Raw genomic sequence first — 56,883 nt, forward strand, 5'->3', positions numbered from 1 at the left:
AAAAAAAACGCTTCTGTTTTGTCCCCATTCATTGTCAATAGGGGACAAAACTGGACTGAACAGAACGGAGTGCTCCAAAATGCATCCCGTTCCATTTAGTTGCGTTCCCATACCGGAGAGCAAACCGCAACATGTTGTATTTTGCTTTCTGTCCTGGGATGCGGAGCAAGATGGATCCTGCATGACCTACAATGCAAGTCAATGGGGACGGATCCGTTTTTTCTACCACAATAGAAAACGTGTAGTTTACATCTCCAATTTTCTCGAGTTCCTCGTAGGGCCCCTGCCACCTAGCCAGGAACTTACTGTCCACGGTCGGCACCAGAACCAAATCCTGATCACCTGGGTTAAAGATCCGGACCCAAGCCTGCCGATTATAGACCCGACACTGGGCTCACTGAGCTGCCTCCATATGCTCCCTAACAAGAGGCAATACTGTCTGTATCCGATCTTGCATCTGGGTAACGTACTCAATGACACTTTTATGTGAAGTGGGATGTTGTTCCCACGGCTCTTTGGCCACGTCCAAGAGACCGCGAGGGTGTTTGCCGTATAGCAGTTCAAAGGGCGAGAACCCAGTAGAGGCCTGGGGCACCTCTCGCACTGCAGACATGAGATAGGGCAGAAGGAGGTCCCAGTCCTTCCCATCTTTAGACACTACCTTTATCAACATATTTTTTAATGTTCCAGAACGTCCGTTTGCGGATGGTAAACGGACGTCCGTAGTTGTTTTATGTGCACCAACTTACAGAGTTTCCTCATCACCTTGTACATAAAAGGGGTCCCTTGGTCGGTCAGAACCTCTTTAGGTAGTCCCGCTCGGGAAAACATCTCCATTAATTCCTTAGCTATGAGTTTGGACTGAGGTTTGTCGCAGTCGCACCGCCTCCGGGTACCGAGTGGCGTAGTCTAGAATGACAGATGTGTTGATGCCCTCTGGCGGACTTCGGTACTAGGCCTATGAGGTCCATAGCTATTCGGTCAAACGGTACTTCGATAATCGGGAAAGGTACTAGGGGACTATGGAAATGTGGCTGGGGGCTAGTTATCTGGCAGGTCGGGCAAGACTTACGAAACTCTTCCACTTCTTTTAATATGCTGCACCAGTAAAACCGATGTAGAATACGATCCTGAGTTTTCTGCAGCCCCAGGTGACGCCCGAGAACGTGTTGGTGGGCTAGATCTAACACAAGCTTGCAATAAGTCTTGGGGACCACCAACTGTTCAATAGGCTCACCCCGTAGTTGGTTTACCCAATACAACATATCCTGATGAACCACAAAACAGGGAAACACTGACTCTGGCCCAGGTTGTTCTGGTTCATCATCTACTATTAACGCATTTTCCCAGGCGCGGGATAGGGTTGGGTCCCGAGGTCTGCCAATTCAGGACCCCGCGGCAAGTCCTCCACATCTCCCACTACCTAGCGGGGTTGTCTCCCCCTCTTCCACCAGAGTGGCCTCACCCCTACCGCTGGTCCTTCGGTCTTAGGTTCCCAGGGTTCTGGTCTCCCCCCTGAGCCAGGCCACTCTGCTATGGTTACCCCTGTCTCATGGGTATCTGTCACTCTCATAGCAGGCCACAGTGCAGGAAAGTCTCTCCCTATTATCAGTTCATAATGTAGATTTGTGGCAACAGCCACCTCGAGGGTCCATCTACCGGCCACCGTGGTTAGAGACACCAGCGCGATGGGATAGTCTTTTAAGTCTCCGTGGATGCACATCACCCCGACTTTCCGGTCAGTATACTGAGCGGACCGCACCAGGTTAGCCGTTACTCGCTGAGTCCAGCCTCCACCAGAGTGTCTCCCACTTCCACCTGGCACAAGTGATCTAGAGACTCTGGGGTACCTGTTGCACACAGCCACCTGGCACATAGCGACTGACGGTAGCCATAGTTAGTGTCCATGGGCTACCCGATGGGGACAGTCAGCCCTTTCATGGCCAGGCTCCTGACACCGCCAGCAGACTATCGGAGCCAGGTCCGCCATGGGTACATCCCGGGAGGGTTTTAATCGGCTCAAATCTCCGGGCCTGGGGTTGAGATTTCCGGGGTTTGCCGACCCCCCCTCCCGACAGAAGCCTCCTTTAGATTCCACCAGGTCCACCATCCACCAGGTCCACCATCTCAAGGGCATTGCCAGGAGACACCTGACCGATCCAGTGCTGGAGAGGGTATGGCGAAGCTCTCCAGAACATATCGGCTAACATACGATCCAGCATAGCTGTGGGACTCAGCACGTCAGGCTGTAGCCATTCTTTAAAGAGGTGAAGTAAGTTATATTACTGGGTCCTCGCAGGGTTTAACCCCCAATGATGCAACCGCTGGGCCCGGACCAACACATTCACCCCCAGTCTTGCCAGAATCTCACCCTTGACTTTCTGGTAGTCGGCCGCTTGATCGTCCGGCAAGTCGAAATACACCGCTGAAAATCGGATGCCAGGAACGGAGCGACGACCTCGGCCCACTGGTCACGGGGTAGCTTTTCCCTGATGGCCACTTTCTCGTACATCGCCAGGTAGGTTTCGATGTCGTCTGCGGGGGTCATCTTAGGAATTGTGGCACAGACTGCTTTCCGGGCATCGTGGACGCTCGGGGTTGCTCCTGCTGTCTGCAAAGCCATCACGTATTGTAGCAGCAACTGGTTAGTCTCCTGCTGTTGCTGATTAGCCTCGCGTTGCTGCAGATTAGTCTCCATGAGGGCCTTCACAACAGCCTCCATTTTGTCGTGGGGCACTGGTTGTAATACAGCTGGTTTAATGTACGACATACAACCGTGGCTGAAAAATGCAGAAACCAAAAATATTGGCGTTCACGCCAGCCTCACTGCTTCTGCCCGCATCCTCCACCAATTGTGGGGACTCGCTCTGGTAGACAGAATTAGCGGACGCAGTATAGAGGCAACAACAAGTTCTTTGGATCAAACAGTTCAGTGTTTTATTCACACTTTAGTCAAGTGACAAAACAAGCAAAAAGTCACCTTGCGGTGTTGGTGGCAATTCACACCATGCGGCAATTCTGCCTCAAAGAGTCCTTGCTGATCGCAGCACCAACCTGTTTTCACGCCAAACAGGTAGCAAGCCTTCATCCAGACACAAGACTCCCAGATCCCAACACAGAGACCTTGCTTCTGAGCCCAGCTGCCTATTTAAGGACAGCCAAGGGACAGCCAGACCGGCACCTAAAATCCGGTCCGGTATTTGACCTCACCTGGCTGTAAATCAGCCCCGCAGCACATGCTGGGAGGAAAATACACACTTTTGCCTTCTTGGTCACTTATTTCAGTAAACAAGGAGGCAGAAATGCTCAGTCACGCGTTGTCCCTCCTCGCTAGCTGAAGACTCGGTAAGGCCTCACGCACACGACCAATCTGTTATGTACCTATAATAAATCTGACACCTTACTTCTCAGGTTGTCACAAGTCTTACATGCTATCAGAGGTTCTCTGGGCTCAGACATCGCTGCTTGCACAGCGGAAGCGCACGGCACACTGGTGAATGAACAGACAAAGAAGAGGATGAGTGATTATAAAGAAATGTGGATTTCATAAGACAAAGGCATGAGACGTCGGCACAAACACTGATATCCTGGATATTACTGCCTGCCCCTCGCTGGAGGCTGCTGGGTGAGCGCCGTCCACGGAGGGAGAGCGGTGCCAGAGCAAGATGGAACCTGACAGCCCCCCAGGACACGGCAGGAATGTCACATATCTGAGGAATGTCACATAACCCTTCCCAAAGTCATAGACATCCAGACACACAGCCGAAGCCTCCTAATACACAGACATCAGGACACGGACCTCTCCTAATACACAGACATCAGGACACGGACCTCTCCTCCTCCTAATACACAGACATCAGGACACGGATCTCTCCTCCTCCTAATACACAGACATCAGGACACGGACCTCTCCTCCTCCTAATACACAGACATCAGGACACGGATCTCTCCTCCTAATACACAGACATCAGGACACGGACCTCCCCTCCTCCTAATACACAGACATCAGGACACGGATCTCTCCTCCTCCTAATACACAGACATCAGGACACGGACCTCTCCCCCTCCTAATACACAGACATCAGGACACGGACCTCTCCTCCTCCTAATACACAGACATCAGGACACGGACCTCTCCCCCTCCTAATACACAGACATCAGGACGCGGACCTCTCCTCCTCCTAATACACAGACATCAGGACAGGGACCTCTCTTCCTCCTAATACACAGACATCAGGACGCGGACCTCTCCTCCTCCTAATACACAGACATCAGGACAGGGACCTCTCCTCCTCCTCCTCCTAATACACAGACATCAGGACGCGGACCTCTCCTCCTCATAATACACAGACATCAGGACACAGACCTCTACTCCTCCTAATACACAGACATCAGGACACGGTCCTCTCCTCCTCCTAATACACAGACATCAGGACACAGACCTCTACTCCTCCTAATACACAGACATCAGGACACAGACCTCTACTCCTCCTAATACACAGACATCAGGACACGGACCTCTCCCCCTCCTAATACACAGACATCAGGACGCGGACCTCTCCTCCTCCTAATACACAGACATCAGGACAGGGACCTCTCTTCCTCCTAATACACAGACATCAGGACGCGGACCTCTCCTCCTCCTAATACACAGACATCAGGACAGGGACCTCTCCTCCTCCTCCTCCTAATACACAGACATCAGGACACGGACCTCTCCTCCTCATAATACACAGACATCAGGACACAGACCTCTACTCCTCCTAATACACAGACATCAGGACACGGACCTCTCCTCCTCCTAATACACAGACATCAGGACACGGACCTCTCCTCCTCCTAATACACAGACATCAGGACACAGACCTCTACTCCTCCTAATACACAGACATCAGGACACAGACCTCTCCTCCTCCTAATACACAGACATCAGGACACAGACCTCTACTCCTCCTAATACACAGACATCAGGACACAGACCTCTACTCCTCCTAATACACAGACATCAGGACACGGACCTCTCCCCCTCCTAATACACAGACATCAGGACGCGGACCTCTCCTCCTCCTAATACACAGACATCAGGACGCGGACCTCTCCTCCTCCTAATACACAGACATCAGGACAGGGACCTCTCCTCCTCCTAATACACAGACATCAGGACAGGGACCTCTCCTCCTCCTAATACACAGACATCAGGACAGGGACCTCTCCTCCTCCTAATACACAGACATCAGGACAGGGACCTCTCCTCCTCCTCCTCCTAATACACAGACATCAGGACACGGACCTCTCCTCCTCCTAATACACAGACATCAGGACACGGTCCTCTCCTCCTCCTAATACACAGACATCAGGACACGGACCTCTCCTCCTCCTAATACACAGACATCAGGACACAGACCTCTACTCCTCCTAATACACAGACATCAGGACACGGACCTCTCCCCCTCCTAATACACAGACATCAGGACACGGACCTCTCCTCCTCCTAATACACAGACATCAGGACACGGTCCTCTCCTCCTCCTAATACACAGACATCAGAACGCGGACCTCTCCTCCTCCTAATACACAGACATCAGGACACGGACCTCTCCTCCTCCTAATACACAGACATCAGGACACGGACCTCTCCTCCTCCTAATACACAGACATCAGGACACGGACCTCTCCTCCTCCTAATACACAGACATCAGGACACGGACCTCTCCTCCTCCTAATACACAGGCATCAGGACACGGACCTCTCCTCCTCCTAATACACAGACATCAGGACACGGACCTCTCCTCCTCCTAATACACAGGCATCAGGACACGGACCTCTCCTCCTCCTAATACACAGGCATCAGGACACGGACCTCTCCTCCTCCTAATACACAGACATCAGGACAGGGACCTCTCCTCCTCCTAATACACAGACATCAGGACGCGGACCTCTCCTCCTCCTAATACACAGACATCAGGACGCGGACCTCTCCTCCTCCTAATACACAGACATCAGGACGCGGACCTCTCCTCCTCCTAATACACAGACATCAGGACACAGACCTCTCCTCCTCCTAATACACAGACATCAGGACACGGACCTCTCCTCCTCCTAATACACAGACATCAGGACGCGGACCTCTCCTCCTCCTAATACACAGGCATCAGGACACGGACCTCTCCTCCTCCTAATACACAGACATCAGGACACGGACCTCTCCTCCTCCTAATACACAGACATCAGGACGCGGACCTCTCCCCCTCCTAATACACAGACATCAGGACGCGGACCTCTCCCCCTCCTAATACACAGACATCAGGACGCGGACCTCTCCTCCTCCTAATACACAGACATCAGGACACGGACCTCTCCTCCTCCTAATACACAGACATCAGGACGCGGACCTCTCCTCCTCCTAATACACAGACATCAGGACGCGGACCTCTCCTCCTCCTAATACACAGACATCAGGACGCGGGCCTCTGCTCCTCCTAATACACAGACATCAGGACGCGGACCTCTCCTCCTCCTAATACACAGACATCAGGACACGGACCTCTCCTCCTCCTAATACACAGACATCAGGACGCGGACCTCTCCTAATACACAGACATCGGGACAAGGACCTCTCCTCCTCCTAATACACAGACATCAGGACACGGACCACTCCTCCTCCTAATACACAGACATCAGGACACGGACCTCTCCTCCTCCTAATACACAGACATCAGGACGCGGACCTCTCCTCCTCCTAATACACAGACATCAGGACACGGACCTCTCCTCCTCCTCCTAATACACAGACATCAGGACGCGGACCTCTCCTCCTCCTAATACACAGACATCAGGACAGGGACCTCTCCTCCTCCTAATACACAGACATCAGGACGCGGACCTCTCCTCCTCCTAATACACAGACATCAGGACAGGGACCTCTCCTCCTCCTAATACACAGACATCAGGACACGGACCTCTCCTCCTCCTAATACACAGACATCAGGACACGGACCTCTCCTCCTCCTAATACACAGACATCAGGACACGGACCTCTCCTCCTCCTAATACACAGACATCAGGACGCGGACCTCTCCTCCTCCTAATACACAGGCATCAGGACACGGACCTCTCCTCCTCCTAATACACAGACATCAGGACGCGGACCTCTCCTCCTCCTAATACACAGACATCAGGACGCGGACCTCTCCTCCTCCTAATACACAGACATCAGGACGCGGACCTCTCCTCCTCCTAATACACAGACATCAGGACACAGACCTCTCCTCCTCCTAATACACAGACATCAGGACACAGACCTCTCCTCCCCCTAATACACAGACATCAGGACGCGGACCTCTCCTCCTCCTAATACACAGACATCAGGACACGGACCTCTCCTCCTCCTAATACACAGACATCAGGACGCGGACCTCTCCTCCTCCTCCTAATACACAGACATCAGGACACGGACCTCTCCTCCTCCTGATACACAGACATCAGGACACGGACCTCTCCTCCTCCTAATACACAGACATCAGGACACGGACCTCTCCTCCTCCTAATACACAGACATCAGGACGCGGACCTCTCCCCCTCCTAATACACAGACATCAGGACGCGGACCTCTCCTCCTCCTAATACACAGACATCAGGACACGGACCTCTCCTCCTCCTAATACACAGACATCAGGACGCGGACCTCTCCTCCTCCTAATACACAGACATCAGGACACGGACCTCTCCTCCTCCTAATACACAGACATCAGGACGCAGACCTCTCCTCCTCCTAATACACAGACATCAGAACGCGGACCTCTCCTCCTCCTAATACACAGACATCAGGACGCGGACCTCTCCTCCTCCTAATGCAGATACTTTCAATAGAAGACATCATGTCACTGAGGCAGGTATTGGGGATATTGTAGCAAAAAAGTCCAAACGGATCCAGCGAGTAAAATCAATGATTCTTTATTTCTTCATTTTGATAAAATGTATAAACAAGTAATCCTCCTGCATAAAATCAACGCGTTTCAACCATAAGACGGGTCTTCTTCATGGATTCATAGTATAAAGTATTCAGATACAGGGATGTAACAGCTTTTTAAGCAAAAAGGGGAGAATGAAATCAACTGAAAATATGAAGGAACGCCGCAGTGCAAGTGTAGGGTAAAATGTAGATAACATTAACTCTTGATGTCCACGCCTGTGGCTGAAGACTGACTTGCACAAAAAAAAGAGTAAATAATATAATGACACGATGTACAATACTGCAGGAACGAGAAACAATCATATATTAATAATGTAATAAAATATCTGTATGATAATTCATTCCATAAGGCTGCGCTGTGTTTAAAGGGAACCTGTCACCGGGATTTTGTGCATAGAGCTGAGGACATGGGTTGCTAGATGGCCGCTAGCACATCCGCAATACCCAGTCCCCATAGCTCTGTGTGCTTTTATTGTGTAACAATCCCGATTTGATACATATGCAAATTAACATAAAAGAGTCATATCTTACTTGTGTGACCAGAGAAGAGTCATATTTTCAAGCTCTGACTCATCTCAGGTTAATTTGCATATGCATCAAATCGGTTTTTATACACAATAAAAGCACACAGAGCTATGGGGACTGGGTATTGCGGATGTGCTAGCGGCCATCTAGCAACCCATGTCCTCAGCTCTATACCCAAAATCCTGGTGACAGGTTCCCTTTAAGGTAAAAATCCAGAAAGCTTCTCTCTCCAATAATAATTTTTTGAAGCTGCCCCCTCGCTTGTATCATTTTACTTTTTCTATACCAATTCAACTGAGGGACACAACCTCACTATTATGTCGTTCCAAAAAGTGTTTAGATGCGCCAAAGATGTTACGATTTTTATTTTTGTTGGTGAAATCTTTCAGATGCTCAAGAAAACGCACCTTCAGTTTTCTGGTCGTACTGCCGATGTCAGCAATCGCATAGTGTGCCCATGGTCATATGTACGACGCCTTCTGTGCTGCAATTTATGTAGCTTTTTATTTTGTATTTTATTTCTTTTTGGGTGTGTGGGAATTCTTTGGTTGAGTGAACGGAAGAGCGGGTTTTGCAGGGATGATTCCCACAGGGATAAAATCCTAAATTGGATAGCGGTGTGCGATATTTGGAATGAATTGTTTTTAAATCGCTAGGTGCAATTTTTTTTTGACCTATTGTTTGAGCTTTCCTGTAAGACCCTATAAATCCTTCTGATAACATGTGGTGTCATTTTTCATCTTCATAAAGTATTGGTAAATATTTGTAAATTAAAGAGCGTACTTGATAAAAAAAAAAGAAGTGGATTATATTGTAAAGTAACCTTTGGTGTGAATTTGCTTTTATTTTTGTTCCTGTTTTCATTGGGGGTATTGTGGCTGTTCGCACCAAGGTTTACATTGGCACAATGTTGTTGGCACTAATGGAATAATGGCATGGTGATAGGGGCACATTGCATTTACTTGTCCTTATTTGACTTAGGCCTTCGTGCACACGACCGTTGTGTATTTTGCGGTCTGCAAATTGCGCACCCGCAAAACAGGGATGGAGTCCGTGTGCGTTCCGCAATTTGCGGAAAGGCGCGGACAGCTATTAATATAACTGCCTATTCTTGTCTGCAAAACGGACAAGAATAGGACAGGTTATATTTTTTTTGCGGACCACGGAACGGAGCAACGGATGCGGACAGCACACAGAGTGCTGTCCGCATCTTTTGCGGACCCATTGAAGTGAATGGGTCCGCATCCAAGCCGCAAATCCCGCGGCTCGGATGCGGAGAAAAACAACGGTCGTGTGCATGAGGCCTTAGACAACAATTTGGGAGGTATGCTATTCACAGGCCAGGTGGTTGAGAACAGCCTTGCTGTCTTTGACAAAAAGGAAATGTATCCTTTCAGTTTACTGTTGCTATGGATTACCGCTGTCTGCATAGTGGCGGCAATGCCACCTATGTTGGTCAGAGTATGCTGGCAGCTTAGACAATGAGCTGGGGTGATAGTAAGGGTGCCTTCACAGGCTGCGGATTTTGTTGCAGAAATTTCTAGGACTGAAAATCAGTTGGAGCTTGCCCCACTCAAATGAATGGAACTGATTTTACAGTACCAGAAATATCTGCAAGAAAATCCGCAGCCTGTGAGTGCACCCTTAATACTCCTGTAATTTAGTTAGCTACCAAGTGGAGGTGTGTAATACTAGTCAAGAGGGTGTGCCACCTCAGGGCACAGATAGCGCCATAGAGCAGCTGAGTGTCACAGTGGGGGAGGGGGGCCTTGAGCAGACTTGCACTTCCTAGCTCCCGCACCTTTAGTGGGAACTAGAGAGCTGTGGAGCAGGCAGGTCAGGACCACAAAGACCGGCCAGCCTGCCACAGTGTAAGGCTCCATTCACACGTACGTGGTGTGTTGCGCACCCACAACACACCCGCCCGGCACCCCTATAGAAATGCCTATTCTTGTCCGCAGCTGCGGACAAGAATAGGACATGTTCTATCTTTTGCGGAGCTGCGGACCTGAAGATCGGGGCCGCGCTCCGCAATTGCGGATGCAGACAGCACACTGTGTGCTGTCCGCATCCATTCCGTCCCCATAGAGAATGAATGGGTCTGCACCCGTTCCGCAAAATTGCAGAACGGATGCGGACCCATTTTGCGGACGTGTGAATGGAGCCTAAATCACAATGGTCTGTGCGTTGCAAGGAAAAAAACACCAGAACGGGGCGTTTGTGTGCACGAGCCCTTAGACTGTTTTTGCGACAAATTCTGGTGCAAAAAAAGACAAACCTACATAAATAGGTTGGAAAAAAGTCGCAAAAGTTAGAAAACTTCAGAATTAGAGCTCATGCACACGACCGTAAGTATTTTGCGGTCCATGAAAAATGGATGACAATACAGATGTACATTCCGTATTTTGAGGAACGGAACAGCTGGCCCCTAATAGAACAGTACTATCCTTGTCCGTAATGCGAACAAAAGGACATGTTCTATTTTTTTGCGGAACGAAATACGGACTAACTTCAGTTTTTTTGCGGACCGATTGAAATGCATGGTTCCGCATACGGTCCGCAAAAAAAACGGAACGGACAAGTAAAGAAAATATGTTTGTGTGCATGAGCCCTTAGTCTAAAAAATCTAAATAGGCGAACGAGGCGCAAAAACCTCCAAAACAGATGCAATTTCAGCAGCAAATCAGACAGTCTGAACAGCATTTTTAGACTAAAACAGGCACAAAGACTTTAGTAAATGTTCCCCCAAGTGTTACTAGCAGTTTTTGGTGCAGATTGACCGTAGAGCTCACCCTTGCATTGAAAAGAGTGAAATCCGCCCCAAAAATTTTTTTACATGCTGTGAATTTCAAAATCCGCAAGGCAGGTCAGTTTCAGCATATAACGAATAAGCAAGGTGTACACGAGATTCGGGAAATCTCCCCCCATATGAAGGTTACCCCGATATTTCTATACAGTGCCATAGGGAGTCACCATAAGGCAGCAGATGGCGCGCCAACATCTCTGTGTGCAGTGACTGACTTACAGGGGTCGTCCCATCTGGACATGAATGCGGCCTCAGACGGCTGGGGGTCCAAACCCTTTACTGCCTTAGACCACCAGGGATGTTACGTTTTTTTTTTTCCGGAGTACAATATTGATATCCTCAGAATAGGTCATCAATATCAGATGGGTAGGGGTCCGACTCTCAATACTTTTTTTTGAAGAGGCCCCAGTGCTCAAGCAGATGATCGTCGGGGCTGCCAAGAGTTAAAATCCCACTGATCTAATGACCTATCCTGAGGATAGCTCATCAATACTGTCCTCCTGGCAAAACCCTTTAATATTAACCCATTTACTTTTCTAGACCACCAGAGGTGTTTACATGAGTCCCTTTATTGTTCTAGACCAGTAGGGATGTTTATATTAACCCCTTGGCTGCCCTGAACCATCAGATATGTTTATATTAGCCCTCTTACTGTCCTAGACCACTAGGCAGGTTTATAATAACCCCTTTACTGCCCTAGACCACCAGAGATGTTGATATTAACCCCCTTTTACTGTTTTAGACCACCAGAACTGTTTACATTAGCCCCTTTACGGTCCTAGACCACTATGGATGTTTATATTAACCCCATTAATGTCCTTGACCAGCAGAGATGTTTATATTAACCCCTTGGCTGCCCTAAACCATCAGATATGTTTATATAAACCATTTTACTGTCCTAGACCGCCAGGAATGCTTCTATTAACCCCTTTACTGCCCTAGACCACCAGAGATGTTTATGTTTATTCTAAACTACCAGAAATGTGTATATCAACCCCTTTACTGTTTTAGATCACCAGACATGTTTACAGAAGCCCCTTTACTGTCCTAGACCACCAGGGATGTTTACATTAACACACGTCATTATCCCTAACCTGCCCCCCCCCCCAGCTGTTGCAAGACTACAAGTCCCAGCATGTTTGGACAGCCTACAGTTATTAGGGCATGCTGGGAGTTGTAGTTTTGCAACAGCTGGAGGGCAGCATGTTGAGCATCCCTGCATTAACCTCTCGACTGCCGTAAACCATTAGACATGCTTATATTAACCCTTTTTTTGGCCGTAGACCACCAGGATTGTTACTATTAACCCCTTTACTGCTCTAGACCATAAAACATGTTTATATTATCACCTTTAGGCTAGGTCTACACGACGACATTTGTCGCGCGACATTTTGTTGCACCAATGTCGCGCAACAATTTTTATAATGGCAGTCTATGGTGTCGCACTGCAACATGCGACATGCTGCGACAGCGACGCGACAGTCGCAGAAAATCCATTCAAGATGGATTTTTCTGCGACTGTCGCGTCGCAGTCGCAACATGTCGCATGTTGCAGTGCGACACCATAGACTGCCATTATAAAAATTGTCGTGCGACATTGGTGCAACAAAATGTCGCGCAACAACTGTTGCGTCCTATCTGTCGCGCGACTTTTTGTCGCGCGACAAATGTCGTCGTGTAGACCTAGCCTTACTGCCCTGAACCACCAGAGATGTGTGTATTAACCCCTTCATTGCCCTAGACCACCAGGGATTCAAGGTTTCAACCCTTCCTGTAACCTAGATCACATTTTTGTGGGAAAGGTGTCAGTCCTGCTCCTGCTCCACTCGCCCACAATCACGGACCAGGCCACAGACGTTACTATTCATCAGATGGAAATCTACAATTAACCTCCAAGCTTCTATTACGCTGCTATAACAAAATTAACAAACTGAAATCATCCTGTGATCTATAACGTGTGCCACATTCCATCCGTTATTTCCATTCCACCAGTTGCATCAGTACATAAAATAAAATTTAAAAAAAGCCGTCAGGTGTGTAATCACCTCTGTTCCCCCACCAACATGGCGGCCGTATGCGCACCACTACATGTCACGTGACAGTGCCCTTCCAGCGCCGAACGTCGCCTTTCCTCCGCTCTCATTTGTCGGCTCTAACAGCCGAGACGAGATGTTCCTCCACCAACATGGCCGCCCGTCTTTTCGGTCACGCTGATTGGACGATCCGCCTAATGATCCCGCCTCTCTTTCTTCTCAGCATTATCTGATTGGCTCCGGTCCCGGGCCGGCCAAGATGACTTCCGGCCAAGCGGAAGGAGTGTACGACTCTGTCAATTAAACGGGGAGACGAGAGAAGGGAAACGCTAGAGGCACCACTCCCCCTTACCGGAAGCGGAAAGCAAGCTGAATAGAGACCCCCCTTGGGAGTCGTGAAGACTGACCCCTGACACCCCCATCACTCCATTAGCCATCCTTTACTGGGTGTGGCCCCTGACCCTAGCAGGGGCCACATGTGCTTTCTATCTTCCTCCCAGGGACCGTACTGGCTGTTGTAGCCCATTTTATGTCTTTACAATTCATTTCTGTATGCCTCGTCTCTGCCTAGCCCCCCATACCTGTGCTGCAGCCCCTCTGTATACAGCCATACCTGTGTGCTCTCCTCTCCCATCACTGCCCAGGGCTGCAGTAATGGAATGCCCCCTATAGCTTGTTGCCCCCCTTTGGGGTGATAGAAGGGCACGCCCTCAGTGGGTGTTTGAGATTTTATATATATATATGTCTGTTCATGTGACGATGTATTAGGCGTGCACCCAAGACGTGGAGGGGGCAGCGCTGCCAGTACATTAGTGCCATTTTATATTTGCTAGGTTTTATTGTCCGGGTAGGGGGGGAGTTGGGTTGCGCCTAGCCGGCGGTGTGACATGTGCCGGGAAAGAGACGGCGGTGTGAAGAGACGAGCGTGACAACCAATCACAGCATGGTGAGTACACGGGGCGGCGGGATAAGTACCCCACATGAGTCGCAGGGCCCCCTCGGATACTAGATGCTACCTCTGCACCCCTTAGAGCAGGGGTCAGAAACCTCCGGCGCTCCAGATGTGGGAAAACTACAACTCCCATCTTGGTCCACTCACTGCCAAGCAAGTGTGAGCATGCTGGAAGATGTAGTTACGCCACAGCTGGAGTGTCAGAGGTGGCACCTAATGTCTAAGGGGGCCCAAGACATGTTAGGAGGGGATCTTGTTGCGGATTTTCTTCCAGGAGCTTCGTTACCCCCTCCCCCAATAGAAGCGATAATGATGTCCTGTGGGCAAGTGTCTTAAAGGGGTTGTGTCATCTGAGACATTGGTGGCATATCGTTAGGACAGAGTGGGACCGTCAGCTAAGACCCCTGAAGTGAGCGGAGAACAGGCGCGCATGCGTGGACGCTCTCCATTCATTTCTATGGGACTGCCTAAAGTAGACAAGCTTGGCCATCTCTGGCAGTCCCGTATATGTGAGCAGAGCATTGGCCGCGCTTGCGCAGTGCGCTCTCTGTTTATTTCTATGGGACCTCTGAAAATAGCCATGCGTGGAAGGCGGCAGCGCGGGGCACTCTTTGACTTCCGGGGGGGGGGGGGGGGGGGGGCAGAGGTGGGATCTGCACCTGTCTGACATTGGTGACATCACTAGGATATGTCACCAATGTCTGAGTTGACACAACCCCTTTCATTTTTTTTTAAAGGTATTCCTGTGTTATAAATGCAAGAATTTAGGGCCAGAAGCTCCCAGGGATCAGCTGCACGGCATGTGCGTGTCCTGTGCGGGAATCGCGCTTCGTGTGTGAGCGTGATATCCCATCGCGGACACTGATCGCACGTAAGGCATTATAATGATTTATAAAGCTGTGCGTCTCTGCATCACCTAACTGCTACAGAATTATACTGACGGCGTTATGTCAGTATAATTCAGTAGCTACAAGTCATGCAGAGACACACAGCATTATAAATCAGTATAATGCCCTATGCTCCTGCGAAACGAGCAGTGTCCATAATGGGCTATCCTTTCTCACACACGGAGCTTGATTTCGCACAGGACATGCTCTTCTGAAATTAGGTATACATTTTTTTTTGTGTCCTGGTAATCCCGCTTGCATATGGCCGGTGGAATAGAAAAGCGGATTTCAGGCCCATCAGTGGATTACAAGCTGCTGTTTATGGCAGCCTGTATACTACCTATGGACTCCTGCAAGGTATCGGCGGCAGTAATGAGGCTCCCACATTAGGGCAATTGCTTTTTATGCCATTTCCTAATATTCAGAGTGACTTAAAGGCAGCCTGTCACCTCCAAAATCCGTTTAGAAGTAACCATGCCGCCATGTGAGGTAGGTGCCCCTGAAAGATAATCGTACCTTCCCTGTGGAAAATTTGGTCCACAGAGCCAGTGTTATGGCGGGACATTGATGCAGCATATGGAGTGGCCCCTCCCACAGTGCACCGAAAACCTAATTCCTATAAAAATAGAAGCATCTTTCAGGATTAAAGGATTGAGTTTTCACACAGACATTTATTTATTTTTTAGCAAATGAAATTTAAAAAATTTGGGAATATTTTAATTATTATTATTATTATTATGATTTTTTTAATCTGGGCCCAAGAAACGCCAGGACCAGAACTGTGTGAAGGAGCCCTAAGGCTATATGCATACCGCTGTGTCATTTAATTTGCCACAGGATTTTTGTGCGTTTTTTCTTCTGCATTTCCGCACCAAAATCTGCTTTTGTTACTTGCGGATTTGCCCCAGATCTTTTAAAAAAGGGTGAAATCTGAGCTGAAAAATCACACAATCGACACGTCGCAGACGTCAAAATCTCCACCGCGGGTCCATTTCCACCTAGAAAATTTCTGCACCTTGTACATGAGATTTTAAACATCAGCCGCTACTGTCTGCACGAAAATCCGTACCATGCGCATACACCCTAAGGCGGGGAGCCGCAACCTCCCGTACTCCAGATGTTCTGAAACTACAACTCCCAGCATGCTCCACTCACTTTCATGGCAGTTACACGAACAGCCAAGCAATTGTGCATGCAGGGAGTTGTTGTTTCACAGCAGCTGGAGTGAAGGAGGTTGCCGACCCCCTGTCCTAAGGCCTCATGCACACGGCGGCCGTATCAGTTCTGCGGTCCGCCAACCTCAAATCTGCACAATACGGATGCTGTCCATGTGCATGTCACGTTTTCCTCAGTCCCCATTATAGAAATGGCTATTCTTGTCTACAAAACGGACAAGAATAGGACATGAGACGGACGGATGCAGACAGCACACAGAGGTCATCTGTATGGTGTCCCCTCTTTTATGTTTTTTTTCAGAGCCATAGAAATGAATGGGTCCATGTGCGATTAGCAAAAAAAAAATAATGCACATCAGACGTGGGCCCAAAATATGGTCACGTGCATGAGGCCTAACGGAGACTGACCCCTTTATATAAGGGGGTCTAGTGGATTAGTGATCTCCGACCTTTGGCAAAACTTCAGCTCCCAGCATGTCCTGCCCTACACAGGCTGAAAGCTACAGCTTTAGGCCTCATGCACACGACCGTTGTGTGCGTCCGTTCCGTCATTTTTCACAGTTTAGCGGAGGTCCCATTCATTTCTATGGAGCTGTGAAAAAAAATTGATAGTCCTCCGTTTTTTCTCCGCGTCCGTGATTTGTGATTCCAGTCCGTCAAAAAACTATAACCTGTCCTATTCAGTGGAAAACGGAGGACGGACCCATTCAAGTCAATGGGTCCATCAAAAAAAAAAACGGATGCACAACTGGTATGTCGTCCACGTCCGTTTTTTTTTCTACAAGACCTTTATGCAATAAAATTAGACTTTTCATCCACCTTCCTTTTTTTTTTTTCCCCGTCAGACAAAAAATAAAGGAAGACACAAGGAAACACAACTGAAGCAAAATCACTGACGGTGAAAAAACACTGTCGTGTGCATGAGGCCTTAAAAGAGCGTGGGGCAGGGGGCGCCCTCGGGTCCCTGATTATCAGCACAATGAAATGGCCGCAGCGTTCGCAGGAAGCGCCCTTCATCTTCTATTGAGGAGCCCCCCTTATGTATTAATGACTTGCAATGCCGATTTAGGCATGCGCCCCATTCTAAACCCTCAGCACAGCCAGGTCGGACCTTCACTGATCATATGGCACATTTTAGCATTGTACATAATGCATGCTGAGAGTTTTAGTTCAGCAGACAGCTGAAGATCACTGCTCTGTATATGTGACAACTACCACCACCACCATCTGACTTTACAATCCCTTTCTGTTTCCAGGCGTCCGAGGAGGCCTCGCTCCGTGCCCTGGAGGGTCTTATGAGCGAGTTCTTTCACACCAGCACATCCAATGATCGGAAGAGAGAAATCGGTGAGGCAAACGGTGACGCGGATGACTTTATGCATTGCGGTGTATTTTTAGGTGACCTTGGATGGTACCGCTGTATCTTAGTAGCCTGCTATTGGATAGCCTGAGGGGTGTATACTTGCTGGATCCGGGAAGGTGGGAGCTGTGGTCCATGTGACGTAGTGTTCTGTGGTCACGTGATCTGGTCATAAGACAAAATCTGCAAGACTTGAAGGCGCAGAGCGTGTCAGATGTGAAGCAGCCCGACTCTGACTTAAAGGGGTTGTTCTAATGGGACAGCTCTTGCCCACGTGCACTGTTGGGTTATATGGACACCATAGTGGGCAAAGAGCGTATAACCTCTGTAAAGAGATTTCTCATGACCCCAGTTGAATGTACAGGTGGTCACGCATTCTCACTACCGTCCCATTCAATCTCTGTGGAACCGAAGGAGGTAGTGGGCACTGCATTCAGTCCCATAGAGTTTGAATGGAGCAGCATGCGTGACCACTATTCCATTTAAACACAGGACCCTCATTCTTGCTGCACGGTCAGACCCCAGCAGTCAGATCTATCCTGTGTGGATAATAAATGTTTTTCTTTGGCCACCCCCCTTAATAGAGACTATGATGGAATTGTTCACTATGCAGTTTTCTGGCTCCAGAATTGGACGGGGTATGTGAGCAGAGAGTGCGGAGTGTCATCTGTCGGTGAAAACGATAATTCCTTACCTATTTTTATTTATTTTATACGAGCTCCGTTTAAAGGGGTTTTCTGGGGCCTAGATACTGATTACGTATCCTCTGAATAGGTCATCAGTATCAGATTGGTGGGGGTCCGACACCCAGCGCCCCTCAAAGGTTTGCTTTTGAGTACTGCAGCTCACCTCCCATTTACCTGGATGCTGCAGTATGCTGGCATGGTGACTCCACAGTGGAGGAAGCTTTCTTCTTTCAGTTCTGCCCACTGTATAGTTTCTAACACTAGCGCTGCCATGAAAAGCTGATCGTCGGGGCTGTCAGGTGCCAGACCCCCACTGATCTGATATTAATGTCCTTTACTAAGGTCTCAGAAAATGCTTTTAAAGGGGTTCCCCCCTCTCAGACGTTGATGACACGTTGCTAGGCTATGCCATCAATGTCAGGTGGTATGGGTCACACCTCGAAGGAGGGCACACTGCGCATGTGTGGCGTGCTGCTCATTCACTTCTGAGCGAGTGCACTCTGCTATTTTTGGGAAGACCATTGGAAATGAATGGAGAGCATGCCGTGCAAGTGCAGTGTGCTCTCCTTCACTTCTGCTCAATTCACCTCTATGGGACTGCCGGAAATAGCAGAGCCAGTGCACTCAACGGTGAATGAAGAGTGGCTATGCTTGCGTGATGTGCCCTCCTTCACTTCGGGTGGTTCCCAGAGGGGGACTCGCACCGTGTGACATTGATGGCCTATCCTTGCGATGGGCCAACCCCTTTAAGCTGGCCATAGATTGGATAGCTGTCGGATGAATGTCTGCTCCCTGCTGAGCATGCATGTATGGAAGCGGATATATGCCACTGGCAGCCGCTTATCTCCCCTGAGACCAAAAAGATTGGGCATGTTGAACTCCAACTGCCCGATCCCTTACCTCACCCAACATCTGCTGTTGGTGGAGAGTTGGACGGACCCCCCATACAGATTAGATGGTTGGCAGGTTCAGCTGACATTCATCTAATGTGTATGGAGGACATAAGGCAGTTCTCTTCTCCGGTTGAGAAAGTATAACTCCCAGCATCCCCCCCAACAGCTAGTTGGAGATCACTGGCCTAAAGGAACAAGCGGGGTTGACAACGCTGTCTATATGAGTGGTCCCCAGACCGGATCCTGACGTGGTTGTGACAGGTCTGCCGCACGTGTTGTGCTGCTGTGCAACTTCCTCTTGAAGTTTTTAAAAATGAGAGCGGTGCGTCGCTCTGGGGATACGTATTAACCAGTTGCCTGTATATAGCTGGTTGTGCATGCCATGGACGCATAGCCCGGGTGCAGCGGGCATTGGTGCACAACTGAAGGGGTTTTCCATCTTTTGCTGTTTCTTTCTTTCAAACTCTGTGGTCAGCGAATGGGAACATCGTACGTCCACTCCCTGACTTCTCACAGCTGAGGGGCTGGTACAGTCCAGGCTTTGTAATCCTTTGTATTCCCATCTGGAACACTTGTGGCATATTACAAGAGGTGGGACCTGCACCTGTCGAGAACAAATTCCCCATTACGTCATGTGCAGCCCCCCCTCCATTCACTTCCATGTGAATTCCAAAAACCTACTTGGCTGTTTTTGGGACTCCCATAGAAGTGATTAGAGAGAGCTGCGCATGCACGTGGACCTCTCTGTTCACCGCTGCTGCCAGTCAGGCCCTGTTCTTTGAATAGTGGTGGGACCTACACCTAGCAGACATTAAAGGGGTATTCCGGATAGTTTGTTAGCCGCTGTCCACAGGATAGGGGTAACTATTAGATTGATTGGCGTCTCCCACTGCTCTCGAACGGGGGCCCTGTACCCTCTGAAAGGAACAGACGTTCACATGCGTGTGTCCGTTCTATCCATTTCTATGGAAGTTCCAGAATTAGCAGAGTACACTGATATCTCCTGAACTCCCATAGAAATGAATGGAGGGGCTGCACGCATGCCTGACTGGCTTCTTCGATCATTTCAGAGGGGCTGCAGGGGGTACAGGGCCCCCAATTCTTATGATCAGTAGGGGTCCCAGTGGTAGGGACCACGATCTAATAGTTATTCTTTATCCTATGGATAGGGGATAACTTAATCTTCTCAGAATGTCCCTTTAATGTCATGTACTGTCCAGTCTAAATGTCCCTGACAGGAATACTGCTTTAAAGGGGTTGTCCAGGTGTTTTAATATTGGTGACATAACCTCAGGATAGGTCATCAATATCACATCGGCGGGGCTCTGACACCCGGCACCCCCGCCGATCACCTGTATGAGGATATGGTGCGTGCGCAGTGCGCACCTGCCTTTTCACGTCTCTCTACCTGCTCTGCCATAGACATAGCAGCAGCGAGAAGGAAGACGTCACTGTGCACACTGTGCCTGCGCGCGCCTTCCCTTTATACAGCTGATCGGCGGGGGTGCCGGGTGTCGAACCCTCGCTGATCTGATATTGATGATCTCTCTTGAGAATGGGTCATCAATAGGAAAAGCCCGGAGAACCCCTTTAAATCGCTGTCCTATAATCAATTACATCACGATTGGGTCAGCCTGGTGAAACTACAACTCCCAGCAGTCTTTGCTTATAATGTACTGTACTGTATCGCTCTCTAATGACTTTTCTCTTTTGCACAGAGGCCCTATTGAATAACTTTGCGCAGCAGCTCGGGGCCTGGAGGTTCTGCTTCTACTTCCTGTCCAGCTCGCACAATGACTATGTTCTGATGTACAGTCTCAGCGTGTTTGAGGTGAGAGAATTCATCACTTCTTAGCTTATTATAGATCGATGCATGACACACACATGTTGACACAGATGAACTTTGCCCTTAAAGGAATTGTCCAACCCCCCCCCCCCCCCCCGCATAGTCTTTGGTGCAACCTTAGTAGCCAGGGAGATGGGGAGACTGAGTCTTGATTGACTCCAGCGGGCCTGATGATTAAAAGAACACTGATGAATAATGTGTTATGCCGAGTGCAGGGTCTGAGAGGGCGTCTGTCAGCAGTTTTGTACCTATGAACTGTTGCATATGCGCTTGGCTCTGCTCTCTGTGCAACTGCTGCGCCCTCTGCACTTTGACAGGGCCAGGGGTGATGAAGTTTACACGGTCTGGTCCTGTCAATCAAAGTGCAGAGGGCGTGGCCTCTAGGTGTAATGGTAACGCCCCCGTTGCTCCTAGAGGCTCATTTGCATATAATAAAACATACATTTTTCTCAGCAATGCGGGCACATAGGAACATGGGACCAACACAGATGCCTTCAGCTGCCAAGATTTGTAGGTACAAATCTGCTGACAGATGCCCTTTAAAAAAAAACAATACTCCGTATACTAATTGCCCACCTTTTCCCTTCTGAGTTCTCCTGGGTTCGCCACCAGTTTCTACTTACTGGTGACCGATCAGCCAATCGCTGGCCTCGGCCTTGATTTGCCGCAGCCAGTGATTGGCTGAACAGTCACAGTTGTGCATTGAGTGTCTAGATCAGGGATCAGCAACCTTCGGCACTCCAGCTGCCGTGATACTACAACTCCCAGCATGCAAACTTACTTGGCTGTTCTGGTAACTCCCACAGAAATAAAAGGAGGATTCTGGGAGTTGTAGTTTCAGAACTGCTGGAGTGCCGGAGGTTGCTGATCCCTGGTCTAGGAAGTAGTGGGGGATACAGAAAGCATCTGGACGGGAGCAGCAGGGAATCATTAGCATATTACTTTTTTTAAAGGGGTTCTCTAGGCTACAGATATGGATGCGCTATCCTTATGGTAGGCCATCAGTATAATGATGCTAGGTGTCAGACCCCCACCGCTCACCTTATTCGGGCTGCCATGGTGCCTATACTACCCCCCCTTCTACTCCATACACTTGTTAGTTTCTGGTGCTGGATGTTGGAGCCTTCACCAAGCAGATATTGATGACCTACCTGGAGAATTCTTTGAAGTCATTGCAAAAAAATTAGTCGGTCACAGAGCACAGATTTAAGGAAAAGTTTCTTATATCGAGGTGAAATGTATTGCAGAATGTGAGCCGCTGCAGTAAAATTGGCGCGCTTTCTGCCTGCCGTGTATCATAAATATAGGACTGCGGTAATAAATCTCCCCCACTGATTAATTGTGCAGAACTTAATCAATAAGATGTGGCTGGGCGTCCCATCAGAGGAGAAGATGGAGATCCGCAGCTCCTTGCCCAAGCTCCTCCTGAGCCAGCACAAAGCGCTTCCTGGCTTCATCTGCAACAAGCTGTGCAAGGTGATTGTGGACATGGGCAGACAGGACTGGCCGATGTTCTACCATGACTTCTTCACCAATATCCTGCAGGTAAGGGGATTCCTCCTAATAAGGCAGCTTGTCCATAGGTTGTGCTTGGTATTGCAGCTTAACCATTGACGTGAGCTGTAATACCACATGCAACCTGTGGGCAGGTGTGGAGCTGTTTTTGGAAAGGAAGCAGCATTTTTTTCCGAATTATAGACAACCCCTTTAAGAGGAAGTTTCTCAGCACGTATTCACTGTGTGTCTCCGTCACCCCATCACTGTAGCTTATCCAGAGCCCCCGCACGACTTCCCTGGGGTTGATCATGCTGAAGACTGCTTCGGAAGAGCTAGGCCTGTCCCAGGGAGGACCTGAGCGTAGCCAGGAAGGAGGAACTTCGCAAACTGCTGCTGGAGCAAGTGCCAAACGTGCTGGGTCTGCTGACAGGTAGGGGCTCAGAAGCCACACGGAACTCTGGGCTGAAGGGGACATGTCTGTTTTAGTAACTACTTGCATTCTGCATGGATCATCTATTCTTATAACTGTATGCAGTGCCGTTCCTCTGTTATTCCTGCTAGAAGTTTAATTGGCTGTTACCCATTGGGGGTGTGTCCCTGCACAGTCCGGCAATGGCAGCACCGATTGGATAGAGTCAGACTGTGCAGGTAACAACCGATTGTACTTTATTTATAAACTTCTAGTAGGAGTTATAGAGGAATCATCATTTGTTTCTGTTACGGAATCAGGGAAACTGTACGCTTCATGCTTTCATTTTAATTTCTGCCAGACAAAGGGTGGGGTTGTCATTATTTTTTTATATATGTTTGGCTCTTCATGCATCCCTATTTACATAGACCTTTGCCTAAGGGTGTACACCTCATTTCCTCCATATGTAATTTAACGTAACCAGGGCATGTTATTTAGGTCATTGCCTTTGCTTTACCTCTAATGACACTACTTTCTGTTAAATTCCAGGCGTGCTTGAAAGTATATGGGATAAACACAGCGTCACCACAGCCACTCCTCCGCCATCACCCACTGCAGTCAGATGCCGGTGAGCGTGCCACCTTCCTATATGTCCTCCCGTTTCTTTGTACTCTGTCAGTGCTGGCCAAATTGCTTGACACTACGATTTAAAGGGCATTCTGGTTACCACCCATCCAGAGGTGGTTGGGGCTATAATCATTACATCAGTGGGGGGGCTGATTGCAGAGACCCCCACTGATTATGAGAACCTGGCGCCATACCCCGTGCAGACCTGTCTGGTTGAGCGTGCACGTAGCCGCTCCAATCATGTCTAAGGGACTGCCAGAGATGGCAAAAGTACAAGCGCTCGCCTGTTTCCACCAGTCCCATAGAGTTGAATGGAGCAGCAGTCCCCATGCTTGACCTGCAGCTCTGTTCGTTTTACGGTGCCTGTAAGTCATGGCAGATGGCTACGATTTGCCATCACTTCATGGATCCATTTCAGTCCAACCTCTAATTCTTTACCCTGTTTCCAGCCCACTACTTGCAAAATACAGTGCCTGGCACCAAGCTCTGTCCCAGTGCCGAGTTCACTTCAGAGTCCATGAGGTCCCAAAGATCAGACCCTTAAAGATCATAGGTCAAGTAATGACCTATGCTACTGACATGTCATCACTTTACAAGAAGGTATTAACCCTCTAATTGACTCCTATGCTTGACAAGGATCCTCCGGAGTGCTTAAAGGAACACCCCTCACTACAGACCTGTTATGCGTAGGACAAGACCTAAGGGTGGTCGGACAAGATATAAGAATTTGCTTTAGGAGGTCCTTTAAATGTCTTCGTCATTCTCCTCCTCATGTCTAGGCAGAATACAGTATAGTAAGTAGTTTGCCTGGAGTCTCCCTTTAAGAAACCAGTTATAATACTCATAACGTGAACGATGGTTGCCAGCGTACCCCATTAGGAGATGCAGATGCCCACCTAGCCGTACTGCAGAATAATTTTGGTTGGATTAAGTGGCCCCATCGACTATCTGTCTCTAATTCTGTGATCTGCAAGCAGCGTCCAGTAGGGTGAAGCTGGAACTGGTCTTTCATCTCCTCTGGTAATATGGCGGTGTTCCATCATTGGACTACTCCTTATTGGTGATCTTGAGGTATCTTCCCTCCAAGCATCAGAGGTAGTTGCAAGGTGTTAGAAAAATGTTGCTGCTTTCTTTAAAGAGGTTATCGGGGAATTAATATTGGTGACCTATCCACAGCATAGGTCATCAGTTTTCACAACGGTGGGGGTGGTAGTCCTGACGCACACGCCGATCAGCTGTTTTGGGAAGCTGCAGCTCTGGTGAGCGTGGAGGCCTCCCTGGCGCTTTCCAAGCATGGACTTGAATGGGGCTGAGCTGCAACTCTTCTAACAGCTGATCGCCGAGGGTCACAGGCGCCGGACCCCTGCTGATTTGATACAGAGGAAAGGTCATCAATATTCCCAGATAACCCTTTAAAGGGGTTGTCTCATCATAGACAATGGGGGCATATCGCTAGGAAAGGAATGCCAATATTGGATAGGCGCCAGCTCTTGTGACATCTCTTTCCCCTGAGATCAATGGCGCTCGACTATTTTCGCCAACCCCCGTAGAAAATTAATGGAGGGCGGCTGCGCATGCGCGGGTTGCCCTCCTTCACTTGCAGGGCTCCGTTCTCGATATAGGTGCTGGGACCCGCACCTATAAGACAATGGGGGCATATCCTAGCGATATGCTCCCATTGTCTATGATGAGACAACACCACTCCTGTCCTGAGGCCAGGTCTGATTGTGCAACTCGTATCCCCTTCATTGGAATCCAAGACACAGCCCATGGACGAGTGGTGCTTTCTCTTTCAACTTCAGGCACAAGCAAAAAATGGAGACATGCCCCTATCTAAGTAGTATGGGAGCACATTTTACTACGCACAGCGGACTTCCTGCCTTGTAATCGCATAGGAGGACACTGTAGTTCTCATTTCCTAAAAATATACAGTAAATGTAGAGCCGTTCTAAAAATAATGCACTTCCACTTTAACGTGTGACCTTCTGAGTGCAACACATTTCCACTTGTGCAAGGCAATGTGAAAGCTGTAGTTTCAGAAAACGTCTTGGTGCCTTTTTGATCTGTGAGGTGCAGATAGTGAGACCCCAACCCGCTGATTCTCGGGGAGGCAGGATAGTATACAGCAGGGATCAGCAACCTTCGGCACTCCAGCTGCTGTGAAACTACAACTCCCAGCATGCACACTTGTTCGGCTGTTCTTGTAACTCCCATAGAAGTAAAAGCAGGATTCTGGGAGTTGTAGTTTCGTAACGGCTGGAGTGCTGGCGATTGCTGAGCCCTTACGTCGCTCTGATTGCTTCCACGAGGATCAGCAGAGCAGAGTTGAAGCAGCTGAGCGCCCGTTATGGGGGCACCAACCTTTTTAGATCCATCCGATACGTCAGATGTTTTCTGAATGTAGATGTACACTAAAGGCTTTACGTCTGCCGCTTTAATAAGTGTATAAGAGACGTGCCCCCATGTGAGACTCTTCTAACTGGGGGAGTGTACATCCCTGCCATAGAGCTCAAGTTAGATTTCAGATGCAGATTTAAAGGGACTGATATTGTTAAATGTCAGCCCTGACCTTTTCCATACATCCTGTGGGGCCACATACACATGAGAGAGAGGGAGCCACATGCTCTGGACTCATTTACAGTAGGTGCCACCAGCAGCGGCTCTTGCTCTGGTGCATTTGGGCTGTTTAAATGCTCTCATCTAATACGTCATTACATCTCCAGTGGCCTCTAAATCTTCTCCTGGCAAAATTGGCAAGTTGCCTGGTGTCTTGGTAGTCACACCAGCAGTGACTCTCCTATTCAGGTGGTTATCTGTGACGAGATTGGAGTTGCCCTCGTGTTACTTGTTATAATAGAGGAAAGCAGGTTTTGCAGCATCTCTATAGTAAACACAGGTCATCAGCACCCAGTTCTTGTCACTCCCGGTCCCTGTGCGTCTTCCGGCATGTCTGTCATTTCCCCTGAGATCAATGGCGTCTACTTGTTGCTTATTTCCTTCCTGTTCACGAAAGCATTTGTGGTTCCCTTTTGTAATGCGGCTGCAGACACGGACTGAAGAGATGTCACAAGAGCTGGTGCCTATCCAATATTGGCATTCTTTTTACAGTGGTAGCATGGACTTCAGGACTGACAGTATGGCGACTTGCCACACCATGAGATGTTGTCTCCTTCAGGGGAGACCACCAAGTGTCGATGTCTGCTTTTCTATCAGGAACATCCACTCCCCTCTCTGTGGGTTGTCTTGTATTGTAGTTCAGTCCCTTTGACTTAAAGGGGTATTCCCATCACAGACAATGGGGGCATATCGCTGGGATATGCCCCCATTGTCTGATAGGTGCGGGCCCCACCTCTGGGACCTGCACCTACAATGAGAACGGAGCGGGGAAATGAACGCGCATGCGCAGCCACCCTCCATTCATTTCTATGGGGCCTCCGAAAATAGCCGTGCGCTGGCTCGGCTATTTCCGTCTGCCCCAAACAAATGAATGGGAGCAGGGGGCGTTCGTGCGCGGTGCGCTCCCATTAACTTCTATATGGGAGCAGCGCTTGGTGGTGGATGGACCCCGGGAAATCCGGGGTCCTCCAGCTACAACTCTCCTCGCTCCATTCTCGTTGTAGGTGCAGGTCGCAGAGGTGGGACCCGCTCCTATCAGACAATGGGGGCATATCCTAGCGATATGCCCTCATTGTCTGATGGGATTACCCCTTTAAATGGATGTGAGTTGCAGTACCAGACACGGCCTATAGACAATAAAGGCGCTATTCCTGCAGAAAAATAAATAAAAAATCTGACTTTCTATTAATCCTGGACAAGGAGAGGTTCCCATAAAAAATATATACCCGTGACGTGAATTCCAGAAATGATTAATCTTTGTGTGAGACGCAGGAATATTCTAGCCACCACTCTCAAGGATGCTGCTGCTTCTTCTATTCACAATCGGTTTTTCTCCATCCCACTTGATGACTGGCCTGCAGAAAGGTTTTGGCCACAGTGTCAGTTGACTGTGCCGTCCAATAGCTACTGTGGGATGTCTCCTTACAGTCCCCGACCAGATGGATGATCATGTCGGCGACTGGCTTATTGCAGTAAGGACTTGTGGCCGTATCGCAGGTCCATCTTGTATGCAACCTGTCTACAGCATCTTGCTTCCAGTTCCGTTCCCAGGGTCGATTGGCCATGTGCATGGGGCCTTATGGCAATGTAAAGTAGGGCTATGTCTCCGCTGCCCCTTAGACAAGGCCACTGCAGGTGGTCAGTCTGGTTTGTGCAGTCCTGGATGCAATATCTGGCCTCAAGCTGTGGCTTCTCTTAGGATGCAATGTTAGGGCTCATGCGCACAACCCTATGTTCAGTCCGAATCCGCATTTTTTTCAGACCCATTCATTTCAATGAGGCCGCAAAAGATGTGGAAAGCACACGGTTTGCTGTCCGCATCCATACGTCCGTTCGTTCCGTGGCCTTGTAGACAAGATAGAACGTGGTCTAGTCTTGTCCATAGGACATTTCTGCAGGAGTTAAAAAAGAAATGGTGGCATGCACTCGGCCAGGACCCGTGACTTGCGGACTGCCGAACGGATACGGTTGTGTGCATGAGCCTTTAGTATGCTAATATCATTATCTCCTCACTACCTATAATGGTAATCCAGAAACTAGAAAATGTTCTCAACTGAAAAATAATCTCTTCAATATTCCGCCTGCATACATTACTTCTTTTTAGTCAAGCTGCACACATGAAGAATTTGTTTTTCTTTTCATGCAAAAATATAAAATTTCCCGCAAATGAACTGCGCTGGGCCTGGATGGATGGGTCGGTGCCAGCGGTGGGCAGAGTCTGCTGCGTGCTAATGACTTCTGCCTTGCTGGAAGCATCCTTGAGATGTGTAGCGTAATGATACGGACAGAGATTTCATAGGGGGAGAAAATGTCAGGAATTTGCAGTAATAAAGTTCCAAGTGGATGACCTTGAAACTACGAAGGAATGCAAGGGAAAGGGGCATTATTATAATAATAATAATAATAATGAAAAAAATATTCCGTAGCAATCATCGACTTTTATATGCAGTAGATGTCTCCATTGGGTTGCACTCATATGGAGTTCGATAAAATGAGACGCTTCCCCTAATGCCAATGACTTCATCTTCTTTACTGCTCTAAAACGTAAGATGAAGCAAGCAACTTTGTAACGCTTTTTTTTTTTTTTTTACTTGGTGCCATGGTAACAGACTACAAGCAAACAATGCGTAGTCTGATCCTACAATTACTCCAGTTCCATCTATGCCTTAGTTCTTGCTAACCTACTGAATGTATGTTGGCAAGTAGCAGATGGGAGCGTGACTACGTAAGGTGTTTGTAGTCTGTTACCATAGCGACAATGTGCAATCGTGAAGAGGCTGTCAGCATCATTGTAGGGGTCACTAATACCTGCAGTGATGCTTTCTCATTGGTCTGAATTTTTTATTTTTTTTCCCTTTTCCACCTTGTAGAAGACCTCCTCAGTAACCTTGTGCACACCCCCGCCTTGGCAAAGCAGCTGAGCCAACCACCTCCGAGCCTGGAAGCTGAAAGTGAGCGTATTTGTGCCCTGGCCCTCGAGTGCCTCTCGCATCTCTTCAGTTGGATCCCCCTTTCCGCCAGCATCACCCCCTCCCTGCTTACCACAATCTTTCACTTTGCCCGCCTGGGTTGCGACACCCGGTCACGAAGGACTCATACCGTCAACAACACCAACGCCGTCACCATGAACGGTGGTGGCAGCAGTAGCCCTCCCATACCATTGACTTTGCCCACCTCTCAGCAAGACTGTAACCGACTGGGGGTCTTAGCAATGTCTTGTATTAATGAACTGATGTGCAAGAACTGTGTCCCCCTGGAGTTCCAGGAATATCTGTTACGCGTGTGCCAGCAGACCTTCTACCTCTTGCAGAGGATTACACGAGAGACGAATGCCCACAGTGTGCGCAGTCGCCTGGAGGAGCTGGATGAGAGGTACTCGTGGTTTTTATGGTAGCACTATTTTAAAAGAAAATTCAGAATGTGAATGACTTTAAAGGGGACGGACGCATTCACTGTTTTATCTCCATGCAATATATAGCAACTTTGCAAATGACCTTGGTTAAAAGATCTGTGTCCATAGCGCCTTTGCATACCCATGTGTCTCCGTGGCAACAGACTACAAACAACCCCTGTGTCGTCTGATTTGCAGTCGTGCTACGATCTTTCTCTTCTTGCTTGTATACATTTGGTAGGCAAGCAAAAAGGGACAGGTAGGAGTGTGGTTCTGGATCACTTTGGCTGGGAATAGTGGCAACAATTGGAATGACTTTCTCTGTGAGAAATCAGTGCAGATCTAATATGAAAGGGATTTTCCGGGTGTTTAAAGGGATTATCCAGGATCTATAATGTCCCCCGTATGCCCAGGCCCCTCACAGATGTGTTACCTCCTCGGCACCCGCATTGCTTCTCATACCGGCAGGGCCGCCGCTGCATCTCCCCGTCACGTGGATGAAAACATCTGGGGGGTGGGTGTTGGGATGGGCAGCCAATAGCTGGCCACGACGGGGAGGAGCCTTCCTAGCATCACCCTTTAATATTGGCTGTCCTCAGGTATTGGTATTGCAACTGTGCCCCATTCATCTGAATGAGACTGAACTGCGCTTATGCCATGTGACCGATGAACGTGATGTCACATGGCTTAGTAATAGCCTTTTCACACAGCTGATCGCCAGGGGCGCCAGGATTCGGACCCCCCACTTATCAGGTACTGGCGACCTATACTGAGGATAGGACATCAAAATCTCAAACATTTCCTTTTTAGGGCTCATTCAGACTGCTGTATGCTGTCCGCAAAAAGGCGGATCCGTTTTGTTGCAGATTAGATGCAGACCTATTCACTTCTACGGGGCCCTTTATCTTCTGTTCTATGGCTCCGCATAAAAAAATAAAACGTCCTATATTTGTCAGTGAAAATCAGGACGGGCCCCATTGAATTCTGTGGGTCCGCAAAAAAAGCAGAATGCAATCCGTTTTTTTTGCGGACATGCCTAACTGTCCGCAAAAAAAACAGGTCCGCATTTTTGTGGACAACATATGGCCGTCTGAGTGCGATTCCCGATTACATGCTAGGATCCTAGAGCCTTAGGGGGCTGTATTACACCTGGATACCAGGCAGATCATTGCTAACATGCGTTCGTACTAACAGTAGTCAGCGAAGATTTTCCTGTGTAAAAGTGCCAACGAAAGAGCAAACGCTCGTTCATCGGGTAATCGTAATTTTTTTAAGCAGGCTACAAAATCGTTGCTTGCTGGCGGCAGGATCGTGCTGTCTAATCACGATCTGCTGTTGGCAAATAATGATTCTGTATGGGGACGAGCGATGGCATTAGAGATTGCTCTGCTCTTCCCCATACTGTGGAGGAGATCGCTGCATGTAATAGCAGTGGTCTCCTTCGCTGATGAGCAGGTGATTGCCGAAAGGAACGCTTCCTTCCCGATACAATACAGGACCTTAGGGTTGCATGAGATTAAAAATATGGCACAATCAGACTACACACGGGGTTTCTTTGTAGTCTGTAACCATGGAGACACAGGTCTGCCTAAGAGCTGTATACAAAGGAACTAGGAGATTTTTAATATTGACTGCCCTGTCGAGCTACATTGAGACATTTAATTGATACTTTCCCTGTATTTCTCAGTAAATGTTTAAGTATTAAAGAGAGAATCGGATACGAGAAGGATCAGAAACTTTGTACCGGTCAAGTCGTTCTTCATTTGCCGCAGGATACGTTGTATTGTCCTTCCTTTTACGATAATTCTCACTACTTCAGATCCGTGGCATGTATCGTTCTTGCAGCTCAACAATAATTGCATTTTCTTTGCTATATACCACATAAAAGCAGTGCCCTTCAGTGTGCGCCTGGCTCCAACCAATGCCATACCATAGGCGCCGATGCTGGCTCGTTAGTGTTGTGACTTGTGATGCCCCACAATTTCTGGTCACCCCAATCTAATGAGGTCACGGCGTGCCCAAGGCTGTGGCATCGCTTCTTGAGTAACCAGTTCTTTCAGGGTCATTACTGTATCTGTTATGTCAAGGAAGGCTGGATGGCTTCCATTACCCTCTGACACCCAGCTTTCCCAGAGTCCAGACCTGCAGATCTTTACTTGTGGGCCGTATTGGGGGAGTGGGCTTTTCATCGTTTGCCTCTTCATGTCGTTACAGTTATGTGGAAAAGTTTACAGACTTCCTTCGGCTTTTCGTTAGCGTCCACTTGAGGAGGATAGAATCGAATGCCCAGTTCCCTGTAGTTGAGTTCCTGTCATTGCTCTTCAAATACACCTTTCATCAGGTAATGTGTTGGACTCCGCTAAGGTCCCTTTAAGGTTCAAGCAGCGTTTACCTTGGGCCTCATCCACATTGCAGAGCTGTGTCTTACGAGCTGTAGACTTTGGGGGGGATTCTGTCGGTTGCAATCTTTTTCAGATCTTCTCTTCTAGAAGCAACAAGCCCCTATAGAAAATAAGAGGGATGCTCTTGGTACAGTATGGTCCTGTAGACCAGTGTTTCCCAACCAGTGTGCCTCCAGCTGTTGCAAAACTACAACTCCCAGCATTCCCGCACAGCCAAAAGCTGTCCAGGCATGCTGGGAGTTGTAGTTTTGCAACAGCTGGACTGCACACTGGTTGGGAAACACTGCTGTAGACCATTCGAAGGTTGTCTGGAGCAGTTAAATAGGAGGGGAGTAATTCACTGCCAGACTAATCTGGCGGTGGCTTATTCCTCTCCGAAAACAAAAAGGGTCAGGAATGTTGAAATTCAACTACCCAATGGCTACCTCTTTCCATACAGCAAGTATCTGAAAGCTCCCCCTCTGCAAAATTAGTTGGATGACTGATCCCACCAAAATCATTAAGTCCGGTTGACATACATCTAATGTGTAGGTATAGCCCTTGGCCCCAAGCATTGACTGCACATGAGTTCTTTATTTATTTTTGGCCTTAAAGGGGTTGTCCGGCAAATATTGATGATCTATCCACAGGATAGGTCCTCAATATCACGTGGGCAGAGGTCCATGTCCCAGAAAGCTGCGGCACTCACCGGAGCTCTCAAGAATGTGCCGGCCTCCTGAGCACTTGCCAAGCAGTGCCGTGCATCGTATAGCAGCTGTGCTTGGTATTACAGCTCAGCCCCTTTTTGATTTAAAGGGGGCTGAGCTGCAACTAAGCCATGTGACCGATGTACGGTGACGTCACATGGCCTGGGAAGAGGTCACGGCACTCGGAGCGCCCGGATTCCTCTAAAAGGCTGATCAGTAGGGGTCCTGTGTGTCAGACCCCCTCCAATCCTGAGGATAGGTCATCAATTTTAATTCCCGGACAACCCCTGTAATGGTCAGGGGGTTAAATGGCTGGGTCGGAGGTTTGATTGTCAGCCGAGAATACACTCCAGGTTGACGGTTTATTCTACATCGCCGTAAAATCTTATATAAGCGATCGGTAGTGAACAAAGGACATCCTCCATAGGAGAGATCGGTCTGACTGTATGGAACCTGAAAAAAACACTCTTGACTAAAGGGGGAGCAGCAGCCCAGGTATATGGAGTACCTTTTTTTTTTTTTTTTTTTTTTTTGCGGAGCGGATCCATTGAAATGAATGGTTCCGTATATGGAAAGCAAAAAAAGAACGGAAATGGGGAAAAAAAACGTTTGTGTGCATGTAGCCTTAGATGTCTATTTGTCAGGTTATTTTTCTGTCTCCTGCTCATGTACTTGATCTGTGGTATTTGCCTCCTGCAGCCGACACATGAAGGTTACCTCTCGTGTCTCGATATCTGGGCGCTCTTCTTAGACTATCTAACAAACAAGATAAGAAACCGGCTTGAAGACAGAGAGGCCATTATTGGCAGGTGAGGGTTTTCGTGATGCCGGGGGCTTACAAGGAGCTGAAGTTCAGTGGGAAGTCTTTGTGTTAAATGTGATTTCTGTCTCCCTCATAAGGCCTTTCCGCAATATACGGGCACCGGCCATTTGTGCACCGCATCACTGTGGTGCGGTGTGGAACAGGGTTCTGTCCGTGCCTCCACACTGCAAAAAGGTAGTGCATGCAATACTCTTTGCATTGCGGATCGTGGAACCCATTCAAGTGCATGGGTCCTGCCTCCGCCTATGGTGGCCCCACGGGCAGTGCCAGTGTACGTTCGTGTGCATGAGCCCAAAGGGAATAATAGAAAAAGTAAGGAGGACAGGTGGAGGGGTGTCTCTGCTGCCCTCGAGTCATAGCGGCATATTCATTTTACATCCTTCGCAGGTACGAGGATGCCCTGGTGCTGCTGCTCACTGAGGTGTTGAATCGCATCCAGTTCCGCTACAACCAGACACAGCTGGAGGAGCTGGACGACGAGACGCTAGATGATGATGTAAGTAGTTGGGGCACAGTCACAGCTGCCCGCTTTTTGCTGCTGAAGCGACTTACTGCCATGGTTAGATGTGCAGTCATGGCTAGGTCAGCTGACTTTTAATGCATGTGCAAATGAGCTGTTAAGTGCACTGAAGGTGGGCCCAAGCTCCTCTGTGCATCCTTGCTCCTCTTGTATCCTCTGCCAGCCCCTCACTCTTTCTTGAAGGACAGGGCCCGGCAAGAGGACTATGCAGGAGCCTTCACCCTGTCAATCAAGGAGAGAGAGAGAGGCTGACAGACGAAGCAAGAGGAGCAAGGATGCACCGAGAAGCTTGGGCCCACCTTCAGTGCACTCAACTGCTCCTTTTCAGATGCATTAGGGTCCATTCACACGTCCGTTTTGGTGTTCTGCATCCGTTCCGATTAAAAACGGAACGTTATGCGGATCCATTCATTTTCAATGGAATCCGCAAATAATCGGACAGCACTCATGGTGCTCTCCGATTCCGTTCCGTTTATTCGGATCCAGGAAAAAAATATACCCTGTCCTACTATTTGTCCGATTTTGCGTTCCGTCATGCCATTCTAGTCAATGGATCCGTCAAAAATGCGGAAGACATGCTAAAAGCATCCTCATGTCGTCCAGATTTTCGGATCCGCAAAAAACAGGAACGTTTATCTGGAAAGGTAAAAATACTGACGTGTGAATGGACCCTTAAAAGTAGTTTTTCTCCAGAATGAACCGACAGATCATAAGTGAAAGGCATCACTACATTCAGAAAGACCTACAAGGCAGTGTGCCAGTGACCACACACAACCCCTGGACAGGAGGGGGAGCTGTGTGTGTGTGTGTTTTTGTGTTTTTTTTTAAAGAAGAATGCAGACCTGTTTCCATCCTGTGCCACGTACTGTACTTTTGCACTGACCTGTGTGTTGTACATTGTTCTACAGCAGCAGACAGAGTGGCAACGATATTTACGTCACAGCTTGGAAGTGGTGGCCAAAATCATGGAGCTGCTCCCCACACATGCCTTCAGTACTCTGGTAAATGTATTATTATTATCATCACAAAATTTCACTCGAAAGCAGCTGATTGCAGATTGGACAAATTGGTTCTGTATATAAAGACTGCAACAGGACCATAAGGGAACAGTTTACATGTTCTCAGTGTCCCGGGTGGAATTCATGTTTCGAGTCAGTTCGCCCTTTACCTCCTGTATGTGCACCCTCGCCCCCTACATATAATTCACTTTTCACTCCTATCCTTGTGATACCCAAAGTATATTATATCTCTGGGGGGGGGGGGGAAGGCCGTAATGGAGCAGATGAAGGGACGTCTGGAGCCAGCGTGCATTGACTCCCTGGCTCCTATTTTCTTTATTTTCCGGTCTGCCGAGATCTTGATGTCCAATGGTCACGGACGTTTTCTCTTTACAGTCCAATTTCCGGCATTATAGCCCTTTTTTTTATTTTTAGTAAATTGGAGAATTTCTGGTAAGTGGCTTTCCCTGAACCTCCCTTCATTTGCTACTTTAATGTCCCCGGTGGGAGAAAGCTTCATTCCTTCAGGTAATTTCAGTGATCGTGAATGTTCATTAGCGGTAGATGAGCTGCAGGCTCTTAGCGCTGTGTGTTAGGAGGTGTACTGTAGGTCAGTGCCTCATCTCAGACATGGCTCTTTAGGCGACCATAGGCGTTCTGCAGTTTAGACAGTAACTTTTATATTAGAGGGGTTTCACAATAATACAGCTGATAATAAGGGATCCCCAGGTATCGGCTGCAACCTGCAAGGAAGCGTGAAGCGCCACCACAAGGAAGCGTGAAGCGCCACCACAAGGAAGCGTGAAGCGCCACCACAAGGAAGCGTGAAGCGCCACCACAAGGAAGCGTGAAGCGCCACCACAAGGAAGCGTGAAGCGCCACCACAAGGAAGCGTGAAGCGCCACCACAAGGAAGCGTGAAGCGCCACCACAAGGAAGCGTGAAGCGCCACCACAAGGAAGCGTGAAGCGCCACCACAAGGAAGCGTGAAGCGCCACCACAAGGAAGCGTGAAGCGCCACCACAAGGAAGCGTGAAGCGCCACCACAAGGAAGCGTGAAGCATTGCACAGTTCTCATTGACATCAATGGGCAGTTTGTGTAATGTATGAATATGCCGGGTCCTCCAGAGCTACAGACACTGTCTGAGGTCCCCAAAAATTAGGTCCCTATAATTAATATATATATATATTTTTTTGCTTTGTAAAGGATGATTCAAACGACCATACTGCTATAATGTAGCGAGTTTGGGTCAGCAGAGCTCCCGTCAGTCCATGTGTCAGCCGCATCTCCCGAACCACGTTTCCCGAGCATGGGCCCTTAGTTGGAATTTTTTTCCGTAGGTCTGCATCCTAATAAGTAGATGAAGTTGACCATTGGCATCCCTCAGTGGCAGTCCTCACATTTCTTTAGCTAGCATTGGTGATTGGCTAATATGATAATGGCATATAAGTTCTGAAGCGTCCCGATCCTTGTTTACCGGGCTCCAATCACTGGCTAATGTTGAGGTCATTGCTGTGACCAGTGATTGGCTGCAACGGTCACAACATCATAGGAGGTAAAGCAAGAAACCAGTGCAGCATTGCGGCCTGGGATCGACTAGGTTTTCTTTAGTTTTTTTTTTTTTTTAGCATTGGAAAAAGATTTAATGGAACTGGAAAACACCTTTTAACAGTTTTTTGTCGTCTTGGTTTCTTGCAGTTTGCTGCACTGCGGGAGAACTTGGACGTGTATCTCGGGCTACAGCAGTGCATCGTAACCACAGGGGGAGGTAAGTGTCAGTGGTACTTGGTAAGACTTGTAGTTCTAGGCTTGGTTTACATTTGGTGAAGGCAATAAAATGTCCATAGGGCACCATCCACCCAGCGTATGCCAAGAGTGTCCTTTTGGCAAATACTTGGCAGGTGTGTGTGTGTGTGTGTGTGTGTGTGTGTGTATATATATATATATATATATGTCCCATCATTATAGACTTAGGTGGGGGAATCTACGAAGAGATTTGAGCACGAAGAGAATAGATCTCTGTATCGTCCCTTCAGAGCCTTCTATTTTTCAAAGGATAGAAGATTGGATATAAAAAATTTGCCAGTTTAAGGCAGAAATGGCTAAATAAAAAAAAACTTGGGGGGGGGGGGGGGGGGGGTGGAGTAATATTTTTTTTTTTTTTTTGAGCAACCAATGTCAGGGGTGGGGAGGTTGGGGTAATATATGTATTGTAAGAATAAGATGATTATTGAATAATTATGTAAAAATTGGAAAAATGCAATAAAGATTTATAAAAAAAATAATTGGCAAAGGGACTGATGTGCAGGGTAAAGATGCCACAGGAAAACTGAATCGTGGGAGAATTTGTGCTGGCAGGAGTGGGAAGTGATACTGGGGGAGGTGGAGGAGCAGCGGGTGTTTCAGCAGTGAGAGGAGTATTATCAAATCCATTTTAAATAAAATTATGTAGTTACAGAAGAAATCAATAATCAAAAATGGTTCCGGGCTCCGGGTTGAAGCAATCACAGGCTGACCTAAAACAGCATACAGTAGCTGGGATGGTGGTCTGCAGGAAGTCTGTGGAGAACTTAATTCCATGGCTGCTGCATTGCTCTAAAGGATTTTTTCCAGAGTATAATACTGACTACCTATCCTGGATAAGCCCTCTGTATCAAATCAGTGGTGGGGCCGACTTTTGGCACCCCTGTAGGTCAGCTGTTTAGAGATGCTTCGGCCTCTTCCTAGGCGAGTGATGTCATATATTCAGGGGTCACATGGCCTGTTTGAAGCTTATTGAGTGGGCCTGGGTTGCAATACCACGCACAGCCACTATACAATGTATGGAGCTGTGCTTGGTGAGCTGTGAGGGGGCTGCAGCGCTTACTGGAGCACTGTGCCCTCTTCAAACAGCGGATCCATAGCAGTGCCGGGTGTTGCACCCCCACAGTCCAATATTGGAGACCTATCCTGGGGGTAGATCATCAATATTCCACTCCTGGAAAACTCCTTTTTAATATTGAATGATCTCCACCCATCCCCGATAGTGTGACTAGTGGGCGATTTAGTAAGAGACTGCAGCGTGTGCAATTCCATAGATTGCAGCCAGATAATGTATAAGGTTATTAATGGATATTTCTTCCCCTTACAGAACAGCGTCTCAATGTGACTGCAGAAAACGACTGTCGCAGGCTGCACTGTTCCCTACGAGACCTCAGCTCCCTCCTCCAGGCAGTCGGTAGACTCGCGGAGTACTTCATCGGGGATGTGTTTGAGGCCCGCTTCAATGATGCCCTTACTGTTGTGGAACGGTAAAAGCTAGCACCCGTTTAAAAGGTTTTCTGAGAGTTTTTACTGATGACCTGTCCTCCTCCAGATGGTTATTAGTATCTGATTGGTGGGGTTCCAACACCCGGGATCTCCGCCGATCAGCTGTTTGAGAACCGTTGCTCGCAGTAGTGCCGTGGCTTTCGCTCAGCTCACCAAGCACAGCGCTGTACATTGTATAGTGGTTGTACTTGGTATTGCAGCTCGGCCTCATTCATTTCAATGGAGATGAGCTGCAACTAGGCCATGTGACCGATGAACATGACGTCACTGGCCTAGATAAAGCTGGAGATAGCCGCGGCACTACTGCGAGTTCGGTGGCTTCTCAAACAGCTGGTCAGCAGGGGAGGGGTTCTGGTTGTCGGACCGCCACTGATCAGATACTGATGATCTATCCAGAGTATAGGTCATTAGTAAAAAAAATAATCTCTCTCTAATATAAAAATTATCTATATAAATCTTTCTCTCTCGGGAAAACCCCCTTTAAAATTCTCATCGGTCCCTTTTCCCCCGTCTCTACCAGGTTGGTCAAAGTCACATTGTATGGCTCTGAGCTCAAACCGTACAATATGGAAACTGCGGTGCCATCAGTGCTGAAGCCAGACCTTGTCGATGTGTGAGTATTTCATCTTGGCAATCTCACTTAGGTTTGACTTAGAGATGTGAGTTTCTTCTTGGGCTGCTCTACACTTGGCAGGTTACTTGTGAGTTGGCGGTCTGGCACTTTACACTAAAGATGAGTACAAGATCCGCCTATAGGTTTATAAAGTGCATAATATCTTTGATGTTTACCTTTGGCAGCCATGCCCAGTCCCTGGCAGCATTACAAGCTTACTCCCACTGGCTCGCTCGATTCTACAGTGAGGTTCAGCACCAGAACCCTCAGCAGTTTGTCTCCATCATCTCCACTGCAATGGAGGCTCTACCCACACTCATCAGCTCAAAGGTGAGTCCTGACGAAAACGAGGTTAGGTAAAGGTCCATTCACGCGTCCGCATCCATTCCGCAATTTCAATGGGGCAGGAATGTGCTGTCCGGATCCGCATTTGCAGATCCGCACATCCGTTTCCCAAAAAAATAAACAATTGCGGACAAGAAAAGGCATTTTCTATTAGGGTGCCGGCGATGTGCGGTCCACAAAATACAGAACGCGCTTTTCAGGTGTCCGTGTTTTGCGGATCCGCAAAACGCATACGGACGTGTGAATGGACCCTAAAGGGTCCAGCTACACAGCGACATGTGATATAATGTATTTCAATGATGTCGCAGTGCTACACGACGGTCACAGAAAATGTGACATTTGACTTGGATGGATTTTTTTGTCTGTTGCAGAATGTCACATTTGCAACACCATTGAAATGCATTCCATAAAATGTAGCGCCATACAAGTCGCTGTGTAGCCAGTCCCTAAATGAAGATTATCTGGAAGACAGCGCCTTTACACTTGAATCTTTCCAGGTACAAGAAAAGCTGCTATTATCGGCATGTCATCTGCTGGTCTCTGTGGCTTCAACGGTGCGGCCTGTATTCCTCCTCAACATTCCTGCCGTCCAGAAGGTGTTCAACCGTGTGACAGACAGTTCTGCACAGAGACTACCAGAAGAGGTGGGTCTCCTTATTAAATGGGTTATCCCATGACTAATGTAAAAAATTCTAATCAGACCTCATATGGTACATGGCAACCTCTTTCTAACAAAGCTAGAGCCGGCCCTGCACCTCACATGGATCCTGAGATCTCCACATTCACTGCTCTGCTAGATTTATATTAAGCTGGCAGCTCAAGGGGAGTGTCTTTTCTGCTGCAGCTCAGGGGGCGTGTCCATGCGCTCGCAATCACAGCTCAGGGGGCGTGTCCATGCGCTCGCAATCACAGCTCAGGGGGCGTGTCCATGCGCTCGCAATCACAGCTCAGGGGGCGTGTCCATGCGCTCGCAATCACAGCTCAGGGGGCGTGTCCATGCGCTCGCAATCACAGCTCAGGTGGCGTGTCCATGCGCTCGCAATCACAGCTCAGGGGGCGTGTCCATGCGCTCGCAATCACAGCTCAGGGGGCGTGTCCATGCGCTCGCAATCACAGCTCAGGGGGCAGTTGAAGGATGAAACTGAGCATGTGCGGCCATCTCAGTGAGCAGGTCAAAGAAATAAGAAAGAAAAAAAACAGCCGGTGGCGCTGTACAGATACATTTTATTGAATAGCTCAGTGCCTATGCTACATTTTTAATTCCATGCAATTACAAAAGTATTCAGATCCAGGTGATGGTTTGAAAACTGTAGAATATTTTTTTTTTTTTTTAATGCCCCTCCGATCCTATCCGTTACATCTTCAGCTTCTGTGACTGCTGCAGTAGTGATGTAACCTCATGTATCATCCAGTTAATGCTGCAAGATGTTGCATATTCAACAATACATTTCTTAGGCCTGGAGTGAAATTGATGTGGTTTTACGGCGTTACACTGCGCATCTCGTATTGTGCTGTGGAGCTTGTTTTTGGCCCCTGTCGTTTTGGAAAATGTCTATTTCTTGCCATAGAATAGCATGGTTGACTAAGTTGTTCCATACAGAGAACATCTAGTAAACAAAATGTGTATATGTGTGTGTGTATATGTATGTGTGTATATATGTATATATATATATATATATATATATATATATATATATATATATATATATATATATATATATATATATATATATATATATATATATATATAATTTTCACATGCATACTCACTCACTCACTCACTCACATGCATACTCACTCACTCACATGCATACTCACTCACTCACATGCATACTCACTCACTCACATGCATACTCACTCACTCACATGCATACTCACTCACTCACATGCATACTCACTCACATGCATACATACTCACTCACTCGCATGCATGCATACTCACTCACTCACATGCATACATACTCACTCACTCACTCACTCACATGCATACATACTCACTCACTCACTCACTCACATGCATACATACTCACTCACTCACTCACTCACATGCATACTCACTCACTCACATGCATACATACTCACTCACTCACTCACATGCATACTCACTCACTCACATGCATACTCACTCACTCACATGCATACTCACTCACTCACATGCATACTCACTCACTCACATGCATACTCACTCACTCACATGCATACTCACTCACTCACTCACATGCATACTCACTCACTCACTCACTCACATGCATACATACTCACTCACTCACTCACTCACATGCATACTCACTCACTCACTCACTCACATGCATACATACTCACTCACTCACATGCATACATACTCACTCACTCACATGCATACATACTCACTCACTCACATGCATACATACTCACTCACTCACTCACTCACATGCATACTCACTCACATGCATACTCACTCACTCACATGCATACTCACTCACTCACATGCATACTCACTCACTCACATGCATACTCACTCACTCACATGCATACTCACTCACATGCATACTCACTCACATGCATACTCACTCACATGCATACTCACTCACTCACTCACATGCATACTCACTCACTCACTCACATGCATACATACTCAACCTGGAGTGAGGGGCTGGCTCTTCTACTCAAAAGACTTCCCCCTCCTCCTTGATTGAACACGCACCTGCGCTGTTGCTCTATGTAGCGGCACAAGAGGATATGCTGCTGCTACCCAGTGCGACTATGCATGAGCTGCTACACTTCTTGCTACTTGAGTGGCACAGATGCCAACTGTGCAGGTGGTACCTGGAAATGTAGCTGTGAATGCACAGTTGGCATCTGCGCTGCTTGGGTAGTAGTATGTGTATCCTTAGCACATGTGCCGTTACTCAGATCAACAGCTCCTCGCTGCTCAAGCAGGCTGTTTTTATAAATGTATAAGTTTCGTACAAATCTATTTGCTCATCTCAAGTGTGCAGTATACTTTTATTATTTTTTTTTATATGTGTACCACTGCATGCCTCTGCAGTTTCACACATTGGAGAAATGCACTGGGAAATCCCAACATATGCTGCAAACAACGTGAATGCAACCTAAACCTGACAGCAGCTGAAGAGCTCATTCACACGATCCCTATCATGAATGTGGAACCGTTGATTTGAATGGGTCAGCAATCCGGAAGATATGTATCAGAAGGCCATGGAAGCACTACAGGCCACTTCCGTGGCATTTTTGGGACCACAATTTGCAGTCCCCAATGCACAGCACAGTCTGCATGAGCCCTAAAGAGGTTATCCGTTATCACCTATCCACAGGCTTTTATGTTGCAAGGACCTGCACTTGTTAGAAGGGGAGATGAATAGAAATATTTGAGCCACGTATCTTATCAATCAGGACGTTTTCTGTGGGATGCCATAGAGACTGATATTGTGGGATCGTTACCTGGGTATCAACCTGTCTAATGAAGCTCTCCTTGACAGGATCCTTATCAAAGGACCTGTCCTAGTAAATGTGATATTTTCTGGTTTCGTAGTGAGCCTCCATTATCTATAGTCAATCGGGAATGATTCCTTTTTTTGTCTCTTGCAGGCTCAGGTGCTGCTATGTCGCGCTCTGTCTAATATTCTCCTTCTCCCATGGCCAAATGTCTCAGAGGCAGAGCAGCAGTGGGCAGAGCGCTCAAGTCATCATGCCAGTCTCCTGAACAGCTTGACCCGAGACTATCGCCAACTGAAGGGTTCTGCTCCTCCTCAGCGGAAGGGACAACATGAGGCCAGTGAGTAGCAGACCCACACCCATAGCATTGCATTCCTTTCTGAACTTGTGCATTTTTTGCTTACTTATAATTTTATTTTATTTTCCTCCCCCTAGCTAAGCGTGTTATCTGTCAGACATTAGGTGTGTTGAAGGACATTGTGGAGAACATCTCTGGCGAGGGCACCAAATCTCGGCAGATCTGTTACCAGTCTATGCAGGAGTCGGCCCAGCTCTCCCTTGCCCTCTTCCCTACGTACATTCACCAGTCGGGTATGAGGCTCTTCTTAGACCTATTTAGTAGCTCTTATATATCCTGATTTCCTTTTGTTATGTAATTACTATAGGATATCAGTCCCCTCACCTTTAACCCATGCACGGCCTTCATGGGAGAAATTGGCATGTAGCAATATTAAAGGGGTTGGTTTATCCTACACTTTAGTGGAATGTTGCTAGTGCATGCCACCAATGTTGGATAGATGCATGTCCCACCTCTGTGACCTGCACCTGTTTGTAGAATGGGGTTGGGGGCCCCACACGTGAACGAGGGTGCACTGTGCAAGAGTGGCCACCCTCCATTTGCTTCTATAAGAGCGCTGGCTCAGCTGTTTTTGGAACTCCCATAGAGGTGAATGGAGTGGTGGCTGCGCTCGCCGTGTGCTCCCTCCATTTATTACTGGCGTTCTGGAAATGGCTGAGCTCGCTCGGCTCTTTTCGGCACCCCCATAGAAGTGAATAGAGAGCGTGCTATGGTGCGCTGTCCTTCACTCTGGGGGCTCTGTTTTAGAGATAGGTGCCTGTCCCATCTAAGTGACCCGCACCTATCTGACATTGGTGACATATCCTGTATGAGATGGGCCAACCCCTTTAAATTCCGACCATAAACTAATGCCGTAACCTAGCAATATGTCCCTTTTAAAGAAACTTATAGAAAGAATTGTGTACTCTTAAAAATAAAAAATGTGCAGACAAATCTCCAGTATCCCACCTACATTTTGTGTGGAGAGGGATACTCGGAACCTGTCAGATTTTGCTTCATTTAGCAGTGGAAGCAGACAGAAAAAAACTTGTGATTACTCCATCCCAACTTGTCGGTCTCCATACACCTTAACCTGTATCTGCCAAGATATCGGGGTAGGATCAAGCATGTTGGAATTCAACACGTCCAGTCCTTTGTTGCTTGGGAGATTATTATTTCCCTTTTACTGCTGTTCTCTTTTGCCTCATAAAAAAATCAATCATACAAGTCTATATGTTTGAGGGGGACAGGGATGGCTATCTAATGTATATAACCACTTTAGCTAGTCCCCATAGCCATCTGGCTCAGAGTCATCCTGAAGAAATGCCAGCATGATCTAATGTCTATGAATAGACCTGGTAACACGAGGTATAGGTGGTATTGTCAGGAGAGCGACCTGATATAGAGAACCCGCAAAATATAACGCCTTAGTCGGGAACCACTCCGTCCCTCAGACTTCTGCCTTCCCCAGAGGGGTCACACAAGGCTCTTGTCTAGCAGCCGCATTCCCTTACGTTATGTACAATGAACAAGTGCTATATAGCAAAATTAGAGCGGGTCTTGTTGGAAGAAGGATGGGTGCTCCATACAAAAGGGAGATTCTGTCACACTGGCATACTGGGACCTGCCGCTGCATGCATTGTTCGTTTTTGTACGTGTCATCATGAGATTTTTCCTCTCCTAGATGTGACCGAGGAGATGCTCAGCTTTTTCTTGGCCTTATTCCAAGGACTCAGGGTGCAAATGGGGGTGCCATTTACGGAGCAGATTATACAGACCTTCCTCAACATGTTTACCAGGTAACCATACTCTGCCCGCCACTCGCTGTGTCCCATGTGGATCGGGTAAGGCCCTGTTCACATTTTGCGCTTTGCAGATTCGGCATGCTGTTCCCTGCGCTGCTGGAATTCCGTCTGGCCCCATTCACTATAATGGGGACCGGTGGAGATCTGGCCGCAACCCAGTAAATATGCTGATACTCGTGGCGGTTTTCGTCTGGCCGATTCTCACTGTTTGCCGGGTTGTGGCCGGATCTCTCTGCTGGTCCCCATTATAGTGAATGGGCCCGGCGAGTGTCGGCTAGCATCTGGTAGTGCCGGACCTAGACTGCTCCCTGCCGGAAGAGCATGCCGGAGGTGCCTAACGCCAGTGTGACAGTGTGAAACTAGCCTAAGGGGATATATATATATATATATATATATATATATATATATATATATATATATATATATATATATATATATATATATAATTTTTCTTCTTGTCAGAGGTATACGTTGGGAATGTACCCCAACACATACCATACCTCCAACATATGCCGCTACATAGTAACTATTGACTCCCTTTGCTCCTGTGCATAGGAAAGCAAAGAAGACTATGCTTTTCATATGCAGTTAATTAAAAGGACCATACCAGCCCAGCGTACATTAAAAAAAATACACTTTTTTGGCATATATGCCTATGGACACTTCATAGATATATATTGGGGATGTGAACTGAGCCTTAACGTGTCCAGTGCTCATTATTATATCGCACCATGTCTGCAGGGAGCAGCTGGCAGAGAGTTTACTACAGGAAGGCAGTGCCGGCTGCCATGTGGTTGAAAGGTTTCTCAAGATCCTGCAGGTCGTAGTCCAGGAACCTGGTCCAGCCTTTAAACCTTTCCTGCCAAATATTTTGTCCCTGTGCATGGAGCAGCTCTACCCTATTATTGCAGAGGTAAGTGATCATTGATTGCTTTGCTCTTTGACAATTTGTAATTTCCATCCGCTGATGTCTGTCTCCCCCCGCAGCGGCCATCCCCCGATGTGAAAGCGGAGCTATTTGAGCTGCTGTTCCAGCTCCTGCATCACAATTGGAGGTATTTCTACCGATCCTCTGTTCTAGCCAGTGTGCACCGAGACGGTGGCGGCGATGAGCCCATGGAGAACCAGGCGCAGTTCATCGGTGTCATGCAGGTCAGCACTCAACCCCATTCCTTATATAAGCAGAGCGAAGAGAACACATTTCCCATGGCAGATTCCAGGTCTGGTTGCTCAGGGGCACTTTGAAGCACGAAAGCAGCAACCCTTCTGCATAGTTTCCGAGAAGTCTCATCCGCTGCACTGGCTACATAATTAAAGGGATATTCCCTTTTGAGCAAATGAAGGTTCTTTATTGTATAATGAAACGTTATTGAGGCCTTGGGGGCCCCCCCCCCCCCCACAAGATCTCTGCTTGCTGTTATTAAATAGTAACCTCACAACATATAACAGTCATTATCTGAGCTCTTGTAACAGACATCTATGTGTCCATCGTATGATTCTGTCAAATCTGCAGCATTTACGTCCAGTAGATCCAAGTAAATTTGTGTGCAGCATTTTACAGCACCAGCAGTGTTGATGAAAATTGAATAAATGTCATCCACACTCGTATCCACAGCCTAATTTGACCTGCAAAGAGGACTTTAACCCCCTTAGGGACGTAGGACGTACTGGTACGCCATGTTTGAGTCCTTAAGGACTCGGGACGTATCGGTACGTCCTAACTTTAAAAGTACATTGCAGCGGGGGTTAATAGGAACAGGATGCCCGCTGAAATCATTCAGCGGGCATCCTGTTGCAACGCCGGGGGCCCCCGTATTGGCGATCGCCGCAAACCGCATGTCAATTCAGACCTGCGGTGCCATCGGGTCCCCATGCGGCTGTAGGGGGGACCCAATGGCATGGAAGGCATCGCGCTGCCTTCCAGTGACGAGCCTGTGAGATCCAGCCCCCTAGATCTCACAGGCCGGAAGCTGTATAAGTAATACACACAGCCAATGCATTCCAATACAGAAGTATTGTAAAAAATAGGGGGCTCAACCGGCTCTATAAACATATCACCTGACCTAACCCCTCAGATGAACACCGTAAAAAATAAAAACTGTGCTAAATAAACAATTTTTTGTCACCTTACATCACGAAAAGTGTAATAGCAAGCGATCAAAAAGTCATATGCATCCCAAAATAGTGCCAATCAAACCGTCATCTCATCCCGCAAAAAATTAGACCCTACCTAAGATAATCGCCCAAAAAATGAAAAAAAACTATGGCGCTCAGAATATGGAGACACTAAGGCCTCTTTCACACTTGCGTTGTCCGTATCCGGCGTGTACTCCACTTGCCGGAATTACACGCCGGATCCGGAAAAACGCAAGTGAACTGAAAGCATTTGCAGACTGATCCGTCTTCAAAATGCGTTCAGTGTTACTATGGCAGCTAGGACGCTATTAAAGTCCTGGTTGCCATAGTAGTAGCGGGGAGCGGGGGAGCAGCATACTTACGACGTTTAGCTTAAGGCCGGATCCGGATTAATGCCTTTCAATGGGCATTAATTCCGGATCCAGCCTTGCGGCATGCTGCAGTATTTTCTCCGGCCAAAAAACGTTCCGGTCCGGAACTGAAGACATCCTGATGCATCCTGAACGGATTTCTCTCCATTCAGAATGCATTAGGATAAAACTGATCAGGATTCTTCCGGCATAGAGCCCCGACGACGGAACTCTATGCCGGAAGAAAAGAATGCAAGTGTGAAAGAGCCCTAAAACATGATTTATTTTTTATTTTTTTTGTTTCAAAAATATTATTGTGTAAACCTTACATAAATAAAAAAAAGTATACATATTGGGTATCCCCGCGTCTGTATCGACCGGCTCTATAAAAATATCACGACCTAACCCCTCAGATGAACAATGTAAAGAATTTAAAATAAAACTGTGCTAAATAAACAATTTTTTGTCACCTTACATCACAAAAAGTGTAATAGCAAGCGATCAAAAAGTCACATGCACCCCAAAATAGTGCCAATAAAACCGTCATCTCATCCCGCAAAAATCATACCCTACCCAAGGTAATCGCCCAAAAACTGAAAATTTTTTATTTTTTTTTTTTGCTTCAAAAAAGAAATCATTGTGTAAAACTTACATAAATATTAGGTATCGCCGCATCCGTGACAACCTGGTCTATAAAAATACCACATGATCTAACCTGTCAGATGAATGTTATAAATAACAAAAAATAAAAACGGTGCCAAAACAGCTATTTCTTGTTACCTTGCCTCGCAAAAAGTGTAATATAGAGCAACCAAAAATCATATGTACCCTAAACTAGTGCCAACAATACTGCCACAGTATCCCGTAGTTTCTAAAATGGGGTCACTTTTTTGGAGTTTCTACTCTAGGGGTGCATCAGGGGGGCTTCAAATTGGACATGGTGTCAAAAAAACCAGTCCAGCAAAATCTGCCTTCCAAAAACCATATGGCATTCCTTTCCTTCTGCGCCCTGCCGTGTGCCCGTACAGTAGTTTACGACCTCATATGGGGTAAACTACAGAATCTGGCCCATAATATTGGGTTTGGTTTGGCTGTTAACCCTTGCTTTGTAACTAGAAAAAAATTATTAAAATGGAAAATCTGCCCAAAAAGTAAAATTTTGAAATTGTATCTCTATTTTCCATTAATTCTTGTGGAACACCTAAAGGGTTAACAAAGTTTGTAAAATCAGTTTTGAATACCTTGAGGGGTGTAGAATGGGCTCATTTTTGGGTGGTTTCTATTATGTAAGCCTCGCAAAGTGACTTTCAGACCTGAACTGGTCCCTAAAAAAAATTGGGTTTTTGAAAATGTATTATAGAAAAAAAATTATTTTTTTTCTTACTTCATTTTACCAGTGTCATGAAGTACAATATGTGACGAAAAAACAATCCCAGAATGGCCTGGATAGGTCAAAGCGTTTTAAGCTACTTTCACACTAGCGTTGTTTTAATCCGGCGTTCAATTCCGACACCGGAACTGCCCGCCGGATCCGGAAAAACGTGTGAAAACTGATTACATTTGAATCCTGATCAGGCTTTCGATCACAATGGAAAAATGCATTGGAAAAAACGGATCCGCCATTTATGGACTTTAACTTTTTTTTCACATTTTTCGGGTTTAACATGCAAAAGCCAGATCCGTTTTGACTGAACACACGGGGCCGGATCCGGCGTTAATGCAAGTCAATGGGAAAAAAGCCTGATCAGGCGTTCAGTCAAAGTGTTCAGGCTTTTTGGCCGGAGGTAAAAATACTACATACTACGTTTTTCTGAAAAGCCTGATCAGTCAAAAAGACTGAACAGAAGACATCCTGATGCATCCTGAAGGACTGACTCTCCATTCAGAATGCATTAGGATAAAACTGATCAGTTCTTTTCCGGATTTGAGCCCTTAGGACGGAACTCAGCGCCGGAAAAGAAAAACGCTAGTGTGAAAGTACCCTTAAAGTAATCAGCACTTAAAGTGAAACTGGTCAGTTTTGCAAAAAATGGCCAAGTCCTTAAGGTGAAATAGGGCCGTGTCCTTAAGGGGTTAAAGAGTGAATGTCCTCCATGTTTGACTTGCGACCCTGTTCACCTGAAACGTTACATAATCGGTATCAAAACTAGGCCAAAAAACAGAGAACCCAATCTGATACTTCATTAAAACAAATGTGTTAAAATGAACCTAGTGTCCTGAAAATAACCCCACCAAAAAAGTGAAAGGTTAGGGCTGAGCCCTCTGAGATCCCCCTGATACTGATGGAATGGAGGGGATAGAGCGAGGTGGGCCACTGTTCAGTTAGTTGGTTTCATTGGTTGGAACGTTTTTCATACCGTTTTGTCTTATATGCTCTTGCTGTCGTTATATGGAGAAAAAACTGTCCTAAAATATTGTTTAACTCGGACTGTAATTCTCTCCTACGTTTCCCTCCCCAGGCATTTGGTCAGTCATTTCTGCAGCCGGACATCCATGTTTTTAAGCAAAATCTTGGTTATCTGGAGACCCTGAACAGCAAACACAAACTGTATCATAAGGTAAGGTGTACAGTAGCAGCAGCCGCCAGGGCTCGCCCTCATACTGTGGAGGTGACCGCTGCTTGTAAATGCAGCGCCTCACCTCCACTAACGAGCAGCCAATCGTCTCGAAGAATCGTGTGCTCGATTACTGCTTATACTTTTTTTTTTTTATATATATTTTTTTATGCACTTATATAGCGCTACTATATTCCGCATCTCTTTACAGACATTAGCATCCAACTGTCCCCAGTGGGGCTCACAATCTAAGGTCCCTGTCAGTATATATATATTTTTTTTTTTGGTGTGTGGGAGGAAACGGGAGAACATACAAACCCCATGCAGATGTTGTCCTTGGTCAGATTAGAACCTAAGACCCCAGCGCTGCAAGGCACCAGTGCTAACCACTGAGCCACCGTGCAGCATAAGTGTGGTCCTTGGCTCCCTCCCATCCCTCTCATCACTTGTCATTTTCTCGGTCTCTTCTAGAAGCTGTTCCGGGCCATGATGCTGCCGCAGTTCGTCAGTGTTTTACTTCAGGTTCTTATCCACAAGTCCCATGATCTTCTCCAGGAGGAAATAGGCATTGCCGTCTACAACATGGCGTCTGTGGACTTCAGCACTTTCTTCTCTGCCTTCTTACCTGAATTCTTAGCCGGCTGCCAGGGCATTGAAAGCGGTCAGAAGAATGTCCTTGCCCGCAACTTTAAAATTGAACGGGTGAGGATAACTTGTGTCTACAGATCTGGGAATTTAAAATAAAAAAACTGCTTAAAGGGGTTTTCCAGGATTTTAATATTGAGGCGCTATCCTTTTTATCCTTAAGATAGACCATCAATGTCAGAATAATGGGGGACCAACTATTGGAACTGTGTGTAGGGACTGTGGAGCTTTGCTGCCTCTTCATTACAGGCACAGTGCCCTGTAGTGGCAGTACCTGGTACTACATGCAACTCTGCCCCATTCACTGGAACGGGACAGAGCTACGCATAGTACCACGCACAGTGGCTGCGCCCGATAAGGCAATCGGTGTGTGTGTGTGTGTAGTGGGGGTCAGATCCCTGGGACCCCCCCCCCCCCCCCACCAGATTTTAGGAGGAACTGGCCGTGCTTCTTGCTGAAGTCCCTTCTTTGTTATTCCAGACACAGCGCCGTATATGAGTGTAGCTGTGTCTGGTACTGCCGCTCATCCTTTCACATGAATGGGTGCCTGGCACAGCCACGCTTATGTATGTATACGGCCCTGTGCTTAAAGGGGTTGTCCGGGCTTTATAATATTGATGACCTATCAATATCAGATCAGTGGGGATCTGACACCCAGCACCACCGCCAATCAGCTGTCAGAGGAGACGTTGCACGCGCGCAGTGTGCACATGCGGTCTCTTCCTGCTCGCTGCTGCTGTCTATGGCGAGCAGGAAGAGGAAGGGAAGACGACACATGCGGACTGCGTCGCCTCATACAGTCCCAAGGGTTGGACCCCAACCGATCATACGTTTAAGGTCTGATCCATAGGATAGGCACTCACTTAAAATGCCTGGAAGCCTTTTTTTTTTTTTTTTTTTAAGTGGCACCAAGAAATAAATGAATGACCATAGTCTTCTGTCCCTCCTTCTAGGACCTGCCCTCGTTTACTCAGTGTGTGCATCGCTTGGTCAACGACCTCCGGTATTACAGACTCTGCAACGACAGCCTCCCCCCAGGAACTGTGAAACTGTGACAGAACCAGCCATAGTCTTGCATCCATAGTCTTAACTCACCCGCTACAGATGTGAATCTTTGCTCCTTCACTCGCCCTGTATATTTTTTTTTAAAAAATAAAACTTTCAATGATTTTAGCACCTTCTCTCTGCGAGATTTCAGTGCCTCTCCTGGCCTCTCCACTTAATCCCTTTGTTTAAAGGGTTGTTATAAATGCCTCTGGTAGCTCAGGGGTTAAGGAAATGCTCCCTTGTCTTTTTAACTGTAAAAAAAGAAGAAAAAAAAGTCAATTTCACAAGACTTCAATGCCATTCCCTGATAACGGAGAATGTGGGCGAGAGTCGCCCATTATGGACGCTGACGTCTGGATTTTAAGACCGTATAGGCCACTTATTTGCCCCCGGTCGGTTGGGGTACACATACTTTATGTATTGTTTTATATATATTTTTTTTTTTCTTGTTTTTGTTATCATTCCATTGTGAAATTGCAGTCGCTTCTCGCGAATAAAACGAATGCCTTGTTTAATACTGCTTTTTGCTGTCGTATTACGCTCCGCAGGTTTGGGAGAGGGGCCGGGCTTATTTCTGACATGTCTGTTTTAGTACCGATGGCCTATCCTACAGTTGTCAATTTATTCATACATTTCCAGGAGGAATAACAGAGGATTAGCACAATGCAGAGTTCTGTCAGAGGATGCTCCAAAATTATTTTAAAGGGGTTGTCCAATATGTTTGCATTGATGGGCTATCAATATCTGATCGGCAGAAGTCAGACGCCCCACATCCTCGCCGATCATCTGTTCTGCAGTAGCTTCCGCTCCAAAACTAATGTACGGAGCTGGTTACTGCAGCACTGCTCCTATTGAAGTGGATGGTCGACTACACATTGGATGGAGCTGTGTAGTGCCCTAGCTACTGTGAAACGGCTGATCGGCGGGGATGTGTGGTGTCGGACCCCCACCAATCGGATATTCATGGCGTATCCTTGCGGGAAGACCATTAGTGTAGAAGTACTGGACAACCTTTTGAAAAAAAAAATAATTGTAGCATCAACTCCTAGAGCTCTGCATTGTGCTTATCCTCTCTTATTCCTCCTTGAAATGTATGAATAAATAAATTGCCAACTGCACATTACCATTGCCTTAGCTTTGGGTCCTGTCCCTGTTCAGTCTGACACTATCCAGTCCACGCTGACCCTGTGAGATTGTGTAGGCTATTGAAAAAGGGGAATGGTAGGATTCATACGTTTCCAGGAGGCATAACAGAGGAATGGCACAGCACAAAATTCTAAGAACATATCCTCTAGAATTGTTTTTACATTGGCATAACTATTATTCTCTAAAACGGGTCAAGAGTGGACGGGTTCTCTTTTTTTTCAGCGGGTGGGGCATGGCACTGCATAGAATCGGGTTAAAATGCAGGTTACATGTGACACTTGGAGTTTGACATCCTGATTAAAGGGGTTGGAGAAACATGACTGCTTTCTTCCAGGAATAGCACCACGCCTGTTCATGGGTATTGTATTACACGTGGTGATAAACCCGATGTATAAAAGCGTTGGGTTGCATTGCGATCTGCTGGCGCCCGTGGCGCTACAGTTTGCTGTGACCGTGCTGTCATAGTAAGCATGCCTGAGACCAACAGAAGTGGGATCCCTGCATGCTCCGTGGGTGCTACAACCATCCATGGCAGTGTAATGGCAGACAGGGGAGCGCTCTCTTCTTGATGTGAGAGCACCCCCTGCTGGCTGTTAAATTAAAGGGGCTGACCCATCTTGTAGAACAATGTCTGAAAGGTGCGGGGTCCCACCTCTGGACAGAGACCCGCAAAGTGCCAGAGGACGCACCACACATGCCCGGCTGCCCTCCATTCATTTCTGTGGGTCTGCCGAAAGTAACCAAGCACTGGTGCCGCTATTTCCATCAGTGCCATAGCGGTGAATGGAATGGCGGATACGCTTGCACGGTGCGCTACTCATTTATTTCAATGGGACTTCCAAAAATAGCCAAGCGTGCTGCTCTCCTATTTTCGGCAGTGCCATAGAAATTAATGGAGGGCGGCTGCACATGAGTGCACAGTTTTAAAGATGGATACGGGTCCTAGAGGTGGGACCAGCACCTATTGTACATTGGGGACATATAGTGATATGCCCCCCAATGTACAAGATGATGCAACCTCCTTCTACTGAGCATCTGTGGCAAGAAGGGGTTAATTTTAACTTTTTTTTCCATTAAAAATAAATAAGTAAAATAAAAATTATAGTTACTTGTTTTACATACACAGACCTAGCCCTGTTTTATAAAAAAAAAGAAAAAAAATTTCTTCGCTTTAGCAATAGTATAGCGGATTTTGTGTTTAATATATAATTGCTTTCTTAAAAAAATAAAAAATTTAGAAACTTTTACTTAAGTAAAAACTGAAAATTAAAGGCAAAAAAAGTAATTTATTCATATCAATTTATTTTCTGTTACAAAAGTAAAATCTTTTGTAAAGATTTTACTTTTGTAACAGAAAAAAATTTATAAGAATATTTTTTTTTTTTTCCCTTTTCAATTTTGCGTTTTTACCAAGTATTTGTCTTCTAATGGCGCTAAAGAAAGGTCTAAGGTGTCCCGTGAAAAATAATACATGTAGTTTAGCTCAAATTTTATAATCGATCTGTGTTTTTTTTTTGTTTTTTTTTGTTTAATAGTTGGGCTCATTGCTAAAACTGAAAAATTGTCCCGGTAAGGAAGGGGGATAAACGGTGTGGTGATGAAGTGGTTTTTAGGCTACTTTCACACTAGCGTTCAGAGCGGATCCGTCTGCATTATATTGTAAAAAACTTTCTAAGTGTGAAAGTAGCCTCAAACGGATCCGTCCAGACTTTTACATTGAAAGTCAATGGGGGACGGATCCGTTTGAAGATTGAGCCATATTGTGTAATCTTCAAACGGATCCGTCCCCATTGACTTACATTGTAAGTCTGGACGGATCTGCACGCCTCCGCACGGCCAGGCGGAGACCCGAACACTGCAAGCAGCGTTCAGGTGTCCGCCTGCGGAGCGGAGGCTGAACGCTGCCAGACTGATGCATTCTCAGCGGATCCGCATCCACTCAGAATGCATTAGTGCTGGACGGATGCGTTCGGGGCCGCTTGTGAGAGCCTTCAAACGGAACTCACAAGTGGACACCCGAACGCTAGTGTGAAAGTAGCCTTAGCCTGCGTGTTTCCTGCCTCGTTTTCGGCGCTGTGTAATCTTCTGAGAAATCTTTCGGGAACGTCTTGTTTATTTTTTTTCCCCCTCCCTCATCATGGAACTTCCTGCTAATTGCTAAAATGTCAACTTAGTTTATAGCATTCATCCCCCTCCAGGACCCGTGATCCGCAGAGCACTTGTACTGAGGATTTTTTATTTTTATTTTTTTATTTTGGGAAGGGGGGGGGGGGAGTAATCCTCACTCGCTGATAATCGCCATAAATGACTTGTATATGACCCATTCTCATATGCTGATCCACGCATATAAAAGAAAAGCAAGTTTTGCTAAAGTTTTGATTAAAAAGTATTGTTTATGCAGCTCCAATGCAGGCCTAGGTGTGCGTGGGGGCGCTACAGGTAAAACCTGTGTGGTTATACAATTGACTATATAGGAAATCATTCTGCCCTTTTATTTAATTTTTTTGGAAGAGCATCTGTCAGCAGTTTTGTACCTATGAAACTGGCTGACCTGTTACATGTGCACTTGGCAGCTGAAGGCATCTGTGTTGGTCCCATGTCCATATGTGCCCGCATTGCTGAGAAAAATGATGTTTTAATATATGCAAATGACCCTCTAAGAGCAATGGGGGCGTTACCATTACACCCAGAGGCTCTGCTCTCTCTGCTACTGCTGCGCCCTCTGCACTTTGAGTGACAGGACCAGGCAGCGTAAACATTATCACACCTAGTCCTGTCAATCTAAGTTGCAGAGAGAGCAGAGCCTCTAGGTGTAATGATAACGCCCCCGTTGCTCCTAGAGGCTAATTTGCATATATGAAAACATAAATTTTTTGCATTAATGCAGACACATATAAACATGGGACTAAAACAGATGCCTTCAGCTGCCAAGTGCACCTGTAACAGGTCAGCCAGTGTCATAGGTGCAAATATGCTGACAGATGCCCTTTAAGAGGTCTTTTTATATTGATGACCTATCCTTGGGACAGGCCATTAATATCCGATCGGTGGGGGTCTCCCTCCCAGCACCACCTGTTCTGCAGTAGCCCTGGCACTGGAACTACAGCGCTAATGCCCCATTGTCCTTATAACTCCCCTGTAGTGCCAGTATATAATGCTCCTTTGTGCCCCCCCACTTAGTACCAGTATATAATGCCCCCCCCCCCCCCTTAGTACTAGTAGACCACTGCTTAGGTTAAAAAAAACTGAAAAAAAAAAACACTCCATTCCCCCTCCTCCTCCTTTTTTGCACTGCAGGCCACAGTTCCCAGCGCAGGCGTTCCACATGACACACACGCTCCTGTTCCAGGTCACGTGAGAAGAGTAGTATTTTTCTTTGCCGTTAGGTTATGTTTTAATCGTATATCATCATCATGATCCAGTGCAATTAACAGGGTATATAAGGCAGTCCTGTACAAATCAATATGGCGACCGAACGTTTCGGCCTGTCGGGGCCTTCCTCAGCGGTCTGTAATCTAGAACAAAGCAATACGTACTTCCGTGAGCAGTAGGAGCCATGCATAATAAGATAGGCCTACCTAACTACTGTTCTATTTTATCAGACCATCACTGGACATACAGACACGTGTGTAGGCCACCAATAGGTTTATATTGGCCCAAATGTGATCTGAGTCAGTAAGGTCTCTAGACCTACCATGAGAAAACCAGACCGCATTATTATATCACCGTGTCATTATTGGAACATCGATACCGTAGTTGGTTATACGATTTTGTTCACTCCCAGACTCCGACAAGCTGTCCCTTGTTTTTAGTTCCTTTAACCCTTTGTTTACTATGTCCTGATTTTGCGCTCCACAATAAATTGTTTTTTTTTATTTTTTTTATTATCTCTATGCATGAATCCTACTGCTCACAGAAGTACGGATTGCTTTGTTCTAGATCATAGACCACTGAAGAAGGCCCTGACAGGCCGTAACGTCCGGTCGCCACATAGTTTTTTTTTTTTTTAATGGTGTTTATTTATCTCTTTTGCAAAGAAATAAAATACAAAAATCA

The 56,883-nt window shown here is 47.2% G+C and overlaps 1 protein-coding gene across 1 annotated transcript; it reads left to right on the forward strand.

The window, feature by feature from the left end:
• The first annotated feature begins 13,598 nt into the window (after positions 1-13,598).
• On the forward strand, positions 13,599-52,201 carry XPO6 (exportin 6). Its single transcript, XM_044304332.1, is given in 26 exon segments — positions 13,599-14,282; positions 17,607-17,697; positions 21,008-21,120; positions 22,483-22,680; positions 22,902-22,967; positions 22,969-23,062; positions 23,591-23,658; positions 24,656-24,671; positions 29,158-29,656; positions 31,890-32,016; positions 33,463-33,572; positions 33,974-34,082; positions 35,015-35,107; positions 36,803-36,872; positions 38,235-38,394; positions 38,934-39,026; positions 39,212-39,356; positions 39,869-40,015; positions 42,960-43,146; positions 43,242-43,397; positions 44,828-44,942; positions 45,690-45,861; positions 45,936-46,100; positions 49,894-49,992; positions 50,461-50,691; positions 51,588-52,201. Coding segments are annotated over 26 exon segments (3,429 nt in total). The 5' UTR covers positions 13,599-14,279; the 3' UTR covers positions 51,690-52,201.
• Positions 52,202-56,883: the final 4,682 nt, after the last annotated feature.

The sequence above is a fragment of the Bufo gargarizans genome, chromosome 8, assembly GCF_014858855.1.
Source record: "Bufo gargarizans isolate SCDJY-AF-19 chromosome 8, ASM1485885v1, whole genome shotgun sequence".
In the NCBI taxonomy this organism is placed as follows: domain Eukaryota; kingdom Metazoa; phylum Chordata; class Amphibia; order Anura; family Bufonidae; genus Bufo; species Bufo gargarizans.